Source organism: Daucus carota, chromosome 2 (genome assembly GCF_001625215.2).
Source record: "Daucus carota subsp. sativus chromosome 2, DH1 v3.0, whole genome shotgun sequence".
Classification (NCBI taxonomy): Eukaryota; Viridiplantae; Streptophyta; class Magnoliopsida; order Apiales; family Apiaceae; genus Daucus; species Daucus carota.
The window spans coordinates 46,961,395-47,021,685 of record NC_030382.2 but is presented as its reverse complement, the minus strand read 5'-3'; the positions used below and the strand labels follow the sequence as shown (position 1 = coordinate 47,021,685).

At 33.3% G+C, this 60,291-nt stretch overlaps 8 protein-coding genes across 13 annotated transcripts in view; 4 read left to right on the top strand and 4 right to left on the bottom strand.

The window, feature by feature from the left end:
* Positions 1-5,546: 5,546 nt before the first annotated feature.
* Positions 5,547-9,213, bottom strand: LOC108209353 (nucleolar GTP-binding protein 1). Its single transcript, XM_017380206.2, has 3 exons — positions 9,081-9,213; positions 6,380-8,421; positions 5,547-5,868 (listed from the first exon to the last, which is right to left on the bottom strand). The coding sequence occupies exon 2, from the start codon at positions 8,397-8,399 to the stop codon at positions 6,390-6,392; it is 2,010 nt and encodes a 669-aa protein (XP_017235695.1). The 5' UTR covers positions 8,400-8,421; positions 9,081-9,213; the 3' UTR covers positions 5,547-5,868; positions 6,380-6,389.
* Positions 9,214-16,499: 7,286 nt separating this feature from the next.
* LOC108209880 (cyclin-D1-1) lies at positions 16,500-20,415 on the top strand. 2 transcript variants are annotated; one of them, XM_017381071.2, is made up of 7 exons: positions 16,500-16,885; positions 17,378-17,467; positions 18,321-18,416; positions 18,542-18,743; positions 18,886-19,016; positions 19,096-19,201; positions 19,586-20,415. In XM_017381071.2, exons 1-7 carry the CDS (start codon positions 16,649-16,651, stop codon positions 19,645-19,647), a joined length of 924 nt encoding a protein of 307 aa, XP_017236560.1. In that variant the 5' UTR covers positions 16,500-16,648; the 3' UTR covers positions 19,648-20,415. The 2 variants fall into 2 exon arrangements, with proteins under 2 accessions (XP_017236560.1, XP_017236559.1); XM_017381070.2 differs by having other exon boundaries at positions 16,501-16,885; positions 19,096-20,415.
* A 3,847-nt stretch (positions 20,416-24,262) lies between these two features.
* On the bottom strand, positions 24,263-29,997 carry LOC108209815 (GCN5-related N-acetyltransferase 5, chloroplastic-like). Of its 3 annotated transcripts, XM_017380944.2 has the most exons (4): positions 29,625-29,764; positions 29,253-29,538; positions 28,111-28,381; positions 24,427-24,987 (listed from the first exon to the last, which is right to left on the bottom strand). In XM_017380944.2, exons 1-3 carry the CDS (start codon positions 29,659-29,661, stop codon positions 28,141-28,143), a joined length of 564 nt encoding a protein of 187 aa, XP_017236433.1. In that variant the 5' UTR covers positions 29,662-29,764; the 3' UTR covers positions 24,427-24,987; positions 28,111-28,140. The 3 variants fall into 3 exon arrangements, with proteins under 3 accessions (XP_017236431.1, XP_017236433.1, XP_017236430.1); XM_017380942.2 differs by having other exon boundaries at positions 24,263-24,987; positions 28,117-28,381; positions 29,253-29,996; XM_017380941.2 differs by having other exon boundaries at positions 29,253-29,997.
* Positions 24,714-27,882, top strand: LOC108209813 (probable serine/threonine-protein kinase PBL28). Of its 3 annotated transcripts, none has more exons than XR_010289030.1 (7): positions 24,714-24,854; positions 24,940-25,124; positions 25,271-25,469; positions 25,545-25,708; positions 25,799-25,903; positions 27,161-27,279; positions 27,401-27,882. XR_010289030.1 is itself a non-coding variant. In XM_017380940.2 (7 exons), the coding sequence occupies exons 1-7, from the start codon at positions 24,785-24,787 to the stop codon at positions 27,635-27,637; spliced, it is 1,083 nt and encodes a 360-aa protein (XP_017236429.1). In that variant the 5' UTR covers positions 24,714-24,784; the 3' UTR covers positions 27,638-27,882. The 3 variants fall into 3 exon arrangements, 2 of the variants coding, with proteins under 2 accessions (XP_017236429.1, XP_063943918.1); XM_017380940.2 differs by having other exon boundaries at positions 27,157-27,279; XM_064087848.1 differs by having other exon boundaries at positions 25,271-25,708; positions 27,157-27,279.
* Positions 29,998-30,665: 668 nt separating the features above from the next.
* On the top strand, positions 30,666-33,573 carry LOC108206724 (uncharacterized). The gene is made up of 4 exons (XM_064087847.1): positions 30,666-31,087; positions 31,336-31,416; positions 32,989-33,112; positions 33,210-33,573. The coding sequence occupies exons 1-4, from the start codon at positions 30,762-30,764 to the stop codon at positions 33,255-33,257; spliced, it is 579 nt and encodes a 192-aa protein (XP_063943917.1). The 5' UTR covers positions 30,666-30,761; the 3' UTR covers positions 33,258-33,573.
* Positions 33,574-35,072: 1,499 nt separating this feature from the next.
* LOC108209436 (threonine--tRNA ligase, mitochondrial 1) lies at positions 35,073-46,544 on the bottom strand. Its single transcript, XM_017380339.2, has 20 exons — positions 46,250-46,544; positions 45,311-45,548; positions 45,171-45,230; positions 44,889-44,978; positions 44,077-44,151; positions 43,862-43,990; positions 43,699-43,788; positions 42,263-42,351; positions 42,082-42,178; positions 41,908-41,994; positions 41,609-41,693; positions 41,028-41,122; positions 40,138-40,170; positions 39,965-40,051; positions 39,146-39,238; positions 38,269-38,361; positions 37,962-38,183; positions 37,069-37,140; positions 36,546-36,617; positions 35,073-35,331 (listed from the first exon to the last, which is right to left on the bottom strand). The coding sequence occupies exons 1-20, from the start codon at positions 46,513-46,515 to the stop codon at positions 35,236-35,238; spliced, it is 2,169 nt and encodes a 722-aa protein (XP_017235828.1). The 5' UTR covers positions 46,516-46,544; the 3' UTR covers positions 35,073-35,235.
* A 6,033-nt stretch (positions 46,545-52,577) lies between these two features.
* On the top strand, positions 52,578-54,697 carry LOC108206810 (RING-H2 finger protein ATL46). The gene is made up of 2 exons (XM_017377227.2): positions 52,578-54,091; positions 54,227-54,697. Exons 1-2 carry the CDS (start codon positions 53,084-53,086, stop codon positions 54,290-54,292), a joined length of 1,074 nt encoding a protein of 357 aa, XP_017232716.2. The 5' UTR covers positions 52,578-53,083; the 3' UTR covers positions 54,293-54,697.
* A 1,982-nt stretch (positions 54,698-56,679) lies between these two features.
* Positions 56,680-60,291, bottom strand: part of LOC108206343 (potassium transporter 6) — a 5,731-nt gene continuing 2,119 nt past the window's right edge. Inside the window, exons 4-8 of the mRNA XM_017376607.2 lie at positions 59,434-59,694; positions 59,283-59,335; positions 58,382-58,505; positions 58,038-58,292; positions 56,680-57,872 (exon numbers count right to left, since the gene is read on the bottom strand). Of these exons, the coding sequence (XP_017232096.1) occupies positions 56,818-57,872; positions 58,038-58,292; positions 58,382-58,505; positions 59,283-59,335; positions 59,434-59,694 (1,748 nt within the window). The 3' untranslated portion in view covers positions 56,680-56,817. The remainder of the gene's footprint in view (positions 57,873-58,037; positions 58,293-58,381; positions 58,506-59,282; positions 59,336-59,433; positions 59,695-60,291) is intronic.

Genomic DNA, 60,291 nt, shown 5'->3' with positions numbered 1-60,291 from the left:
TTCTTTCTTTAAATTTTGTATTTAATAATTTTTTTTCTTTATTTAATAATATGTAACTTATCTTGTTCTGCAATTTTTTAAGTATCTTGTAAATTTTCAATTTGGCAAAATTTATTATAAATATTTATGTTCTGTAAGAATTTCGTAATTTATAATTCTATCGTAGATTTTAAATGATGTTATGTTATGATTTTTTATTATTTAAATACTGAACATAATTTGTTTAAATATGGAAAGTTTTTAAATTTTTTATCGACTTTTGTTTGTGTTCTTTTGTTTTTTATAAAGAGCTCATATAGCATTCTGTGTTCTGTAATTTTTTAATGATTTTTTATGTGGGATAACAAGTCAATATAAATACGTTTGAGAGACATTAAACTAACTAGACATATAAACTGGAGTTTAAGTAAAAACACCTATATATCCTAAACCTACTATGTTCTGTAGTCCTGTATAATATCCTAAAACCTATTATGTTCTGTAGTCATGTATAATATCCTAACCTATTATGTTCTGTAGTCCTCTATAATAAATTTATGTTCTGTAGTCCTGTATAATAAAGAAGTTTGAATAAAAACACTTATATATTCTAAAACTTACTCTGTTATGTAGTAATGTATAATAAATATAAAATATTTATAAATATTTATTAAAAATAAAAATTAGTGTACTATAAAAATTTAAAATTAGGTATTGTTAATATTCATAACACGTTCATATTCTATAAATAAATATAAAATTACTACATGACACATTTATATTTGGTAAATGGTTTTAAAATTAGGTATTGCTAAAATACATAACACATTCAATTTCTTTTATTCTTTGCATTTATTATGTTTTGTAATTTATATTGTCAAATATTTAATTTTATTGTGTGTTTCTTTAAATTCTAACATGTTTCGTATTTTTTCTTATTTGGTAATATTTTCTAATTTTTTAATCTTTCTTGCTTGTAATATTTTAAATATAATATATACTTTTCATATTTCTTTCTTAGAAAAATTATTTTTTATACTAGTTTTGTAATATAATCATTTAATTATTTGATGTGTTATATAGTCGGAAATTTCATTTATGTTATGTAATACTAATATTTTTTATCATTGTTCTGTGTTCTATTTTTTATGTTCTATAATATTAATGTTCTGTAATTTTTTAAAGGAAAATAAATAAGCACACTAAACAACATCTGATAATGCGGCAGTTAACATTAGATAACAGCAGCTCGTCAAAGTTGACCATCCTGTGTCTATACTACACCCTATCTATGCTATACCCTATCATTCAACCGTTAATTTTTTTTTAATTCAACCATCATGATTTAGTTACCAAGTTACTAGGGTAATTTAGTTCCTCGTTGAACCATCCTCTCTCTCTCTATATATATATATATATAACAGCGCAACAGGTTCAATTGAGTATGTTAACGCAGAAGGGTACGTACACCTATAACATGTCATGTGACATGAAAATATCAATCTAATTAAAAACAAAATTATCAGAGAGATTACAAACACCAAAACTATTTTTTTTTTTTGCTAAATAAAAATATTATAGAAAAACAAAGATTACAGAGATAGGAGGCATACCCCGCCGAAGGAGACTTAGATACAAGCATCATAGTCTCAGGACAATCTTACAGGAAAGCAATACTAAACCCAGGCTAGACCTAAAACAGCAGGAACTAAATAACTAGACAAAGTTAATAAAGCAGACAGATAAGGGTGGGATCGTCCCGCACCCATTTTCTAAAAGTCCTACAGGTGAATAATTTTTCACGAGCAATAGTCTTCAGGTTGACAATAATAGAATGAGTAGCATGTGTGGAACCAGGGTGGTGTGCTCTAAAATTGCGCTCTTTCCAAGTGAGATAAACAGCCACTGTTAGGTATAAACTTGTAATGAGATGAAGTTTACGATTAATACTTGCAGCAAATATCTGACCATCTTGGCACGTAGCCCAGTCAGAACAAAATTTAATAGGGCAAGACCTCCGAATTAAATCAAAGAAGGGACAATCCGAGAAGAGATGATGAGTACTCTCCAAGTTGGAGCAAAATAGACAATGTGGATCAGTGTGCATCTGCCAAAGGATCATTTTATCTCTAGTAATTAAGAAGGCAATCTTTCAATGCCAGCCAAGAGATGAATGAACATTTAGGGATGGTAAACATGTTCCAAGTACAGTCAAACCATGGAATAGCAGGCTTCCTACATCGAATAGTATTGTATAGAGCAGAGTAAGATACAAAATTGCTCTGTATACCATCCCATGTCACATGATCGCAGCTATGAATCTGAGTACTACGAGCAAGGCCCTGAATTTCCCTTACCTCCAACAAATTAGATGAAGGGAGGACCCAGGTACGATCATGAAGAAACACATTAATAGGGGCCATTGCGTCAGATTTCATACTGCCGATAACATGAGCATTGTAATCCCAGATTAGAGGTCTATTCCTTACCCACGGATCAAGCCAAAATTTAAAATCAGAACTGGGGCCAATATTATACTTTATATACTGAAGCGCAGTATGGCGATAGTTCATAATTTGCCGAGTATCCAAGAGAGTTTGTAAGGAAGTTTAGCCGTCCAGAACCCCTTGTTTTTAAGCAACACAGACTTGAACCACTGAACCCACGAAGAAGTAGAATTAGGTTGCACAATACGCTATAATTGATAAAGAATAGCCGAATTATTCCATTCGAAAATGTTCCGGATGCCTAGACCCCCTTCAATTTTGGGCAAGCAACAATCATGCCACGCAACTTTGTAGTGACACTTACCATTAGCTTTGTAGAACCCTCCCCAAAGAAATTTGAACATGAGGGAATTTAGCTTTTTGAGAACACTTTTCGGCAAAAAAAGGTGCATGCTCCAGTAACCAAAGATTCCACTGAGAATGGCTTTAATAAGTGTCAATCTGCCACTAAAGTTCAAAAATTTGGCCGTCCAAATGACAATACGAGCACAGAATCTGTCAATAAAGGCTGGCAATCAACAGCACGCAATCTAGAGGAAACTAGCGGCAAGCGCAAGCCCAAGTATTTAATGGGGAAAGATCCCAACTGAAAATCAGTACGGGAGAGAATCTGCGATTACACATCAGCATGAACATTGGCAAAGAAACAACAACTCTTACTAGGGTTAGGCTGTAATCCAGAAATAGAAGAAAATAAATTGAGTCCACTAGTCAATAAATCAACAGAATCAAGATCTCCTTTGCAGAATAAAAATATATCATCCGCAAACACAATGTGATTGAGACTGATATCTTTAGTTCGCCAATGATATTTAAACTTTTCATTTGCAGTGTACTTCTTCAAACAAGAATTTAAAACCTTCATTGCAATGATGAATAAGTAAGGAGAGATGGGGTCTCCCTGGCGCAAACCAGTGAGACCTTGAAAATACCCCTCCAAACTTCCGTTAACTTTGATGGAAAACATGGCAGAGGAAAGATATACCCTGATCCAGCTAATGAATTTGAGGGGAAAATTCATAGAAATAAGCGCAGCAAAAATGAAATCCCAGCTTAGAGTGTCGAAAGCCTTTTGAAGATCAACTATTATAGTTATTATGTATAATATTTTACATTGATATGTTTCAATACAAATCAAAACTATATAAAAATAAATTGATATTAATTGAGTTGAGTCTGTCTAAGATCATTCCCATATTTGATTATCCTATCTAAATGAGCATTAAAAGAATTTGAGTTCTGTAAACATGAAACTTGATCATCCTGTCTAAAGGAAGACTCGAATTTTATGGACATTGAACTGGAATATGATATATCAGTTTATGAAAAATGTTGCACATCTCAAATTGGTTCTTTGTAAATTGTTTCTAATCAATGAACTCATAAAGCTTATGATGAACGTCACCAATAGGATCTTATACAAGAGGAATGTCCCACTACTAAGAATCTACCATCAATGTTCCAGCAATGAACCAATGATGCCCAGAAAGGTTATGTAAACTAAGCGCTCAAATATTCAGGTATTACTGCATACAATGATGCGATGACATGGAACATATTTGACAACATGTAATTCATCGACTCACATTAGAATCGGGAATGTCGGCTGTCAACCACATGATTACTTCTCTGAGAACAAATCCCAATGCTTTCAGCACAAATACAATAATGTAAAAATATATTTAATAATGATAATAATTTTATTTAAATTTTTGATGAATATAAATTATTAACTTAATTTATTTAGAAAAATTTAAATATATTGATTCCAGCACTCAACCAAATATAGGATGATACCCTACACCCATACCACCTTACCCCAATTCCACGTTCCAACCCCGTTCCACTTCGAGAACCAAAATGACCCTTAAGTGGTTAAATCATCCCCTTCTTCCATGCCATTCTCATACCCATACCCTCCATTCCGATTCTCATTGCCGATCTTAATCCAAACACGCCCATAGTGTCTAATTATTCTTTCTATTTCTTTTACTCGCTGAATGTATATAGGGATGGCAGAAAAGACCGATCCGAATGGATACCCGACCGTTTCGACCCGAATGGATTTTACCGAACCCGATATTTTGGATTTGGATTTGGATTTGATTTTTAGACCCGAACGAGTTTGGATTTGGATTTGGATATTAGGTATTCCGTATCGAAACCCGACCCGAAATCCAAAACCGATCTGAACCCGATCCAAATCCGAAACCCGAAATAAAATCCGAATAATATATATAATTATATATATATATATATATATATATATATATATATATATATATATATATATATTACATACTATATATATTATTTATAATTTTTTGGGCCATGATATATATATATATATATATATATTCAATTTTCAAAATAAATCAATTTCTAATTATTATTTAATATATTATATATTATAGTAATTATAGTAATATAGTAATATACTATTGTAAGTTTTTTTTTTTTTTTTTTGCTAAGTATATACTATTGTAAGTTACTAAGCACTAAGCAGTAGATAGTAGTCAATTAAGTATTCATTTGAATCATCTCAAAGGGTCAGTACAAGTCTCAGTACAAGTCTCAGAACCCTAATATCCTCATTTCTCAAGGCGCCTTCAAATCGCCGCCTGCAACCCCGCTCCCGCTGTCCGCCTCCGCTATCACTTGTCCGCCACTGTCTCGAGCTTTCCTTTTAATCAAACTTTAGGTGCAATCTCATTTCCTTACCAAATCCACTTCCACGGATGTAAAATTGGGTGCAATAGGTGTTCATACTCGATCCCTTTCTGTTAAATATTTTTGTTTTTATGAAATGTATGGGGAAGAAGTACTGCTGGATGTGAGCTGTGAAGTGTGTTTCTTTTATATGCTTGATAATTCGGGTTTGGATAAAACCCGATCCGATCCGAAATCCGTTGGATCGGGTTCAATTTTAGTTTTTCAAATCCGTTCGGGTTTGGATCGGGTTCGGATTTGGTGAATATTTTCGGGTTCGGGTTCGGATATCACAGATATCCGAACCGATCCGACCCGTTGCCATCCCTAAATGTATATAGAAACAAAAGATAACTTTCGTAACCACTTCATAATGTCTTGACAAATATAAAACTATCATAGCATTCAGAAAAAACTCATAAAGTAGATAACCATGTTTTGCAGCTTAAAAATATAACAAGCATCTAAATCTCAAAACTTTAAGCATAAAAACATAAAAAAAGTCTCATTGTCTCATTGTATCTTTCTCTTGCTTCTTTAGATGCTCAGCGAGCACCAAGTTCTGTAACAGAAACACCAAGCTGGATATTGTGAAGATGACAGCACTTCAGCTAGCGGAAAGAGATACTCTCACCATCAACATCCAGAACCTGGTCTTAGTGAAACCCTTTCCCTACAAGATATATCAATGAACTACAATATTATATACAGCAAACTGTTTGTCCATATTCAATATTGGAATATCCATACCTACAGCATAGCAATAGTACTCTCGGATTATATATATATATTAGAGCAAGATAAAGGATAAATGACATATTTGGAAAATTCTAATAAGACTAAAACATGTAAACAGTGGGGGATTTTGATAACAAAATACAATTGCCACTTTGCAAGGTTATCTTGAAATCAGAAGATCAGATAAAAGTTGAAAACTTCAAAAATGAAAGGGCATTGCTTGACAAGTGTGTTGGTTTCAGCCCCCGGGGTATCTAAAAAACAAGGATTATTTCAAATTCAATATTTCATAACAGAAAAGATTCTCGTTTCATTGTCAGAATGAATATATTATGTATCAAAATTCAAAACTAAAGAAAACATACTCCAAAGCAAGATAGGGCAAGTAGAAATTAAACTGAAGAATAGAAAATAATGAAGTAATTGCTGTATAAGTTGTGTTTTACCTCGACTCCATTAGCGTCTGTCAGTTTTACCGATCCCGCGTTTGCCAGAAAACAAGTGTTTTGGTTTGAGATTGGGAATGACCCTGTCTCCTTCTCCCTTCCGAGCACTTTTGTTCCTCTTATTAGAAGAATTTCTAGCTAATTTTATAGCCTTCATCTTCTGAACAGAATCCTTATATCCTTCACCTGGGACAACCTCATGCGGAGGACGCGACATAGATCTTGACCTAGAAGTAGATCTCAAACGCAGCTTTTTATTAGAATGCTCACCATCCACATCCATTGCACCATCATCTCCATCACGCGACCTCTCGCGCTTACGTCCCCTAGACTTGCTTCGAGCACGATTTATTGCTAAAGTTGGATCGAGTCCTATAGATGACAACTGCCTTCCCATTCTGTCGGAGGTAAAATTCCTGTCTTTGTTAAATTTCCTGGGCACGATAGGTCGACTCTCTGCAGTGCTCTTCTTAATACGATGTTCTTTGATAAGCAAGCTTTTCTTCTTCCTAATAGCAGCCAGGGCTTCTTTTTGTTCCGGTGTCAATTCTTCATCCATCTCGAGATCCTCATCTTCACCCTGCTCCTGTCTAAGACCTTCTTCCCGCTCCAACTCTTCAAGTCTCTGTAAGATATCAGGGTCAACAAAATCATATACGTTGTGTCCATCAAGAATTTCTGCCATTATATCTTCTTTCCATTCATCATCTGCTAGGATATAATGTTTCTTCAAGCTTGCAGAATATACACCTGCACCTCCATTCTCATTCTCATTATCCCTCTCAAGCTTCCTCTTCTCCTTCTCCGCAGCCTCCTTGGCTTTAGCTTCCAAGACAGCTTGTGGTATGCATGGTGGCCTTTCCTTCTGATCACGTGGCTTTGGTGTAGCAACATGAAAACGGTTCAGGCAGTCATTTATCTTTTTGGACTTCATTTTCTGTTCAACCCTCTGGTCCAATAACCTTTCGCATGCTGCATTCTTTACAGCAATTACACCGTCCTCATTCAAAGTGCTCATAGCCAAGAGTACCTCCTCATCATTTGTAGACTCACCACCTTCGCCAATCACAGTCTTTGTAGCTTCTGCTTTCATTTCCATGACCAGCTTCATGTCTTCCTCGGAAACTTTATCCAATGGCAAGAGATCAGTTTTGTTGCACACTACAATCAGAGGCTTGTTCATAAAAAGTGACTTAATGCTGTGAAAAAGCGCTGCCTGCTGGGCAATGCTGTATCCACAAGACCCAGAAATGTCCAAAAAGAACAAAATGGCAGCCCTCAAATGAGCCAGAGCAGTGATGCTGCACATCTCTATGATATTACGATCTTCAAACGGTCTATCAAGAATTCCAGGAGTATCAATTACCTGATATCTTAAGTATTTGTAATCTGTATGGCCAACAAACAAAGACTTGGTGGTAAAGGCATAAGGCTGCACATCCACATCAGCCCTCGTGATTTTGTTAATAAATGAGCTCTTGCCGACATTTGGATACCCACAAATCAAGATTGTACGGGTGTTAGGATCAATTGATGGTAGCCTTGCCATGTGTTGTCTGATCTGTTCAAGATAAGCCAAACTTGGGCCTATTCTCTTCGTCACAGTGCACATGCGACCAAGAGCAGCAACTTTCAAAGTCTTGCATCGATAAAGTGAGTCGGCATACTTTAACAATTTGACATAATCCTTAGCAATCTTACCAATAAGATTCCTAGCAGTATTGATTTGACCAAGGGCAAGCTTGTAATGATCTTTATTATATAAAACATGGAGAAGATCACCATAGAAAGGATGTATATCATCAAGACGAGGAAACTCATCGATGATGGTGGAAAGCTTCTCATGAAAGTTTGTCTGCGTATATTTGACTTTACGCATGTAAAACTGACGTATACGCGATATAGCATAACCCTTGTGCACTACTGTAGGTGTCTGACGCTGGGTGCGGGAAAGGATGATATCAACAAAATCCTTCCCATTTGGCACCACAGTAATCTTCTTGAAGTTATACTGAACCATAGCTTAAGATTCGTGCTAAAATCTGCAAAAACAAGTACTAAACAACATCAATACATAAAAAACCAAAAACAAAATGCAGAGAAACATAAATACCATATTCCAATTTTTCCCATTCAACTAGTAAAATATTTGCTAGGAAGCTAAACCAAACTCCACAAATTAGTTCACTTTTCCCAAACAAAAAATAACGCATAATGCTGTCAACAATCGAGAGTGTGTTTATTCTAATTGCTAATGAGAATCGGATTCATAGAACATACAGTCATATCTCTAAAAGTATAGTGTAAAATACTAAAATGTTCATCTACCACTATAATTAAGAAACAGACATACAGTGATACACCAAACCCGTATCTATATATGTATGTAAACAAATCTCGAACCCGTAAAGCTTGGTCTATAAACTATAGTGCCAAATGTTCATCTACCAATATAATTAAGATACAGTGATACACCAAACATATATCGACATGTATGCGAAATAATCTAGGGTTGTATAAGCAGTTAATTCAACAAGTTGAATAATGAATCAATAACAAGAGCTTATAACAAGGAGCTACAGAAGCACAAATCCAAAAGGGGTTCAAATCTAACCAGTTTTTTGTTTGCATAATCGATTGCTTAGGCGCATATACATATAACAATTGTATATGATAAACATATATACATACATACACATACCTCAAGTTAGGTGAAAGAGAGAGCGAGAAGCGTTGAGAGAGGTTGAGAGAGGCGGAGCAAAAGAGCTGCTGGGGGATATAAAACCCCTAAACCCTTTCTAACCCTAATAGCAATCCCCCTCCTCTGTTTTTATATTCCCCTTTTTTCTTTTATTTTAATATCAGGTTTATTATTATTTTTCGAATTTTTACGAGTGTTCTAAAAATGGGTCTAGACGGTGCCAAGGCTCTAGGCGGTCCCGAAACACCCCGATTCGGTCTTAGGCGGTGAAGTAAGCGTTTTTTACAAAAATCGATCATAGGCGGTCAACATCCCGCCTAGGCGGTCCAGGCCGTCAATAACAAAAAAAATAATATTTTTAATAAATAAAATCTGAAATTATGATTATATTATAAGAAATTAAGTATTCACTTGTACTTAACTTAATATCTTATAAAAAAAAAGTAAATTGGCTAATATTTTTATTTAATATTTCTTACATTATTTATAAGAGACTGATTGGTAAATATTTATTTAATCAACGATTTTGTATTACATGTATCAGGTATTTATTTTATATATGATATTATATTGTTTACCAGTTTTACTCTACTAGTAGTGGAAAGTAGATAAAATTATTAAATTACATTTAATTATAATAATTTAAAAATAATATATGTCCGATTAATGTTCCGATTAATCCCTAATTTACCGATTAATCGTTAGAAGGTACCCGACCACCCTGGGACGCCTAGCAATTTTTGGAACACTGATTTTTACGTATATTATTCCTGCGACTATTGTGAAATGTGAATGAGCTTCTGATATTTATGATTATATATATTTATTGCATGTTTATATATTTTTTAAATAAATTTATTCACTAATAGTTTTATTAAATTATTATTCATATATTATAATAAAATATTGTTTTATAAAATTAAAATAATTAATCTTAACTAAATTTTGGGTTGGGTAGTTTCGGGTATCAAGTCGAGTTCGGATTAATATTTTCAATTCTAAGTTCTAACGCGTTTTATTTTGGACAGATTTGGATGTCGTTTTTATTGATCTTATTTTTTCAAAAACAAATATTTCTCATAAATAAGGGGACACAAAATTCTATTTTTTTCTGAGATAAATTCTTATTTTTCTCGAATAATGAATATAAAATAATTATATATTTTTCAAAAACTAAATCTTATTTTAATTTTGACTTTGTTTAAGACACCACCTTGATTTATCTTTAAAACAAATGATTGGTTAAAACAACCCGATTCGAGCATACTCCTTACCCTACTTTAGGTATTGCCCAACACTGAGACAGAGGACTTTTCGGGTTGAGTTTAAAATGAATGCTTCTCGTTTAAAAAGGAAAAATTAGGAGTTAGAAACGAGTTAAGACTTAGAGTATTTGAAAGAGAAGTAAAAGTTGCAAAGAAATGGATAGTGGTGGTGTTTGGGAATCGGTAAGAAGCACTTTTTTTCTATTTTACTTAACCTGTTTGTGTAAAAAACCATAAGTGCATTTTTGTTTCACGACTTTTATTTTTTTGCTAAACATTTAAGGGGTCATTTGGTTCGCCGAGTAAAATGGGATTGGAACGTGGAATCGGGTTGTGGTATGGGTTTAAGGTATGATATCTGATATTAGTTGTTTTATTGGATCCTGGAATCAATATATTTCAAAATTTTAAAAAAAATTATATTATTATTATATATTTTTGCATCATTGATTATTGTTGTATTAAAAATTAATATCCAATTACTGAAATAGCGACAAAAAATGAAAAATGAAATTGATTCATATGCTCTCCATCTCATACCCACCTCCTCTCTTGGGTACCAAAAACCCATACCTTGGGGGTTTGAGGTATGGGTTTGAAGTTTTAATTTGTACAGCCAAACAGCAGGTATGGATTTAGAATGAACAAAACTCATACCTGATTCCATATATCCTTCAACCAAACTATCCCTAACAACTTATAAATCTTAACTTAACTCCCCACTTCTAATCCTCTTTTTTTACTTTAAACAATAAACATTTTTTTTAAAATAACTCAAATGGTCTTAATATTTTCAACTTCTTAGGAGTAAATTTTAATTTTTTACAAGAATAGTACAAATAAGTCCTAGAGACCGGGCACTCCGTGTTCCGCTAATGAAAAAAAACGTCCGCTCAGGCGATCACCGCCGCACTGTATGTCACAGTTTTATAGAGAGTCACTTCCACGTGTGAAGCCCAGCCCAATCACTATTTTATTTCTCACCTCTTAGTTTTTACTTTCAAGTACATGTTTACATTTCTATCACAGTATGTTTTTAAAAAGAAAAAAAAAAAAACTCTAATATATATACACATGCAACAGTCAGGTTAAAATTTATCGATTAAATTTTTCTGCCCCTGGTTGTATATAAACCTGGTCGCTATTATTTATCATAGTAAATCACTTTGAAAATATTAATCATGAACTAAAATATAATACTCTGCCGATTTAAAAAAGTTTTATATTGCACCCTGTTAGTAAGGTGGTTTGGACTTATTTATTAAATTTTATTCACATATCTCAAAATTTATTGACAAGATAATTCTATAAATTTTTTATTTACTTCAACTAAAATATAAAATATTAGATTAATATTTTAAATTGTTCGATCAATTATATCTCAAAAGATATGATGGACTACTGTTTTTAGGTGAAGAGAGTATAATATATTATCATATGCCAGTAAATGCATAAACAAATGACCCAAAATCGAAATTAAAAAAAGTAAAAAATACTCCATAGATTGAGGTACATGTTTCCGTAAACTATTCCACAATAATACAAGAGAGTGATACAACAAGAGTACTCCCATTGGTTTTTTAATATATGACGTTTGATTTTTTGGCACACACTTTTAAGTGCTTTGACCGACTAGTTAAAAGTATTATTTTTGAAAATTTCTTTTTCTGAATAAAAATATATAATCAAAATTTTAATTCACAAAAAAACCAATTAAAAATAATAATTTTTACTATCCGGTCAATCCACCTAAAAATACGTACTCAAGTCAAAAGTATCATATAAAAAAACAAAAAGAGTACCACTTTACTAACTTATTTCAAAATAAGGTCCAAGTAGAAGTTGCATGCCATGGCAATTGGCAGGGACCAACTATTGTTCATAAAATACAAGCAACATTTATCAAATGAAAAAGATGTTAAAGATTGATGAATCATGTTCATACACGCACTCATGATATAATTGTCCAACCTTTTGGGTCACTTGCCTCCTCCTGTGCCATTTCACCTAATAATATGTGTAAGTTGTTCTGTTGCGAGAAAGGACACTTAAGCGCATCTCCAACCGTGATCCAAAAATTCAAATTTGGGACAGTTTTGTCGTAAATCACTCCAACTGTGGACTAAAAAGTGATCCAAATTTGAATCAGTGAATAGTACTGGTCCAAATTTGGATCACTACTATTCACACTGATCCAAATCTTTTAACATTAAAATATTATTACTTTTATTATTTAATGTTTTTGTTAATATTATTAAAGATAGATTAATTAAAATTAGAATATAATTAAAATGACGATTATTTATAAATTAAAATTTCAAAGTACATAAAATTCCAAAATATGTTTTTTAATACTTTTAATTATTTTTATGTACCGTTTTATCTTTTTCGGATTATTTTGTAATATTTTATTTTTGTCTAGTAGTTGATTGTATTATTATAAATAATAGTGAAATTAGATAATCATTTTTTAAAATATTTAAAATTAAATTATATATATATATATTATAAAGATGAATGAATTTGGATTTATATTTGGATCACATAGTTGGAATAGAATTTGGATCCCGTCCTAAATTTGGATCATTTGGTGATCCAAAGTTTGGATATATGGTTGGAGTTGCCCTAAGAACCTCAATTTCTCATTAATGGAACGGATATGAATCAGCTGTATGCAGAAAGAATTCAACTCAAATCTATGCTCACTCCGTCCTTACAATTTGTCCTATGGAGGAACGAGTGTTCACCACGAATTTTAAGATTTATAATTATATAATTTTATAAATTATTTTAAAAAATTTATCCAAAAAAGTATAATATATAATTTTAAAAAAAATTATTATAATTTATTAAGTTATATTTTATTTACATCTTATCTTAAAATACATGTTAAATAATATATAGAACAAAAAATATGAAAATAACCGTAAAGATACTAGAGGTAAAAGAATTAGAATAGTATCTAACGCCATCTCTTAACCACATAATTTGTCTGCTGTACAGTCCGGTGCTTATTGTCTAATCAGGGTAGTTCGATTTATTTTTTCCCAAAAACTTATAATTTAAACCCGTTCATATAATATGAGACACGAACCATTATCTGCAAAATTAATCTAAAATCCATGCTTGAACCCACGTCCATACTCCACGAGGATGAATTGGACGTTTGAACTTTGGTTTTCAAAAAGTTTGAAATAGGCCTAATACACACAAACCATGCAAGGTGGACCGAAATGATCTTGCTAATATATACCACTTCCTCGTGGAGTTGTCACCTATGAAGTGGATATTGCCGAAAAATCGTAAGTGTTTTTTGACTTTCAAATAGTGCTTATGATGTGGAGGTCCATGTTTTTGAACGCACAACTGCAACTTTTCGATTATTGAGTTATGGTGTTATTGCAGTCTTTGCAGAATTCATGCAGTAATCAGTAGATAAATTGAAAACATTAGTGTGTATATACGACAGAGTGTGACGCCATTAAAAAAATTGGAGATAAATTTATCTACTGCTTTTTTTACAAGTTACTTGCATTGCATTTATGATTAAAATATTAACTGATATTAATGATATAGTTATTTTATCGATTTTTAAAATTTCATAAATATTCATTTTTATATTAAAAACTTACTCAACTATCCGTAGCCAAGTAGCCAGCATAAACCCCAAACCCATTTATGTGTAACAGAATTATACAACTACTCCTATTAAGGATTAACTGCTCTATAAACCGAGCATTAGCAATCTGAAATGTAAATGATTATGCATGGACTTCACTTCCGCGAAGCTGTACCGACAATTTGGGCTTCAAATCAGAAAGTGTTGATTTATGCTATTGTCGGCCCAGAAACTTAAGTCGGCTACTTTGGAAAAGGGATAAATATCAAGTTGGTGACTCGTTTCGTCTAAATGTATCAATTGAGTGACTGATTTCTAAATTGACTCAAATTAGACACTCATTAGAAAAATTTGTATCAAAAATATTACTCTATCGTTAGTAGAAATTTTGAAAATATTATATATTGAGTTTCACACATTTTTTATGAATGGTATAACATCCAAATGAAAGATTCCGAGTCCTACTATTTTTGCTAATATTTTTAGATTTTTAAAATTTTATCAACTATTTATTTTTAATTTTTTGATTGTTTTATTTGATTTAAATAAAAATAAATAGGAGATAAATTTTTAAAAATCTAAAAATATTATCTAAAATACTAGAACTCGGAATCTTTCATTTAGATGTAATACCATTCATAAAAAATGTGCGAAACTCAATATATAGTACTTTCAAAATTTCGATTAATGATAGAGTGATATTTTTGATACAAATTTTTCTAATGAGTTGCTCATTTGAGTCAATTTAGGAATCAGTCACTCAATTGATACATTTGGACGAAACGAGTCACCAACTTGATATTTATCCCCTTTGGAAATACAGTTATTATACCGGGTACTGGTTATGTTAGAATTTGTTATTATACACTCTCTCGGTCGTCGTTTTAAGTTTTTTCACATAATTTGAGGTGCTAGGAGCATCTAATTTGAGGTGTTGAGAGCATATCCAGCAGATTAGTTATACCATGTCCTAAGCTAAAATTTTGTGGAATATATACAAAAATTCACTCTAGCAGAGCCCCTACTCATTCCTCAAACTTTAGGATCCGGTTTTCATTCTTCAAGGTAATCCCTAACTCATGCATCATTTGTTTTTTAATCATTAAATATTCAACTCTCACTTTTTGGACGCTCTTTCTCATGTTTTTTTATTATCTTTTTATTGAAAAATTTTGAATTTAATACTATGATAATAACAGGGAACGCAAATAGGGGTTATTGTTGGAGAGTCAATCATAGAGGATCCCTATTTTTTGGAATTTGAATTGTTTATTATATATTTAGGGAACTTAGTTGGGATTATGCTGGAGATGCTCTGACATATATGATTTTAGTTGGAAAAACAAAATTTGAAAATTAATGTGTGGAAATATGTTCTTTTTACATCTTAAATTATGTGTGAAAAGTCAACACGACACTTATTTTGAGACGGAGGGAGTATCATATTTCTTTAGGTTGTGTTCACTTCATGGAATGGAACGAGGGAAGAATGAAATGAAATTTGTATTATGAATTGGGAGTGATTAGTGAAATTGTTTATAATTTTCATTTCTTCAATCATTCCATTCTAACTATTTTAATTAAAAATTTATCTCCTATGTTTTGAAAAGAATGTTGATTCCATTTGTTCATCATCTTTTCCTATCATCTTATTCATGAAAAATTTTAACTCACTCATATTTAATCATTATTACCTCATGCTTTATCCAATCTCCATAAAACTTGTTCATATAGTTTTACTCCATTCTCCACTCATTTCATTCCGTGAAGTGTTGTGTTATATTACCGGTATATACGTGGGTATTTTGATTGGGTTTTAGATATAATATCTATCTATAATATAACAGTTGACAAGTAAATAATTATCCAAATTTTAATAATGTTGTTATATATATTCTTTATTTTATATTTTGTTTATAACCAGTGGATTGTATGAGTGATTCATGATAATTTATTACTATTGTATATAGTTTCTAATATTTTATTTATTTTAAAAATATATTTATATTAGAATAATACATATTTTGTTAAACTAAAATGGGGTTTTTTAGATAATTATTAAAAACTTGCAAGTAAGTTCTTAATTTTCCCATCAATAGATGTGTAAATATATACATCCGACAAATATGTTTTATTTTATAAAATTAAATTATGAAAAATGTCATATTTTTTTTATTTGAGACCTCCATATAAAAAATGGAGGTCTCCAGTTCGACTCATGTCACTTATTATTCTTACATTTTAATATGAACATGAAAATATCGATTTTTCAGAAATGGAATGGACGCCAGTATCCCCTCTTCAACAAGAAAAATTGGACTTCGAGTGAAGAGAGTGTTGAAATATAATATAATACTTATTCATTTTGAAGTCGAACAGATTATCTTAAAATTTGATACCAAAAGAGCCAAAACATATTGAGCGAAAGAAGTGATAATAAAACTTAAATATGAAAAAAATAATATTTACTTAGAATAAAAACACTGTAGAGAAAAACATATATTATAATAATATTTACATATATTTATATCCGCGTAGAAGAGAGACACCAAGGCAGAAACCATCCAACTATCCAGAAGTCCCTTCACATTCCCATCCCACTACGTCACATCCCGGCGACTTCTCCGACTATTTCCCGGCAAATCACAGCAAATATGATAAATGAATGAAAATAATCAGCGATCATGTCAGCTTTATCATGCACCGACGACTTTTTCCCCGATTTACTTTGTTGCGAGGACTCGGAAATATTGTCAGAAGACTTGCCGGAATGTTCATCGGACTTAGAATCTCCGGCGGATATAGAGGAATCTATTGCAGTGTTCATTGAAGATGAGAGAAAGTATATTCCTGGAAAGAGGACTCATTCGCAGTTTGTTGATTCATCTGCTCGAAAAGCATATGTTGCATGGATTCTCAAGGTATAGATTATATTTCATTATCTACACACACGTATTTTTATTTTTTGAACAGCTGAGCTTAAATTGAACGAACCTAGTCGAGTCGAGTTTATCGTTAAAAAACTCTATACATCTGGCGATAAATAGAATGATTATTTTTATATCCGTTTGATAGTGCATATTAGCATCTAATTGGGGCTATTTATATTGAACCGAGTCAAAATCGAGTTTATGAGTAAGAAGCTCTATGACATCTGTTGATAAATGGAGTAATTATTTTTATATCCATTTGATAGTGCATATTAGCATCTAATTGGCGCCATTTTTCACGTGGAGATGGAGTTCATAATGATGTTAAATGTCAGATTCATCGGGATCATTTTAGTTATTTAATTAATAATTGTAGTCTCCATGTTCTTCTTATGAAGTGCATATAGCCTTTTTAATTGTACTGAATAAAGACTAGTAAAGTGTTGTATAATCACATTTATATGTACGTATTTAAATTTGCAGGTGCAACGTTACTATGGTTTTCAGCCATTAACGGCATATCTCTCTGTCAATTACCTGGATCGTTTCCTCTATTGTCATCGCTTACCTGAGGTAAAAAAGAATATACAGTAGAAAAAAATTACTATCCGAAATTAAATAGTATATATCTAGTAACAGTGTGTTTATCTTTGATTTTAATATTAAATGTACTTGCTTTACAGATTGCCTAAGTATTGAGATTGAGAATTTGAGATTTAAGATTATATTTTTTTTGACTTTAATTAAGAAGAATGAAAGGGACTTCAGCAATAGTCTTGCCTAATTATACAAAGTTAACAGTGAAAATTGTAATGCCGTGTCGTTTTTTGCGCGGAAGTATGTTCTTTTAGAACTTACTTTAATCTAAGTAATTGGTGCATGTACTTTTATTGAACTGAGATCTATCTGTTTGTTTACGAGAAGTACATGCTTTATTCTCAAGCTTTTGCAAATGGAAAAGTTATCTGATTTTATTCTCTCAATATTGTCATTGCCTCGTTGTACTGTTAGTGGTTAATTATATTTGTAAGCATCTTCATTGTTTCCTTAAAAATAGTTTATTTTGGATTAACATTTTGCAATGATGGTGTGCTAAATGATCAGTCATTATCATTCCCCCATATAAACCAAATTGAACATCTCACGTTGTCCCATGTAAACAGAACTTACCCTTCTAACTAAATTAAGATGATGTTTAAGTATATTACCATGTATATATCTGTTCTGCAATTAATATGTATTTGAGGTATATAATTCTTGAATAGTGATGTTGTGTTGCACAACTAATTAATGACAAAACGAGCCAAGTGTTAGTAGGGAAGAAATGTCGTATATTCGTGGAATGACCTGAACATCATATTCGGCTATTTTGGAGCTAACTTATTACTTGGATTTACTCTTAACCTGTATATTATAACTTTTGCAGAGTAACGGGTGGCCGTTGCAACTCTTATCCGTGGCTTGCTTGTCATTAGCTGCTAAGATGGAAGAACCTCTGGTTCCTTCACTATTGGATCTTCAGGTAGTTTTTTTTTTTGCTAAAAATCTTCAGGTAGTTCACTCGCAGTAAATTTAATTTTTAATGCTCGCAAAGTCGCAATTCTAGAAGATTAACCTAATTACTGACAATTTTGTTTGAATGTAAAGATCGAAGGTGCAAAATTTGTATTTGAGCCAAGAACAATTACAAGGATGGAGTTTCTTGTACTCAGTGTTCTTGATTGGAAGCTAAGATCCATTACTCCATTCACCTTTCTCAGCTTCTTTGCTCACAAGCTTGATTCTCATGGAACTTTTACTGGCTTCCTTACCGATAGGGCTACTGATATAATTCTATCTAAGATACAAGGTATTAGCATCGATTGTTGTTGTCAAACAAACACGCACATATCTGTGTCTCTACTACAATCAATTATTCTATTTCCACAACTCAGGAGTCAGTAATCATGATGACACACATTCAACTGCTTAATGATCAATGAAATGTGCAGAGTCTAGTTTTTTGGAGTATTGGCCATCATGCATAGCTGCTGCCACTATTCTATGTGCAGCCAATGATATTCCAAACTTCTCTTGTATCACTGCTGGCCATGCTGAATCATGGTGTGAAGGGCTTCAAAAAGTAAGAAATTCTTTTCATAATTTAAATATAATTTTTGTAACGTGTGTGTGTGTGTGTTCTTTAATTTCTCAATTTGCAGGACAATATTGTAAGTTGTTACCGACTGGTGCAAGAATGCTGGGTTAATACTAGGGTAAGGAAGCGATCAAAAGCGTTGCCACAGATCCGAGTCATGACACGGGCAGGTAAAGTGTCATTTGGTGACTCAGAATCCTCATCTTCATCAACATCATCTATCAAAAGGAGGAGATTGAATAACAGTTTGTGGGTAGATGATGACAAGGAAACATCTAATTAAGGTGCATGATAGGAAAAAAACAGAAGGCGGAATAATATCAATAGACAATAAGAAATGAAGAAGGTGACAAATATAATGGTGGTCCAAGAGGTCTACCATTAGTCCTCGATATTTAATTGAGGTTTTTTGAGTTTTGAAAAGTAGACATGGAGTGATGTAGATTATTACTTTAATATAGGCATGAATGGTGAGAGGGCTCTAGATTCATTAATTTTTTTTGGTTATTGTTGGGCAGTGCCAGTCATTCATTAACATGACTTTGGCTTTGCAGATTCCCAAGGGACTGGGGATCATTTTGTCAATTTGGTACATAGTGTTTTGGTGAGAAAGTGAAGAAAGAGTGAGATTTCATTTATTTGTACCAGTGAGTGGGAGTCACTTATGGACTCTGAAGTGGGGAGGTGTAGAAATCAAGGGAGACACTGTCCTGTCTTTGAATGGAACGGAAAACTGGTTGCGGGACCAATGACAAGGTTTTTATTTGAAAAGAAGGCAGATGAAATTAATGGCAAGAAATGATATGATAGGGAGTTTCATTTTCATATATCTTATGGATGACGTGCTTGAAGCAATGGCCAATTGCTTTAATTGCTAATCCGTATTTGTTAGATCTCAGGCATAAGTTTTTTGTTGCAAGGCTCTAGCGGAAAATCAAAGTCCACCTCTATTGTATATGAATTATTGGGTGCTCGAAAGTCAAGCAGTTCCTAATCTTGACAATCGGTATTGCAACTTGATCAAAAAGCCTTTCTTTTGATTGAAAATGTGGAAGACTATAGTGAAAATGAAGGAGAACAAGATGGCTCCGGCTCCATGGTTTCTTGTGAGTGCTATCTATGCCTTGTGCATGCTACGGTGTGCTTGTTTCACACTTATGTGCGTGTGTGTGTGTTTTTTTTGGCGGGAAGGCCTCCCGCTCTAGCAGTCCCGTCTGGAAGCTGGACCTGTTTGAGTTTGGAGCGGGTGCATTGATGGTTACATGCGTATATTGTCATTGTTCTGTTTCTCCACTATTTTGTTTTAGTTTTTTGGGAGAAAAGTCTCCCTTTGATGGCTTAATTTTGGCCTAATAATACAAAAGGTCTTTGGGGCCTTTTTCAATTTTCATGTGTGTTTGTTTTCGCCTTCCAAATTCCAGTATCTCTCTGTACTATACACATTTGTGGACCAGTGAGGCATGCATGTGACGAAAAATGAAAGACTTTGTAGCTTTCTGATTTGTTTTATTTAATCGACTTTAGAAAACAAGGTGGGAATTGTGATATTATTAGTGAAAGAAGGTCCCTCGGAGCATTAAAAGAAAGGCTATATGTATATCAGTGCATGTAGCTCTATGATTTGAAAACGACTCCTTCATCAGTAGTGCCTTCTCGTGATTTCTGACCATCTTTGTTTTTTACCCTTTCATTTTAGACAGCCCTTGCTATCCATGTCCATTTTCATCGCAGTTAATCTGTAAGACATTTCACATGTTAACGGATCTCTGCGATTTGTGCGACCCGTCTCGGTTCGTTATGGATTAGACCTGTTTCTTAACGATTCGGCCGTATCGAACCGTCTATGTGGCTGGCTCTACTTGTGGCCGGACACCTAGTTCCATAATAGGACGGCCATGCAACTAGCAAAAATGGGCCTTGCCGGATGATAATACAAATAGAAAATCAAAGACAAATGCAGATTTTTTCAGCTTTTAACAGGTTGCCATCATACTTCACCTCCCACTATGATGGCTACAGAACCAATTTACATACATACTCCGTCTCAAAATGTATGACGCTTTGACTTTTTGCACGTAGTTTAAAATCCTTTGATCATGTTCTTATATTTATTATTTTTAAAATTTTGATTTTTTAAATAAAAGTATATACTCAAAATTTTAAAATATAGTTTTTTTATTAAAAAATGATAACTTTGGATGCTTGACACTTTGAAATGTGTGTAAAAAATGAAAGCGACGCATAAAAAGAAACGGAGGGAGGACTTAGATACTCCTGTATCCCTGGCAGATAACTGTATAAACAGCTATACAAGTTAAAAACAGCTCCAGCAATTTCCGCAATTATTTGAACATATCAAATTTATAATTGTTTATAAAATAGACAAGACTTGCTGTATGTATATGAACAAGTTCCGATGTTCTTGCTATTATTATATTACATACTACTATTGATTATTAATGAAGATGGACGTACCCATCCAGAGTAAAGTATTTATAATGCAAATGAAATTGAGGTCCCAAAAGCAACTTTTTAAGAACTCCGTTGTGTCATGATATATGATAGGAAGGGCCAATAGATCATTTTCGCCTTCTCCTTTTCTTTTTCTTTGATTCGGATATCTATTTTTTTATGAAAGTAGGGAATCCTAAGTGCGTATAGTAAAGCCCAAGAATATAAACTACTTTAATTGTGCCAATGAAAGGTTGCGTTTTGGAATTGTAGGGACTTTTCCTTGACCACATTTTAGTAGTTTTTGTTTTTAATCACCCATGAGGATTAATACAAATTACAATGATAATAGGCCTATGTTGACGATTCACTCAATTTCTTGCAAGAGAGCACGCACGAATACGGGGTCACGGATGATTATGTACAAATTTTTGGAAGAATCTGTTTATATCAACAGTCATTTTATTACCGAGGAGGGAAATCAAACTCTTACATGTTACGACAGATAGATTATAAAGACGAAGAGATCATCACGATTACATTTACGTGTTACGACAAAAAATAGGAAATAAACAGGGTTATATTTTATTAGTAGTAGCTGTCAGAATGGCCGGAGATGCCTTGTTTTCTTTTAACGGCGCAATTAAAATAAATAAATATTTTTAATTAAAACAATGGAGAAGTTCTGTCAAAAAAAAAACAATGGAGAAGTTGAGAAACAGATAGTGACACTTTAAATTGGGTAGTGCAGAATGTAAGACATTACCACACTCCAGTAGTCTGGCACTTGAATTGTCCCCATCCCATGTTAGATATTGAGGAAGAAAAGCAAAAATTAATAAAAAGAGAAAAAGCTGGAAACGATCAAAAAGAAACTCTTATATGTTCCATATATGATCACAGGTCTATAAATCAATCAGTTGATGATGAATACTCCTCCTATGCTGTAGCATGATGAATTGACAAACACACAGAGTGGCATTCAGAGCAACATAAAAGGAAGGCTAAAAAGAGAAAAGATTTGTTTGTGGAGAGGGGGGAGCCCATTTACATGGCTTTACAACTAACCGATAATCTCTACCAGCCCTGTGCACACAGACTCAGAGACTGATGATGGCTGGTTAGAAAGCGAGAAATGAAAGAGGGAGCGTGTGTTGATCATTTATTCATCACCTTTCTCATAGTGCCTGCCATGGACCGGCTCTTTCATAGAGTGGACTTTAAGGGGTCGTCTCTGTAATCGATTGTGCATCAACAACATCCATCTATAAATCATTAGTATTTTTATAGTACTAATATAAAAATATGTTTATGTGTCTGTATTTTCTATATGTTTTCACTCTGCATGTCTAGTTTCCATGAAATCATGCAATAAAGTAGAAAGCCTTTTCACCGTGTGATCATAATAAGTTATCTAAATGAGAAACAAACATGAGTTTTGCTTGCTGTTTAGTTATGATTAGGAAAAGACATTGTGGATTGTGATCCCCAGGTGCGTATGTGTAAGATGAGATTTGCGTGCATTCTCGGATATTAGCTGAAAATTTTTATGGCACACCGACTGGAAGGTTTTGCTTTTTTCTGAAATTAATCTGACAAAGGATTTGGCCATATTTAGGAGATTATATTCGCTTATCGCTACGCAAATGCTAATATAAAATCAATTCTTCTTATCTTGAATATTACATAATATTTTGTATTATTCGTACAGATATTAAGTTTAAATTATAAAAATTTTGGTTAAATAACTTTCACAAATATTTGATTTGAAAAATTATATTATTCATATGACTACGTAAATTCCTACCATCATCAATTGTTAACAATAGAAAGGGACGAGGGAGCCGCTAATCTTGTTAAAGTAGGAATGAAAAGGTCTTGTACTCTAAATCAGTCAAGACCAGCCTAAAACTAGGCTATTGGTCTGCACAATTGGACTCTTGGAGCAGGCCATACGAAGCCAAAGTCCAGGCCATAATCTAAATGCTCTTAGCCTTTTCCTTTCCATTTCCTGAATTTGTTCCTATTTTTGTCCTAAATTTGTTCCTGTTTTTGGGCATCATGATCTTTAAACTTGCAAATAAACAAAAAATAGAATAATACTTATAGGCTATAGCATTGCTTGGTCTCATTTTCAACAACATACTAATGCTAATTCTAAATGATCTGTAGCAAACTTGAGGTTCCATTTCTCAGGAAGAAAATTCATCACATTTTACGGTGTCGTCGGCCGGTACTTTAAGGTAACTGTTACTACTATATTTCTAATTGATCACACTCTTGATATGTGTTTGCTAGAATTTGTACTCCATTCTGCATTTGCTTTGACATCCTTACCCTAAAATGGTCAAATATGAAGTTGGCGAGTTGAAGTCCAACCAGTATGGAAGAATATGCAGGAACGGGCATGTGTGTGTGAGGTTAATTACCAAGAGCTGACCATTTTTATGATAAATGGAAGATCGCTATTTTCTAAATAAATAAACTAGAATTTTGGTGCTTGTAATTGTAATGCATATCCTATGAGCAACGCGTACTATATCGAAAAAGTTATATTGTATCAAAAATTCCGAAATATAGCAAGGCCATCACCCGTTAGTTAGTTACCTACTTAGACACCAACAGGTAACAGCAATGCAATAATGATATGAAATTAGCAACTATAACCCTAACAAAAATGATGATAATGATGGGAAGTGCTTCAATACTATTGAAAGACACTACAATCCGGTTCGCAGGAGAAAATTATTACTGCCGCCAAACCATGTAACGGTCACCACTTACCAGCAATCAAAATAATGTTTCAACAAACAATAATACATTTTATTATTCCATATGCATGTGGTATTTTCTTCATCTACAATGAAATTGCTAGGGAAGGGAAATATTATAAGTGGAATGAAAATCGACACCTCAACTACAATTTTTTATTTTTTTTTAAAAAAATTAAAAGAGAAGAAAAAATGAAAATAAAATAAAGAATGTACCTATCATGGAACAAGTGCTTGTAGCTTTCCTTTCCTTTTCAGAACCATCCAGTAGCAAATATTCTGTTTTTCTTACCCTTCAAGTGAGAGATCATCAGGTTGTTGAAGATGGTGTTTTCGAGTCTTCTTCAAAACTAATCTCCCTTACTTTATATGTACTCTTGCAGGATTCTTGTACTAAAACTTTCTCATATTCTCTCTTGTGCTTCATCTTAACATTTCTCTGTTTTCCTCTGGCAAAGGGGATACATACTAGAGGTCATGTTGTAATTTCTTATACAAACTAGTTGCTTTAACTGTTCAGATACGAAAAGCATGCCTTTCAGGTTAGTGTCAGCATGGAACAAGCGCCGCAGAAGCAAATCTGAGGATCATATCAACCCCTGTACGTCTCCACGATTTTAAATTAATTAACATTGCAGCATCATATAACTCTCTAAGTTAATGTAACTGTAACACCCTACTTCCAGGGATATATAAGCCTGTGGAGTATTGGCAACTTGAAGATCAAAAACCACCTGCAAAACGGCACCAAGGTTCATTAGTTTTCACCCTTAAAGAAATGGAAAAGGCAACATGTTCTTTTAGTGATGAGAATTTCCTTGGTAAAGGAGGATTTGGCCGAGTTTACAAAGGGATTCTACAGTCTGGAGAGGTAAAATTCACACTATTAGCACTTCAGCACCATGTTCCAAAAAACAAAAACTCAACAAATCTCCATAAGAAACAATCTACACTGCTGAACCATCATTAATGATGAACTTTCAGCATAAATAATCTAGAAATATTCTAATTTTGAAGGTTGTAGCAATCAAGAAAATGGAGCTACCGCAGTCCAAAGCAGCAGAGGGGGAGCGAGAATTTCGAGTAGAAGTTGATATCCTGAGTAGACTGGATCATCCAAATTTAGTTTCCCTCGTAGGTTATTGTGCAGATGGGAAGCATCGATTCCTAGTTTACGAATACATGCGTAAAGGAAATCTGCAAGATCATTTGAATGGTTGTTTAAGCATGCAAACATATCTTATCAAAATCCTATTACACCCTTCTGATCATAATTTACTTTGGCTTGTAGGAACTGGGGAAGTGAAGATGGATTGGTCTTTACGGCTTAAAGTGGCTATAGGAGCAGCAAGAGGACTCGAATATCTTCATTCAAGTTCTAGTGTCAGAACTCCAATTGTTCATAGAGACTTCAAATCCACCAACATTCTTTTAGATTCCAACTATGAAGCTAAGGTATATCAGCTATGCTCCCTACTTATCAGTGTATACGATCCAAAATGTTTTCTTGAAGCCTCACTTTCTGATTTGCGGGTATTCTCATAGATATCGGATTTTGGGCTTGCAAAGTTAATGCCAGATGGCCATGAAACCTATGTGACTGCTAGAGTGCTTGGTACATTTGGTTACTTTGATCCTGAGTACACATCGGTATGATTTTCTAGTGCAATATGATAAGATATTGTTTGGCAGTCAACTATTTGTATCAATCATAGGCAAATTTTGATAATAACTTTACAAAAGACAAATTGGACTCGTTCAAATAATACATGCCTGTTTATGCTAAGTTGAAAAACTGCTTAATCCTAAATGCACACCTTTTTCTTGTCATGTTAAAATCAGAACAATAATTAACTACTCCCTCTGTCCCTCTCATTTCTTTACAGTTTTTTCACACTACTCGACACGCATTTTAAGGCGCATATAAAACATAGTTCTATAACTTATTTTTAAAATTTTTCTTTTTTGTATAAAAATTTAGATATCAAATTTTTATTCAAAAGAAAAAAAAACAAAATAATTTATCGAACTACATTTTACAAGAGCATTAGAATGCGTGCCGAGTCCCCGTCCCCCAATGTAAAACATATGAGGGGGACGGAGGGAGTACTTAAAAAAGTCCTTCATAGTGTTTCCATCCCATCACCACCTCATACACTATGGCACACATAGGACTGTCAAATTGCTTGTATTGGGTCAGGTTGACAGACTCAGGTCAAAGATTTACCAAACCCAAACCCGATGGGAAATTTTAATGGGTCACCGTCAGAATACTCAACCCGACCCCGACCCGCATAACCCGCAAGGAACCCAAACCCGACATGGCCCATATAATTTAGTAATTAATATAAATATTTTTTAAATAATATATTAATGTCATTTTAATCTTATTAATTAATTTATATTAGATTAAATTAAATAAATATCACGTTAAAATAACAGATATTACAAAAATCATATAAAATAAATGTATATTTATATAAATATATAATTTATATTATATACATAATTTTGGGTCAGTTTCGGGTAACCCGAAAATGGCTTGCTTTCTGCGGGTGGGTTAATTTTGGGCCAACCAGAAGTCAACTCAAACCCGAATGCATAAAAATTCTTACTTCACGGGTCGAGTTTGTGTCGTGTAGTCCAGTCAGGTCTTATTTTACCACCCATACACACCTGAGTCTCAATGTTGTGAATTTGCTTCTCACTATTTCCCCTCTATCCCTGCCTGTACATACCTGATTCTCACTGTTATGAATTTACTTCTTCAGGTAGATGTCAAACATAAGTCCCTGTGTTTCATTTGAGGTCTTAAAGTAATTGCATTATAGGCCTCTAGGTACTTTAACTTCTAATTCTGACTAACGGAAGATTCTGTGGGTGTTTTTTCACTTTGCTAATAGACAGGAAAGCTCACTTTACAAAGTGACATTTATGCATTTGGAGTTGTTTTACTTGAGCTTTTGACTGGACGGAGAGCTGTGGACCTGAGCCAAGGACCCAGCGACCAAAATATTTTACTACAGGTAGAATGAACAACTAATGATTATACTTTTCAAACAGCTTCAAGTTATCTGCTACAGCAAGCATCAAGGAGCTACTATATCTTAAGGCCATAAATTGATGGTCGCATTTGGTGTGTTGCAGGTTAGGCATATTTTGAATGACAAGAAAAGATTGCGGAAGGTGATAGATCCAGAAATGAGTCGCAGTTCATACACAATGGAGTCTATAGCAATGTTTGCAAAACTAGCATCACGTTGTGTACGGATCAACAGTAGTGAAAGACCACTGATAGAAGATTGTGTTAAAGAACTCCAGCTGATTTTTCATGTAAATTCGAAAGGCTTGAGTATGGCCATGCATACATTCAGGATGCTCTAAGAAGTACTCGGGGTAAATATTTACCTACCTCGTAAAAAAACCTCTGGTACTTGGAAAAAGTTGCGAACATCTGCAGCTTCACGTAAACTTTTACGGATTTCACAAGATATGACTCAAGTGACACTCTTTACATGTATCATAGGCCCTTAGTGGTAGCATGTCTTGTACTGGCTTAGATTAGGAAATAATATGCAAAGGTGCGAGAATAATAATCATTTTCATTATATAACATTATTGTTATTATTTCCCGTACTTTTTTATAACATATTGAGCACCCATCATATTACGAAGCATTATGTATACACTAATCTAGTTATTAGGCAACCCCATATAGACACAGATGATACATAGATAGGTAGAACGAAGTTACATCAGACCACTGCCTACCTATTAATTAAAGTTGAGCTAACCACAAATCATGACAAATACATCAACAAAATTATATGATCAAGAATAAAAATAGCAGTAATCACCTGTACCTTCTTCATAGTTGGTCATGAAGGTCATATTCTATCTGAAGAATTGTCAGTGATTGGACGTTGCTTGCGCATTAAATGCTTACGTTTCTGCAATGTTAACCAAACCAATATATTGTCAGTCTTGACAATGCTATATCCTGCTTTTGTATACATGGTCAGTGGAGCAGCATCAATCATCCTGCAATGCAAGTAAATTTCACTCGACGGACTCATCTGAGAAATTAGTTCTTCACTTGCCTTCAGCAGATGCCACCCAATGCCCCTCCTGCAAATCATTAAGTATACATCAAAGCCAAAAGAACACAAAATGACGCCAGATAGATGGCAATGCATAGAACTACTTCACGCCAGATATCCAGTACTATTTTTAGAGCACATTTAAGATAAACATAGAAATTCTCAGAAATCGAAGTTAAAAAAAAATTGATCACTGTCAGGCGTCCGCGCAAGGGGTTAGTTGTCTTATGTTTGGGCCACTTCCTTGTGTATAAATGATCAGACCATTCTTAGCCATCCTAAGACACGCATAGGGCAAAAATCATAAAAGTTTGGCCCGGAAATTTGATCAGCTGGCAGCAGTCTCCAGTTTCTCCCTCTATTCTGTAAGTAGCATTTTTAGCTTCGCACTTCGCAGTGAGATGAAGACAACATATCTATAGGATTTGGATGAAAGAGTGTTCGCTTAGTGATAATGCCATACCTATGGTGCGTGTAAATTAACAGTTGTATACTACAGCCATCTAGTAAACATTTAAGTTACCATTTACCAAACTCCCACATACTCAGATTTTTAAATTTTAAGATATTCTATGAATACAATGGCTCAAATGAGTTAAAATTTCTCTGTACGAACCTACACAATTACAAACCCCCATACGAGTTGTTAACTCGATATGATCTGAAATGACCAGTTCACTACTGTTATTCCTTTAAGTTTGCATATTCATCTTATTCAAATTTCTGTAAACTTTAGAACAACACGAATCGATAAATCAACAAATACAAACACCGACACACATCCGAAATAGCCATCTCTAAAATCTAATTAGCATGCCTCGGAAACACAAACATACCATCAAGAAACGATAAAGATCTATATATCAAGACAGTGACTTTCAAAAGATATAACACCATACCTTCTAAGAGACTTAAGCACTGCCATATTACAGATATAAGGTGAATCCCTAGGAGGAGAAGGTGTAGGAGGTTTATCATTAGCTCCCATCTTATTAAAACTAATTTCAACAGTCCCTGCTAACTCAACTTCACTATCTTCATCATCCCCTTTATAATACCCAATAAGAGTTGCTGTATGAGGCATCAAGAATCTCCTGTCAGTTAAATACTGTTTCACTAAAATCCCCAAAAGATTCACATACATAGACCCTTTAGGCCTCATCATCATTGAATCTGCAAAAGACTCTGTTAAAAGCCCCACAGTCATGTCAATTTCATCATCTCTCATCACCCGAACCAACACAGACCCAGATTTAAGTTCTTGAAAATACCTGAAATTCTCAAGAAACTGGAGCTTCTCGAGCTCATTGTTGGTGAGAGTGCGACCTGGCTTAAGTGGGTCTAAAAGGGTTGACGAAGAAGAAGATTGGGAAGTTGAAAATGTAAGAGTGGTGTTGAAATTGCTGGATTTGTGGGAGATTTGAAGTGGAGTGGTTGGTTTAGAGTGCAAAAATGGTGTTTTGTAAGGATTGAATTGTTGCGTGTGTGAAAAGTGGAAGTTAGATTGGCAGCTTGAGGATATATACACACAAAGAGATGCCATGGGAGCTTCTGAGCACTTGAGCTGGAGCAGTTACGTGCACACGCGCATATCAAGTACAGGCTGACGAGGAAGGCTGGGACTTGGATAAGAAATAAACAAAATAAACTGTTCACACAAAATTTGATGGGGAATTTTAAAGTATATTTAGTGATTATATATATAAATTTCATGCATAACAAAAGTAATGTTTCAAAAATTTAATTTAACATAGAGTTTATCAAGTGTGTGTTCATACACATGCGCGAAAAGTTTTGTATTTGCATTTAGATCATTTTGATTGGTGTGGTTGGTATATTTACAGGAGTAAGAAGTAGGAGGCAATCAAAATGATCCAAATACAAAAATTTCTGCGTAACATGTGCCATGGGTGCACCATATAAAAACCGTTTAATATATCCGGCAACTGTACGTTCTTTTTTCCAATCGAGTCAAATCATGAGCATATTTATTTTATCATGATCATGTTTGGAAATTATAAATTTTAACAAATGTCGTCTAGAAATTGTTTAGACTATAAAAAATAGTATTTAAATTGTCTTTTGAATATAATTATATTAAAAATTACTATGTATCATTTGATAATATATAAAATATCAAAAACTAATCAAACAACCCTAGGTGAAAATAGCGGCATCAACTGTTTTTTTTAACCTGCCGCTAAGTGTTGGCAGTTTACGTACGGGCTTTATTCGAATGCTGCATATTGGGCCCTGAGACAAGGTCGTCACACAATGGGCCGGGCGACAACGGTAATGTGTAAAATCACACAGAACAATTAGTTTGGGGAATAATAAAATAATAATAGCACAACTCAATTCCTTGCATCTGAGAAAAACCCTAGGAACAGAATCAGTGACCGGAGAAGATGGAAGCAATGAACATGACCACCGGAGTGGGAGAAGAAGAAATAGCAGTGGGTTGCATATTAGCTATTAAGACCACATTGGGTGATGAATTTGAGGGTCAAGTTCTGACATTTGATCGTGTTTCCAACATTCTGGTGCTCCAAGATTCTGTTCCTGCTGCTGGGGTTTTGAAATCATCAAATGGGAGGAGAAATATAAGGATGTTGAAGGCTAATTTTATCAAGGAAGTCACTTTCTTGGGTCAAGCTGATGAAGATCCTCTTGATGTTAATAAATGTTTTCTTGATCTTAATACTCTTCACTCTAAAGAACTCTCTGCTATTAGGTACTCTCTCTCTCTCTCTCCCTCCCCCCCCCCCCCCCCTCTCTCCCCCTCCCTCTTTCCCCTATGCTTATTTTCATTTACATACTTGTTAGAAATTGGTGAATTTTAATCTTATTTTTATGTAGTGAATCTGAGAGTTAGTAGAGTTTGTAGTTCAGAATGGTTTGTAGTAGAACATGACAGTGTAGTGTCTGCTACTATTGTTCATTATGCATTTGATTTAATGGTGAAATGACTTGCACTTGCAGGCAAGCAGAAATAGATTCTGAGAGGATTGGAGTTGGTGTTACTCCGGAGGCTCAAAGCATTTTTGATGCTTTATCAAAAACGTAATGATCTTCTTTTTCCCTCTTTTTCTTGTCTTCTTGAATTTTAACCTCTTTTAAATTCAGAATGCTTTTAATGAATTATGGTTTTAGGTCTGTGTCTTTGTTTTTTGGACATAAATTATATTCTGCGTATAATAGATTGCATAAATTGTGGTAATGATGATTGCAAATACTAAGAGGGGTGTATTGGATTGGGATTTTAAAGCATTTTTTTGCATTCATGAAATCCGAGGGTATTCGATTGGGATTGTTTGAAATCCATTAAAATCTTGAGGTATTCAATTGGGATTTTAAATTATGCCACAAAATCTGGTGGTATTCAATTGGGATTTTAAATTATGCTTTAAAATCCGATGATATTCAATTGGGATTGTTTAAAATCCATTAAAATCTGATGATATTCAAATGCTGATGGATTTTTTTTCATTTCATAAAATGATGGATTTTGTTGCATTCTTCAGTGTATTTTAAGTTTTTTGAAATCCCACCAAATTCAATGGGATTTTGAAGCATTGTACCTAAATCCTATCAACTCTGCGACATTTCATCAAGAATCCGCACAAAATCAAAATCCCATACAATCCATTAAAATCCATAGACTAAAAACAATGCATTAAAATCCCAATCGAATACACCCCCGTAAATCACCATTCTATATAAATAACTTTAGTGTGTGCACACAAGAATCAAGATTTTATTCTTAATCAAAACAAAGTTGCTAATTACATACAGAAGGCAGACTCTTTACAGGAATTTTAAAACCATAGCACGTTGATTTCAAGTGATTCTTGTTACTTGATGCTGATTTTTTGAGTGAAATCTACCATTGGCTGCAATATCTGATAATCTAATGGATATGCATTGTGTGTAATAGTCGCATACCTTGTCTTTTTTCCTCTCGTCTTTAGTTTTATTGTTGTGGAATATTAGCTAACAGATCTTTCACTTTAGAATCACAATATATTACTTGAGCTTAGATATGTGGTTTCTTAAAGCAATGGAGAAGCTGAACCTTTTAATTACACCTCACAGCTGTATCAGAGTTTCATTTGATGCATGTCTAAAGTCTAACTTAGGCATTTGAACATTCTCTAGTAATACTGATTTTACTAAACATTTATCACATTCATGTCGCATCACTGTTGCTGAAGAGGTAGGGTGAAATATTTTCATTCTTCCTTTTCTCAAGTGTTTCCTCCTTGAATTTTTACTATTGATCCGTGCTTGTTTCAAGATATTATCTTTTAAAATTAAAAGATTATATTTTCTTGAAACTGGATTTTAAACGTTTTTTGATCCATTTCCATAGGATTGTTATACCTTCTCTCACTAGGTAGTTGAATCACATAGAAATTAACTATAACGATGATTATGTTTTAGATATCTATTAAATTTGGAACAACTGAGGTAATGGTTGGGGGATTATAAACTTATAATCCTCCAAAACAAACATACTGTCTTTTGCATGTAAATTGTGTGTGCTTCCTCTTTATACCCTTGAATAATTTCCTTTAGTTACTGTATTCCATAATATATGGAGCAGTGTATTGACGTTATTGACTATACTATCAGGCTTCCTGTTCGGTGGGACAAGACTGTCATAGTTGTAATGAATGAGGTTCGTGTCAGCAGTCCTTATACCTCTGAACGTGTTACAGGTGGAACTCCTGCTGCCAATGAGCGAGTGAGGAAAGTGGTAAGATAAATTTTTATTATTGAGTAATAAGAAAATTCTCATTTTCCCTCTATTTTCCTGTTCACGCGAGTGCTAACTGTTACCTTTTTATTTGCAGCTTGAACTTGAAAGGAAGAGATTGCAAAACCGTAGTCCTGCTCAGTAATGATGGTCGCGCCTTTGGGTTTTAAAACTGGCCAAGGAGAGCTCCTTGGATTATGTGATTGTTATGTGAGTGGTGCCTAACAATACACTGGGAGAACCATGTTATGTATGTTGTTCGCAACTGTACACTGAGAGGACCATGTTGCTTGTTGGTGATAAAGAATCTTAAGCTCAAAATAAGAAATTACAGTTTTTCCTAAATTGTTAGCTTTACCAATTCTGTGATTGTCAAATGTAATCTTTCTCCAATTGTTTCTTTTTGCCAAGTTTGTAGAAATGGTTACTTATTGTGATGATAGTTATTAATTTTGCTCGTCTGCTGCTGATTTCTTCTCGTGTGCTTTTGCTTCTTGCGTGTGCTACTCATATGCTTACAAATCTGCCCATTGTGAGTCTAAAGTTGGTGAAATGTAATTTCTACAGAAGTTAGTGATACCATTCACTTGTGTAAATAGTGCTACTAAGGATTTCCTAAGAATTAATGAGTTGCAATTATATTTCTGAAGACATTTTCAGTGCATGCTATGTGAAAACATATATCTATGAAAGAGAAAAGTTGGTAAATACTACTAGTGTGAAATGAACATGGAGGTCATTTAAGCGTATTTAAATATCTTACAAACATTTAAAGAGCACAAGAGTGTTCTAAAAGAATTTTGAATTTATAACACCGAATATGATATATTGATATCAAGTTATTCGTTTGGCATTATTTCTTAGATGTTTTGTTTATAAAATTGAGTTAAAGTAGCTTTTTATATCAAAATTTAGTATTTTAATATATTGCAAACATTTTAGAGAGTGTAACAGTATTCTAAAAGAATCTTGAATTCATGACACCATATATGATTATTCGTTTGGTATTATTTCTTTCATGATTTTTATACTATCATGAAACTAAGTTAAATTAGGTTTTTTATATCAAAATTTAGTTACAGCGTATATCATAGCGTATATCATAGTAGGGTTGATATAAAACTGCAAAGAATTCCATAGATAAAAGCCTAATTTTAAAAATTACTGACTTAGATTAATCATCTGATTATTCATTAGTCATTTTTTCGATTCGAGTTTTGAAATTAATTATATCATATTTTTATAAACTATATAAACTAATGTAATATATTTAATAAATTAAAATTATATTATTATAATACATCTTATTAATATCCTGATTAATCAATCTTTAACTATCTGATTAATTGCTAAATGGTGACTTCATCAATTAATTTCTAACTAATCATTCCAAGACCATTGACCAATAAGATATCTTTAATTTTTTAAAGGCTAGCGAGATAAACAATAAAAATAAACTGTATAAGAATAAAGAAAATACTGTATAACGTATAGTAAATTCAGATGGTTAATTATTTTTTTGTATGCAACCAAAAAGTTATTAACAAATAATAATTTATTTTCCATTTGTACTAAAACAAACATAAACGAAAATATTCTAGCAAAAAACATAAACAAAAGTATATACTAGAATTCTTATAACCAGCTTAATTATATTTTCACAAACTTAGTTTTATATACCCGTTTTTAATCTATGTAAATTTTATATTATAATCAAATATAATTTCTTAAGAAAAAAGTTTATATGAGCGGGTACATGTAAGAATGTAGCGTAGGCATTTATATACATATCAACGTGCATAGGAATGTAGTGTCGGCATTTATATACATATCAACTGCAATGCTAAGACTATCATTGCAATAACATTATCTATCATAAATTTTGGTGTTTTAAGTAACAAGATTTTTTCCCATGAGAACACCTTCACGCAACTGTTACTTGAAAATTTTGACAAAGAGAAACACAAAATTCATGAGCCGTGTAATAGACAAATAGTGACACTATGAAAGCAACGCACTATTTCTTTGAGTCAATTGGATCCAAATGAGGTAAATGTATTAATCATTAAATAACAATTTCATATTTGTATCCTGTATGGCTGTATCAGTGAAGAAGCACAACACTAGTGAAATAAATCAACCTCTTTCTTGAAGTGTGCAAGGAGGTCCTCTAAGCCATACTCTTTAAACTTGTCATCATCTCTCACTCTTACGCTTACCTGAAATATTCAGAGAAAAATATAAGCAAAGCATTAGATATGAACAAGAACCAGTGTACCATTTGTTTTGATTCATTTTCCATACTATTGTATCCCAGGCTCCTTACTATTAATTTATTGAAAGAAGGGAAAAAAAAAAAAGAGGGTTGGCAGCAGGGTAATAAACAATTCGACTAGACACCACTGAAAGATTATTCATGTCAAATCCTAAATCTTAAAAAATTATCCATACAACCAGTTGAATCTCAGCATGCTGATTTTATGACAACCACTAAAAGAAAGGTAAGGTATAAATCACTGTCATTTCTTGATTGTTTGTGCACAGGCCAACTCTCTCATAAATCCAGTCAAAGATCAGAATCATCTCTGTTCAATAATTAGTATGTTGTGGTAATTTCCAACTCAAAATTATCTTATTAGTTACGTTTATTTACATAATGGAATATCTAACTAAGCTGGTGTAAAACGTTTCCTTTACGCTGATAACTATAATATTAAGGTACAAAACCTGTACTCCCTCCGTCTCAGAAAACTATTTCTCTTTCTCCTAATGACCAGCTTCAAATTCAAAATAAACATTGTTCTTGTACGTTATCACTATTAAATACATAGATCTTGTAATAATTTCAAATTTTGACATCTTTCAAATGATTTCTTTCCTCATACACATATAACAATCTCTTCTTATTTCCCTGGTTTGCAGTTCAATTGGTCCACAAAACAAAACTATATCGTGGCCTTTTCTGCAGCCTCTTTAACTCAGTAGTTCTAGTATTGCTTATATGTTACATGAAACTGATCAATTTAAGCTAGAAAGTCAATTTGGCCAAAAAAAGGGGCCAATCATACAAGTTCTTGCAAGACTAAGGAACACTAGGAAAATGGAATATTGCTCTTATTTATTACATGTAAAATTCAACCAACTAAATAACATTAGTATTAATCACCCGAACTGTCAAAAAAATGTTTTGCTATTATTTGTAGGCATATTATTAGTATTAAATATATCTTCTATTGTTATGCATCTCTAGCCTGTCATTTAAAGATAACGAAGGTCAACTGGCTAATATCAGGGGAATTAATACTAATAATAATAAAGCAACTTCATGACCTTTGTTATAGTAGACCAAGAACGAAGTACAAATCTATACAAAATGTTTTACATGCATGTAGCGAGACAGAAAACATAAAATGAATGTTAAGAAAACAATAACCTTTCCGTTCTTGCTCTCCCCCTCGCCAACCACCAGTATGTAGTTGTACTGTGCTAATTGAGCTTCACGTACCTACAACCAAGTATACAAATGAAAACTAAAAACTAGACCTCTACAGAAGTCGAGATATGGTAATTAAAAGTTACTATAGGAACAAAGTATAACACTACAGGATAACGTTTGTTAGAAAGAAACCATCACCATAGCTCATATGCTGAAAGAACAAGTAATACTTCCTCTCACAAGGTCATTTTTTCCACATTTGTTTACAGATAATTACTATTCGTTTCATGTTTACCCCAGGTACAAGAGAATCTATGCAATGATAATACCAAATTTAATCTTGTTTCATGACACCTGAAGCCATAGATGCAAAGCAGCTGCTTCAATATATTAAAAAAACAACAACTGGTTTGAAGTGAAACTCTTGTGGAAGAACAGAAGGGGTACTTTTAATGCGAGTAGTAAACAAAACTAGAATTTGCAAATTGGAATTAGGTAGCAGAGGGAGATGAGGAAGCACCTTTTTGTTCATTGTCCTATCACTCACATCAACATCTATATAATAACCAGCGTCATGAATCTTGTCCTTCACCTGTCAAAATTTACAGCAGAGAAATCAATGATAGTACTATATACTCGATCGAGGAGTTGACACTAAATAAACACAGGTTGTAGGTGTAAAATAATTTCTATCAAATTTTAAGGAAAGAGAATTCTGGAAGACTGATGAACAGTTCAAGTTCTAAAATTTATTTTAGTGACTGGTACTCCGTAATAAGCAAGATAATTATCTCTCCTCTTCAGTTGTAAGAGTAGCAACTCATAACAGAAAGACCTTAAGCTACTGTACCAACAAGTGTAACAAGGAAGAAGATATTCCTCTTCTGTTGGGTAAGGGTAGTATGATATGAAAGTCAATTTGATAAGTGACAATCTTAACAATTTTTTGAAGCATTATTTATATCTATGCATAAGCTTCTGTTTATGATAAATTGATAATCTATTAAGGACAACCGTTAAAGCTCACAAGTATACTTGTCACCTAAATTAAAACCGCAAGAAACCTGAAGTAACTTTAACTCAAATGTCTGTACCACACATGGCACAAAATGATACTCCATCCCTCTCATTTCTTTACAGTTTTCTTTCACTGCTTGGCACGCATTTTAAGGTGTATATAAGATATAGTTTCATGTCTTATTTTTAAAATTTTCTTTTTGGCATTAAAATTTAAACTTTAAACTTTTATTCAGAAAAAAAATTAAAATAATTTATGAAACTATACTTTATAGGAGCATTAATATGTGTGCCGAGCCCTCTGTCCCCAACGTAAAGAACTGAGGGGGGACAGGGATAGTTTGTCAAGCAATATTTTTTTTTTTAAAAAAAAAGAGGCAGAATTAAGTGAACAACCTCTAAAGCATACGACTGTGATTTCTCTGAAACTGAAACAACAATTGCTTGACGTGGACTTAGCCACAAAGGCCATTTTCCCTTGTAATGCTCAAGCAGTATGGCAAACATACGTTCAACAGACCCAAGAATAGCCCTGTGTATCATAACAGGCCTCTCCCTCTTGCTTTCATCTTCAGCCGAGTAAGACAAGTTGAAGCGAGAGGGGAGTTGAAAGTCTAGCTGTAATAGAGGTACAAATTAAATATTAATTTGATTAGACTTTGACCAAGACAGACTAACTTTTGTATAAATGAGGTAAGAATACCTGTAAGGTAGCACACTGAAACTTTCTTTTCATGGCATCAGAGACACTGATATCAATCTTTGGCCCATAAAATGCCCCATCCCCTTCATCAATCTGAAAAGGAGTGCTGTGAAATGTAAGCTGGTATACAACTGAAAAGGAAATAAAATTCATACGCGACAAAAAAGCGTCACAAACATAAATAAACTGATATCTGGCCCTGACTTTTTCTTCAACTTCTGGCATACATCTGAAAGTTAAGTCTACCACCTTGTGAATTACATGGAAAAATAGTCCACAACTCATGAAACAGGTTAAGATGCATACACCACACTTTGACAAGTGATTGGTTTTCAAATGGTTACTACTAAAGTTTTTAATATTTTGCCCAAAAGCACACTTCACATAATATTCTGAACTTGTTAACAGCTTTACTACATGTATAGAATAAAGAACAAAAATACTCACACACATCTACTAAGACTGATATTTTTAATTGGCAGGCAAAAATATTAATAAAAGCAAATTAGAAAAACAATCTAATTCATTGTTGTCCGTATGCTACACAGAATTAAGAATCAACTCTGGCTTTCATAAACAAAAATGGTATTCAAAACAAAATGAAGGCACTTTCAGACATTTCTTATAAATACAGCATCACCTCATATACTTTCACAGAAATATATTGGACTTCAGATAACTTTAGAAGTCAAGGCTATGCAAAATTCTGAACCGAATAATTTCATGATATATAGCTACTATAAAAATTCAAATACAACAGATCAACATGAAATTCATGAATTGTAGAAATTATAGCTACAGATGAATGACGTCAACTATGATAAATTCATGTAAAGAAGTAAGTTTTTGAAACATGAAATGACAAGGAAGTTCTAACCTGCCAATCTTTACCAAACTCGTTCAACGCTTCAGTAAGCGAAGCTTCAGCTTTTTCCCAAGTTTCCAAATCGCCAAGATACTTTTCTGGCCTCTGCATTAGAAAAGTTGTGAATACGATAAGCAAAGTTAAAGACTTCCCCGAAAAACTCGGTAAAAGCAAAAAGATTTGGTTTCTCAGGGAAAACCACATATGCTTTAAAGGATACTGTTTTAAGCACATTTTCAAAGAAAATTTAGAAAACAATTGCCACTCCCATTGTTTAGCTTAGTCCCCAGTCACTCACATGCAACTCTTGTGCATAGTATAAATACAATATGAAAGGACAAGGTAAATTAATTAGGCCTACACTAAAGTAGCCATTCTAGCGACTTGCCACTAAATGCAATAGAATGATCAACTGAGCACTAAGCAACAGGAATATATAGCGTAAAACTAATTGAACATATGAAGATTTGGATTCACTAGTTGGGCCAACTACTATAATAACAAACATTCTTGTGATCATAAGTTATAAAACATGAAAGGGTCTAGCTTACCAGGTAGTCCAAAATATTAAACTAAGCAAGCCTAATTTGTAGTCTGGAACAAGTAGGACCACAAATAGATAATTCACTCTTTAGTCACCATTCGTGCAGAAACCGAGATCAAGTGAAGTACTTGCTAAAACGCATGTAAACCATTCTCTTCTACCGAAGGCTGAATTCTTGAAGGAAAATGGGAATATCACGTTCGCATGCATATATTCTTTGCTAACTAACACTCAGCATATTTACTCGCACAGCAACTAAAAGTGCGATAAAAGAAATAGCTCCTCACCGTCGAAAGCTTCAGCTCAAAACTAAAGCCAAATACATCATAGGTGTATTTAATGAATTCAAGAACGCCCCTGACTTCATCTTTTATCTGGAAAAGAAACCATTTAACAGCCAAATTAGGATTTATAGAAGAGCTAATAAAGAGTCAGGTATAGATCACTGAATAATATTCACCTGGGATTCCCTGCAAAAAATATGAGCATCATCCTGTAACAATAACAAATTAACAATATTGTAAGAAGAATGGTGAGAAACTGAAGAATGGTTTTATGTATACTAAAGAACCAGAAATTACAAATAAATGTAATATGGATTCTTAGTACTGGACAAATCTTTACACATGAATATATAGTCCCAACTTTGTATTAAAGTTCCATTCGTTTAGTGCAAAAAAAGGTTGGAACTGACAGAACAATTAGAAATCATCACAATAAATATGAAACAAAACCGAGATGAATCGAAATAGGATCATTACGTACTAATTTCATAATGAAAAAACCTAAAAGCTGCCAGAGTAATGTGGACCAGTGGCTTACCCAAAACTAAGTGTGTGTGGTCAGTTTAGGCGGTCAAAAAGAAAAACCAAACCATACAACAAATGATCCTTTATATTGCAAACCACACAGTACAGTGGCTCATACTGCACACATAGTGCGATTTTCTTTGGTTTGGCTTAACAGCTCAAATAAGGATTTTAATTAAAATCATAATTATTATAACTCTAATTGCCAATCTAAGTACATAAAACTTCATATTTCCATATCAAAGCAAAAGAGCAAAAATTAAATAAAGTACTTGTGATATATATAGTTAAACAAGAGAGATTAAAAACAAATTTATAAGCATCAGCAATATGCTTTTGTACAAGGAAGCTTATAGAGAATACATATAAATTATAAAGAGTACAGCATAATATATGACAGTACAAGAGAACCATTTTTATACACCACTGACAGAAACAGTGAGCCACATTTCGGTTTTGGTCTGATTAGTTATATATGTGGTGCAATTTGCTATTTTTTCATGGTATGTGCCACCAACTTACACTGCCAGCATAAAATTACCTGCTGAAACCTCCTCACACGAGTCAATCCAGTAAGGGCGCCACTGGCCTCGTTTCTATGCAAAACTCCAAAATCAGCCAAACGAAGAGGAAGTTCTGCAGTGTGATACAAACAGTGAGGCAGTCTTTAACAAAATTACTATTAGTGGGCTCCAAGGTAATGGTATTATTGGTTAAAACTAGAGCATATAGGAAAAATATGATGCTTGATAGGGATATCTGTACTGATATTCAAAAATAGAAGTATATCATCATGATATGTAGATGTTTCAATGAGAAAAACAAGTAAAGAAACACAAGTACACGATTAGTAAAAAAAATGGAAGTAAATAGGTAAAAGAGGGTTAGGACCATAGACAACAACAGCAAAGTCAAATAAAAGATGGAAGCAATAATGATTGATCTTGAATTTGATAAATAACAATGATATGCATTGAGCAAAACAGTCTCCTCACATTCAAAAAAAATCAAAAGAGAGAGTACGTGGCCGGCACTTTAAAGGAGCAATGCAATGCCATAGGTTGAGGAGTGTAAATTTACTGATATATTAAAAGACAACATATACACTTAAAAAAACCTCACCCCTGTATGAACGAACTCTATGATCAAATATGAGACAGTGTCCTGGGCAATTCATTGGCTTAAGTCCATACGGCTGTTTCTCAATCTGCAGCATCCAAGATTACTTTTTAGTGGGGAACAAAATAACATTTGGGGAGCGCAAACCAATACTTTTCGAATTTTGTGACTCTGTTTAAAATACATTTTACAAATTATTACCAACGTGATTTAGATTGGCATAGATGATATTAGAATTAAGCAGTTACTCCGAATGCATGATTTTACAAACTATAAAATTTGTGTCCAACCAGATATCTTACATCAAACACAAACATATTATCCTTGTAGTTTGCAGCATGACCAGATGTCTCCCACAGTTGCATATTGTACATATTAGGACTCCAAACCTGCCAAGGACCAGAAACATAGATATTGAAACTGCAAACTAAAAGAACAATGGGTCCGCATTGTAAGGTAACATATGAGATACTAACTTCTTCATAGCCTCTTTTCCAATACTGAGACCGCATGAACTCCAACAATTTATTGCAGATTCGGGCACCGTGTGGCAGAAAGAAACAGCTTCCAGGACTAAAAATCAAGCAAGAACAAAACTATCATCATTAATTTTGCTCAATCAGATACAGGAAATCTTAATCTTATAAGCGACACTACCTTAGTGGGTGAAAGAAAAACAGCTCCTGCTTTTTAGTCAATTCTCTATGATCATATTTCTTAGCTTCTTCCAGTAGGGAAATGTATTCCTGCAAAAGATGTCCAAGTTATCATAACAGAGAAGCAAAGAACTGAAACGAACAGCTTAACAACAAATAAAAGTGGACTCCAACTACGTTTTAGAAATATAATAATAGACGAGGGGTAAGTGGGTAACCAGCCCACAGTCCCACACTACTACCCATCTGAGTTCATAATAGTTTTTGTAAATTGGAGGTACCTCCCCTCTTTCGGATTGATAAAACATATAGAGTTACTGGATAAGACAATTACTTATTGGCATTGCTGTTTAGTAGGTCGACTAGTCGACCAAGCAGTATTAACACATCGAATTATTACAAACTCCATGAATGTCAGAATTTTGGGTGGCTAGCCGCCTAGTCGATCCGATTCGTTGACTGGTCGACCTGACTGGGTCATAACCCAGTCAATATTGAATATTTTTAGTAAAAGCCATAGAATCCATCTTTTCTTCTTTTCTTTAATCTGCTCTGTTTCTGCAGTTAAACTGCAATAATTGTTGCAATTCTGCTATGCTTCTGCAGTTAAACTGCACTATTTTTCTGCAATTCTGCTATGTTTATCAGTTAAACGGCACTATTTTTCTCCAAATCTGCTCTGTTTTCTGCAGTTAACTACACTGTTTCTGCAGTATGCTATTATTTCATTAAAACTGCATTATTTCATGTTCAGAAATTTGCAAGTTGCATTGTTGATTATGTTCTATAAACTTCATGTTTCATTAGAAATTAGAAAGCTACAATTTCACTATATCAAATGATATATATTATATTTAATTATAAATTATTATTATTATTATTATTATTATTATTATTATTATTATTATTATTATTATTATTATTATTATTATTATTATTGGGTTAATAAATGACTATTATTAAGCCCCAAAAAGGTAAAATACATTATTTAAATAAATAAAGAAGTCTTAGATCTTTCATGAACTTTTTATTAAAAGCATTTTTCCTTCAAAACTTAATTTATTTTAAGATTATTAAGCATCAAATTTAATATTCGTTTTCTTGGATCTAGTTGTCTCATTTAAGTTAATTTCAATAAACTAATCCTACCACAATTGATGGATTTTACTATTAGCAACAAAATAATTTTTTATCAAAAACCATTTCGCTTTTCCTGCAAAAAAAAAAAAACCATTTCGCTTCAAAACATATATTATTTTTATGATCATTAAACTTCAAGTTTCTAAATTGATTTTCTTGGATCTAGTTGTCTCATTTAATTTAATATCAATAAGATAATCCCACTATACTGGCACAGTATACAGTACATAAGACAACAAAAAGCTGATCTTTACATGTCAAACTCAGGTAAATAGAAAACAAAAGAGTTGGCAAAACCTTTAAACGTTTTTGGTCTGGATAAGATATCCCATAAACTCTTTGTAAGCTTTCCCGATCTTTGTTACCCCGCCAATAGGCTGATGAGGCCTGGAATTTACAATGCATAAATACCAAAACAAACTATCATGTAGCTAGCATCAAATCTCAAACAGCGTCTCACCTTCAAACAAGCAAAAGCCTTGACATAAGCTGTATTTGGTATATGTGGTCCACGACATAAATCAACTAAAGGGCCACATCTGTATACTGTAATAGTTTTATCCTCAGGTAGATCATTGATGATTTCAACCTGGTACAACAATTTGTCCATTATAAATGATTCCAAAGCATCCATAGAACAGAAACTTAAGATATTTCAGATGATGTCACACTGACCTTAAATTTATTCTCAGAAAACATATCAAGCGCCTGCTTCCTTGAAACTTCAATTCGCTCAAAAGGCTGCTTCTCCTGTTCATAATACCAAGTCAATAGGTAACACATAATTAAAAAGGGTCCTTCTTCCTTGCTTTGAAAGGAATACAATGAAAGAGCTAATAACTAGAAGAGTAAAAAGAAATCGTAAATTCAAGAAGGTACATACAAATATTACATAAATATAACAACTAGAATAAATAGCTGAAACTTTATTATGTTTCTGGAAGTTGAGAGGGTGGAGTTCTTGTTCTGCACAACAATATATGTACAACCAAAATCTTAAGCAAACAATTTATTGTGTTTGTATGTTTCCAATGTATATAAAAATCTCTAACCCACTATCTGAACTATGAGAACGTACATAGTCTGTCGGAATATGTTGTATACATATTCGAGCCAGTAAAGAAGATGCAAGTTTTTAAATTTCAATTTTCCACAATCGTATAGAATTATGTACCACTAAATGTTTTGGACAAGAGGTTACAAAATAAAAGCCTGTCCAAGCTTTCACCATACAAGCCTACAACGCATGTTCTAGCCAAACTAATTTTGCTGATCACCACAAAAAAACACTTGAATGCACGGATGTTTAAAAATTTGAATCCTTGTTGCTATAAGTAATCTAAAGCCAAACTTACTCACTGCAAGCTAAAATTGGCCCTGAGCTTAAACAACTAGTCCTCCATGAAACTAAAATTAGATTGCGCAGTAGTGCAAAAGATCTGACATGGTATAAGACCCAAACTTTAGGGACAACATATAAACTATACCGCAGCAGCTTTCTTTGCCCCTGAGGCAATCTGCTCAAAATGCTCTTCATTCAAGCTCATCTCACCATAATGTGCATCATAATAGAAACCCTGCAAAAGCATTTGATTAATAATAAGCATACATTAAACCATATACAATATAATAATCAATACTCCTCTCAAGTTATCAAGTTAACAAAAAGGGGAAGGTACTCGTTGAAAATATTATCACTCTGAAAGATGTAATTTATAAGATAACATATTGTTAATCAATTCAACCATTTCGTTACACAATGCACTCACCTCTCCTCTTGTGGTACATGGCCCAATACACAGTTTGCATCCATAAGTCATCTCAAGAGACTGCAACATACAAAAACTTCAATTATCCAAATTGATAAAATACACAGTTTCACCTGCAACTAAATCAAATCTGATGATACCTGCCCTAAGATGTGCGCACTTGAGTGCCAAAATGTATCTCTACCTTCATCAGTATCAAAAGAAAATAGTTTCAGCTCACAGTCACCTTCAAGTGGCCTAGACATATCCCATAACACTCCATTCACTTGTGAAATCAACGAATTTGATGCCAAACTCTTTGATATCTCCTTTGCAATATCAAAGGGAGTCGACATCCATTTCTTCCCCTCCTTCACTGTCCCATCCGGCAAAGTCACCCTAACACAAAAAAATCAAAATATTACACGTGTACACACATATACATACTTATATATAAACATGACTATTACAATGTCACTCATAGTGTCACCAGCTTAAAAGATTAAACACTTATAGTGCACATATCCACACAAACATACGATATGTGTGTGTGGTTAATGTATAAATTAGGTATTTAGACATATGCAACAAACAATATATGGTGTATAATAAGCAAAGATATATTTTACCATGATGGTCTCACCACCGATCAAACAATCAAACGCATAAAGTGCATGCATATACACCAAATACACTATATGTGAGTGATTAATGTGTATATATCTATCAGCTACACATGAACAATTAGGTCTTGCTTGATATGCTGTATACATGTTACTATCCAGACAACTATACTAAATGTGTGTGATCAGTATACAAAGTTTGCATATGTATCTCTCCCTCTCTCTCTCCCCCTCTCCCTCTCCCTCTCTCCTCCTCCCTCCTACCTACAATTTTTCAGAATTCAACGATATTTTACATAAACACTGTTAATCAATACTTACAATTAAGGATACTGAGTCTCGAACATTAGTAATTATGTTGTGTATGGCGTCCACTAAGCAATCAAGCACATATACAATTATACAAACAGATATTTTGACACAGTGATGTACTGAATAATTGTATACACACATGAAAATAATAGAAATAGGTTATACTTGATGGCTTCGCCGGCGATAGATTCGCGGTGCTTGATTTGTTCAGCTTTAATTGATTCGAAAAGTGCGATTCGTCGAGGAATCACCGAGGTGAGATACGCGTCATCTTTGGAGAAGGAAGGAGAGGCCTTGGCGTCTGATTTGGCCCCGGGTTTGCCCATCTCCGGAAATGAACTGAACTGGAGGCGAGATTGAGGCTTGTACGGCGGGGATGAAATGCGGCGGAGATATAACAGTCGTCTGCAGCAGTGAAGGGAAGATAGCATTCGCGTTTGACTTGTGTGTATCAGGGTTTTAGGTTATATAGTTACGTCACAGAAAATTACTATAAAACCCCTGTTTTCTGTATTCTTGGGGCTTTGCTGTTTGGAAATAAATAAATGTTTGGGCGCTTTTTAAACATAATCTGTGTATGGTTTGTTTTTTTCAAACATGCGTTAATCTAATAATAATAATGATAATAAAAATAAAAATTATATTAATGACCGAATCGAATAAGTGGTAACTTATAATTATTTTTTCAGTAAAATCATAATTAAATAACATTTTGAAAAAGAATATATATACAAATTATATTTTAATCGAAATTAAAATTTACGTTAAAGATAATGTAATCATCTATTTAAATCTGTGTGCTAAAGTTATAAATTAACCTCAATCAAAACTAAAATTTGAGAATCTTAATTTTAGTTGAGTTCTGAAATTTTATTTTATTTTTAAAAACATATATTATTATTTAAAATATCTAGTTGTATTTTTTTTATCAAATCTAGCTGTATTATTAATTTTATAATTGATAAGTTATAAATTACTTGTAAATTCATTCACTTGCCAAACTAAAAAATATTATTTACAAAATAAATATTTAAGAAATAAATGTGCGATTTATCATTTTTAGCAAAACTGACGAGTTATTTGACAAATCTAAATTAAAATATCTTAATGATCAATATATCTGAAACATCTTAAAGAATCAGTAGAAAGATGATTGAATAATATCATATGATGTATATAAATTTTGAATATCTAAACAAATTTATATTCACAACATAAATTCTGCTTTCGTCCTTTTATTTATGTCGGATACACTGAAAAAATACAATATAAATATAAGAACATAAGAAGTTTATATACACAAAAAATATATCATAATCTAATAAAACAACAGAAGAGAAAAACCAACAAACTAAAATAAAATTAAAATAAATATATAAAAATACTATGAAGATTCTTAAAGAATAAAGAAGTTAACTCCACTACAAGTATTTAGCAAAAAAGCTAAGATAAGTCAAAACATTTTAAAAATCAATACGAAAGAGAATCTCTTTGATTTGAAAATAATTGCTTATTAATAGGATAATACATAATACATATAAGAAAATATAATTTGAACTTGAAAAACATAGCTAAAACTAAAGTCAAAATCTTTTGAAAAAACAATGTGTCATAATTTGAGTCAATTCCCTTTTATGAGCACAATAAAAAATTGGTATACACCAAGTAACTATAAATGATACAATAATACTTCATAAAAGCACAATAATTCCATCTTAAATGGGCCTCATGAATTAAAAAAATCAGGCACAATTCTCACAAAAAGATAATGACAACGTACAAATTTAAATTTAAATTAAAGCAGTTAGCGAAAGATAAAATTAAAAAGATAAATAATTATCCATACAACCAACAAATAATTCAAAAAACCTGAAACTGAAATCTATAATTATAACTATTCAAATCAAACAATAAACTTAAAAGTTGTCACTATCCAAAATTACAAAAACTAAAACTTAAATCATGCAATAAAATTAGACAATCAAAAAATTTAAAATTTTATATAACTCACTAATTGAGCCACCTCTGTACCACCACCGCGCTCATCATGTTCACTCAACAATAAAACTAACATAAAAAAATATCAATATACAGAACAACATATGCAACTAATTTATATAACAAAAGTTTGATTTTACCTATCTTCTCCTTTCATGCTCTGATAATCAAAACGAACAAATATGATACAAAACAGCCCAAACAAAAATAGATTAAAGCACATAATATAAACTAATTAAAATTAAAACATGAACCACAACACACTTTATGCCACAATATTATACACGGTAAAATCAACAATTAGTCACATAAGCATGTAGTTTTGTATTTTGGTAAGAGTACACTTTTTTTTTCCGGAATATTCAATTGGATATTTTTTAGGCCTGCAAGTTGATTATATTGTAACCCTAAAAGCAATTATCCAAAAAAATTTAACATAATCAAAATCTTTAGAGATATTTTTTAGGCTTGGAAGTAATCATATTGTGACCCTAAAAGTAACTTACCAAATTTAACATCATCAAAATCGGCTGAGATTCCACCCTGATAAGACATGCAACATACCTTAGCAATAACGGTAACCACGTACAAATCTCGTTTTTGAAAAACAAAATAAATTTCTGTATCTTCACAAACAAATTTTATTGAAAAATATCTTTCTCCTCGATTCGGATCAGGAGGTTCTACGGTAACCACGTACAAATCTCGCTCTTGAAAAACAAAATAAATTTTTGTATCTTAACAAACAAACTTTATCGAAAAGAATCTATCTCTTCGATTCAGATCAGGAGGTTCTACTTCTCTAAACCGATTATCATCTGCAAAAATCTTGTACCATTTAACTATTTTTTCAATTTTCTCGCAATAATCTTTTTCAGGATCTTTTGAGAAATCAAAAGTTTCAATGTTGTATATGTATTTCGACATTTGGTTTGGCCGAAATACATGTTATGAGTTTTAATAGAAAGATCTCGGGTAATTTTCTAAACTTTTCTAATAGTGTTTTTGGGAAAATTATAGTAGATATTGTCATGCAACAGTAAATAAATATTCTTCCACAGTAAATAAATGTTCTGAAACGGTAAAGAAATGTTTTGAAACGATAAATAAATACATAGTCTGAATATTTTAAAAAAAACCATGTGTTATTGTTTTGGTATTGAACATTCTATCATGATAAACATAACTTGTTTATGTTATGAAACGGTAAAGAATTACATAATATAAGTATTAATTTTTGTTTTCTGTGTTTAAATTTTGGTTTTGAACATTTTAATCAAAGTGGACATAACTTGTTTGTTAGTGAAAAATTTAGATGTTCGAAAACAATAAACTGGACATAACATTTAATTGAATTAGCTAAACCATCGTATACAAAAATCGGATAAATAAAAATCGAATTTTGAAAAATTGACTAATTTAAATGAAAAAACTGAAGCTCACAATTTAAATGAAAAATCCGATTTTAGTTTGGGGTTTGGTTTTAATTTTAGATTAAAATTGTTGATTTTGAATTCAAAGATAAAAACGGGATCTGAATATGTTTGGTAATTTTGAAAATAGTTGGAAACAGAATCTAAGAAAAAAATTGTGAACGAAAATTGTAGCAAATCAAATTACCTTTCCGATTTGTCTTTTAGTCAGTCAAATCCAATTTGAATGAGACATTTTTTTTATTAAAAAAGAGATTGTTTTATTGATATAAAATCAACAATACATCTCAACGGATACTAAAAACTAATCATCATCTAATTGAAAGTTATGCTTAGCATTTAGTTTAATTCATAAAATAATAATATTTGAAATAAAAAGAGTATCCTGCTGCATAAATTTTTAACATGTTACACAGTATTGTGTAATAATAATTTTTTATATTCTAAATATTTAAAATTTGAATATATTTCGTGTGAAAAATTATTATGTCGAGAGGTATTCATAAATAAAACAGTTATCCCACACTTTTGAGAAAAAAATAATTTTTTCTACTCTAAAAAAAATAACTGATTTATACATATTTCACCATGAAACACTGTCGAAACATAATTTATTTTGTTACAGCTTAAAATATTTTTTTTAATATTATTAAAATTGTTCTGATTTCTATAATTTAAACTTATCAAACAATCTCATGCATTTAAATGAGTTCATTCAGCTTCAGTAATAAATTAAACAAATGACCCCTAACACGACATTGTCCCATCATTTTAATTTTTACAATTATTTGTAAATGAAAAAATATACATACATATATATATATATATATGTGTGTGTGTGTGTGTGTGTATGTATGTTATTAATAATGTGAATTAGTGTGAATAGATCTTTTTTCAACTTAAATTTTCACATATATTTATAATTTTGATATATAATATAACTAAATATAATATTTTTAAAAATGTCTGTATCTATTTAGTAGTGCATCTCTAATTTCTTAATAATTTAAATCAACAATCTTCATTTGTTACTATTTCACGAATTTAATCAAATACCATGAATTAACAGATTTTCATTAATTATAATATTAGAAATGCTGACTTTTTCTTTTTCTTCAATAGCCTCTCTCTTAACCCCAATTCTCTCTAGTGTTTGCCCGGGGCTTCCATCGGTTTTCATCGGTGGAAAGCCCCGAATCACTTAATTGTTTAGTTTTTCTTCTTAGTTTTTGAATAATACATCTTCTCGGGGAACTTAGATCTAAAACCATTAGAGATTTCGCTGTCTCTCTTCCAATCGGGTGAGTTTCAGTCCGATTTCCCTTATTTTTGTGGTTCCGTTCCGGATCTATTCTTGTAAGAATTCTTAGATCCAAAACAATCAGAGACTTCGTTGTCTTCCTTCTCTGTTTCAAGCGAGTGGATTTTCAGTCCGATTTGTCTTGATTTTGTGGTTCTGTTTCAGATCTTAGGTTGTTTTCTCTCCCTGGTAAGAGTTTTGTTTTTCGCTTCTTAATTGTGAGCGGGGTCTTGATTTGGTGATGAAAGTTTGTATAAAATCACCGTTGTAGTCGATAACTCAAACGATAGCTCTATCAGGGCATGGTAGATAGCTCAAACGAGATGAAAGTTTGTATAAAATCACCGTTGTAGTCGATAACTCAAACGATAGCTCTATCAGGGCATGGTAGATAGCTCAAACGATAGCTCTATCAGGGCATGGTAGTAATTCAACGAGGATGCATGAAGCGTGTACTTGTATTTGCATATACATTTTCTTCAAAATATCGTTTAACTGTCTATTTATGAGAACAGACGATTGCAATTTACTGTTTGTTCGACTCAATCATGGTAGATACCGTATGGTTTTTTGTTATTAGATTAACACCTCTGTTTCGAGGAAAAAAAAGAGTTATAATATTTATTTTACATAATATCAGATATATGATTTTGTAAGTAGCCACCTATTAGAATCGATCGGAATTATTCTAAATTCTGTTAGCACATAGACATCCTCTAAAGTCTAAGCTGCTCTGGACACTAATCAAAAGATGGCATAAAAGAATTTCAGTGACTTCCCAAAGTAAAAGTAAAAAATTCTATTACTTTTATTCCCACTTATTAAGAATCTTTGATTTCCAAATTGAAGTTCAAGCTTTTAAATTGACTATTTGAGTTTTTGTTGAATCCTTAATGGGCCAGAAAATTATCGGTTCGCTAAGCTTTGACGTAAGTGTTGTGTAAATAGAAAAGGTCCATGGACCATATTCATCACAATTCACACAAATCACAACTGCCCCACGGCTACTTGATATTGGTTTATCTAATGAATGGGCTTTATTTATAAGTAACACGATTGTATGACCCAATACAACTGACAGGACATAAACCAATTTTCAGCCCACACCAAAAAACCCGTTCATTGAAAGGATGCTGGTTTTTGGAAGGCTCTGTTCATACGCCTTCCCCTCGTCAGTCACCCCAGCTCCCGAGTCCTTTTCACATGCATACATACACACATGAACACATTAACTTTTCTTTCATTTTACAACTCATGCATACACCATACATTACTGGGAAATGTTATATTCATATCAATTTTTTAATTTTCAGAATAATTTATAAATATTTATATCGAAATTGTATGATTTATGTGGATGAAGGGGAGTAAGAATTGAATTTGTTCTAGATATAAAAATATTACTCGAAAACAATATTTTTTTTATTTATAAAACGGTTTTTCTATGATGTGTTCATGATCACATGCTAAACATGAATTTCATGTATTTAACTCATTTTTATGAGCTACTTATTAATGCTTATTAATATGCATATATAAAAGAGAGGACTTGTATCCTCTTGGTCACACGTTCGACTCCCCAAGGGAGCAGAATTTGTGATTATGCCTCCTGGACCGGAACATGTTACTTAATTGCGGTTTACACGTAATTTGCAAGCGAGCTCGTGGGTTTACCCAATGCGCACCCGAAGAGTAGGGGCTGCGGATTTCTATGTAAAAAAAAAAAAACTCGACTGATTAAAACAAACTAAATATATCAAATTTAGCGCATAGCAGGTGACAGTCATACATAACCCAAATGCTTTATAAAAAAAATCAAATCATATTCTCCCCCTTCACAGGTGGTAATAAACCAAACATAATAAACAAACAAAATTAGTGTCTCCTCTCTTTGCCCAAATCTTATGCAATTCGAGATTTCAAATGCTCCAAATTCATCTGGGTAAGCTTCACTTCGCACATCTCTCCTTCAACTATTCACTCTCAAGTCTTACTTGAAATTGCTTGAACCAATTTAAGCAAGAGCTCCCATTGAAGTTTAAAGTTCAAGCTATTACAGTGCATCTTTAATCCTCGAGAAAAGTCAAGATTTGATTTTGCTACGCGTTTAGTGTGTTTCACTGAATTGGGTTTCTTGTGCATACACCCAAGAATATGATTCATATACTTGGGAAATAGTTGGGTTCATATCTCAAATTCTTGATGGTTAAGGCTGTATGTGTGTGTATAAATGATACTTCTTAGTTTTGATTTGTTGTATTAGATAAAATGCGTTTGATTCAACTTAGAATTAAGCAAAGAAGTCTTCTTGTGACCCACTCTTCTGATGTTCAACCTCCTTTCAACCAGGAAACTAACTCATCTTCTAGTAGTAAAATTAGCCCCACAGTTCTTGTTGTTATAGTAGTACTAGCTGTTTTATTTTTCATTTGTGGGGTACTTCACTTGCTTGTGAGATTTCTCATGAGAAAAAGAACTTCTTCCCCAAACTCGCAGTCGAGTAGATATGAGATGTCTGGTTCTGAATCTGTCCAGAGGCAATTACAGCAGCTCTTTAATTTACATGATTCTGGCTTGGATCAAGCTTTTATCGATGCTCTCCCCGTGTTTCTTTACAAGGAAATAAAGGGTTTGAAGGAGCCGTTTGATTGTGCTGTTTGTCTTTGTGAGTTTTCGGAGCTTGATAAGCTGAGATTGCTTCCTTTGTGTAGTCATGCTTTCCATATTGACTGTATTGATACATGGTTATTGTCGAATTCGACTTGTCCACTTTGTAGAGGAACCCTTTTTACGTCCGGATTTTCTATGGAAAACCCAGTTTTTGATTTTGATGATTCGAGGATAGATGAAGATGGGTTTTCAGGCAGTTTTCGTGTTGGTGTTTCTTGTGGTCAAAAGTCAGGTGATCCTGATGAGGTTGCTAGTGAAAAGAGGATGTTTCCTGTTAGACTCGGAAAGTTTAGAAGCACGAATGTTGAAGCAAAAATTGATGAGGTGGCGGAACCAAGTAACAGTAATTTGGATGCAAGAAGGTGTTACTCGATGGGATCTTTTCAGTATGTTGTTGACGATTCCGAGTTGCAAGTTGCCTTCTGCCCCAGCAGCAAAGACAGGCCTGTGAAGGGGGTCACTGTTCACAATTGGAATTCTTCAACTGAAGGGGATTCTGATGGTAAGAAAATTAACAATAGAAGCAAAGGTGAGAGCTTTTCGGTTTCCAAGATCTGGCTATGGCCTAGGAAAGATAAGTTCCCTAATTCCGCCGATACACACATGGTTAGTTCTTATACTAATACAAGTTCGCCATGGACTGTTAGGACCTCAGTTACATAAAGCATAGATGAATTTTTGTCATGTTTGTTCTTTTTTCAGTGATCTAATTAAAGTTTTTCGACACTTTCACTTTCGCAGTACTCTTTGAATTCTCTTATCATGGAAACTACTGTGAATGATGCTTTTTCTCCTTGCATCCTTTAGCTAGACGGAAACATCAAGCATGCACTTTTTCTGTATTCATATCGAAGAATCTTGATGACAGTTCTGATTTTTTGAAATGTCTTGCTTAATTTCTTTTATCTGAAATTTAACTTTCATGATTACAACTTCTATACTAGAAAATTATGGTTTACATAAGTGCATTAGCTGCTTGCAGAAAGCTCTGGTCAGACAAAAAAGTGAATTCACATGTTCTAGTCACATTCTGTATCCACTATACATGCTGAGTTGCTATTATTGGAAGATCGACATTATATATTTACCATACCGCCTTTATTTTTTAGAGATATTGGATATGGCGTCACGCTAAGTGTAACTTTTACACTAAAATAGCGTCAAAATCCCATCATTTGTAAATTATGTTATTAACACTGTAACTTACGCTAAAACAAATCTTTCTATAACATAAATGGAATAAATTTGTATTTACACTATAATTTACACTAAAAGGAATATTTATGCGACATTGTGGTAAGTTTTGCACTATTTTAGTGTTACATTCGAGTTGGTTTATGGTATAAGTTACACTGTTGTTATAGTATTGGGCTGAAGTTGCTCTTAGGTGCAACATATCATACTGCACTATTCAAGCACGACGGAACGGGAACACATAATGCTCAATATTCACATATAATTATATAAACAAGCCCGTTCCAAAATACTGTGCACATTAAACGCCATTATGTATGTTTATGTTGCAACATAAGTTTGCAAGAGACCCCATAGGATATAGATGGGTATATGTGATATGTATATATGTGCACAATGCTTTTGTTATGAATGACATGGGTCTTTAATGTATGGAGTGTATTATATTGCTTTTGCCCGAGGGAATTGGGTTTGTTAAGCTACATACATATATGTGATATTTTTACATGAGAGGACTGAGGAGAGCTTATGGTAGGTATGGGATCCATAAAAATAGTGGTAGGGACTCGGAAGTCTTGTGATGATGAGTAAGTTGAAGTTTCTATACTCCTTTAGCTTATTATTAGCGATGATTTTAAAACATTTGGTTGATAAGAGGAGAAAGAGTCTTTGTTGGTGGATTGTGGGGTTATAGAGTCTTCCTTTTAATTTCAATGCTCTTTGTGTTTCTCTAAGCTAAATTGCACTCTCTTTCTACTAGTGATAATTGACAGGAGAATCATGCAGTCCAGATCTTTCTGGTAAAGAGTCCGAATGATCTCAACTGTCGCGTCGTCTTAAATTTGAAGGGCCTGCTTGAGGCTAAATAAGAAATTTCGTGCTTAAAATGTTTATTGAAAGCCAAAAGAGATGAGAATCGAATTCTCTGTCTTGCACGCTGAGTAGAACCTCTGTCTAAAATTTGCACTGCCCGAACACTGTTTAAGTAATTTATGCATCCATATAATAAAAAAATTGTTTATATATGATATCCATTTCCATGAGAAAAAGAAATGTTATTAAATTGTGCACACATGAATACCAACGGCCACACGAGGCCATATCTCAACCACCAGATATTGTGAACCATATGTACCTACGACAAAAACTTTTTGATAGCGAAATGCTAAGATAGTTTTAGATCTACAAGGAAGCCAGTGGAGCTGTCCTTTCAACTCTATAGAGCCTCCTTTAATAAACAAAAATTGACCTTTTATACCACCTTCGGATTCACCTCCAAAAAATTGACCTTTTACACCACCTTCTTATTCACCTCCCCTGATTTTTCAAAAATTCGGGGTTTATTACCGCCCAACCAAACCATCCCCATATCTAAAAATCTTCCTGTGTAATTTTTCTAGTACATGCCGAATAATGTGATTTCGGATGCTGAAAGTCTAATAGGATAGATTTAGAGTGATATAAAATATCAATTATATTAAATTTAATCATAAAAATTCCACTAAACAAATATATTGATTATTATATAAAATCTGCAAAATTTGTATGACATTATGTTCCGTTAAAATTTTAATGATGAGACCAGAACGTAGACAACATACAACTTGTTCGCTAAATCAATATTAATAGGAATAAAAGTCTGAGAATACAAGAGCACCGAGATTACATCAGAAACTGAGAAAACATAAGCAGAAACAGGATAAATCCTGGACATGAACTAGAGAACCTAAAAACAGAGACGCTGATTCTGAACCTAAAAACAGAAACAGGAGTTGCTATAGTCTTCCCTGTATTAATTTTCATCCCTGTTCATCAACTGTGTGAAATGTGCCTGTCTGGGCTGGAGTTTCCGTTGGGTGCCTGGTAATTTTCTCCTTTTTATCAGAGGAAGAAACCAGAGTACAACTCAACGGCAAATATAATCATAATTATAGATTGTTATCCTACTTTAAACGTAGATAACATATAATACAGTGAGATGACGATTCTTGCTTTCTTGCTGCTCTTCAACATATGATTTATATTTTTTTTCATTTTACCGAATATATATCATATACAAAAATATTTACAACACTATATATTCTATAATCTATACCAAAAGAAAGAAAGAAAGGCTGGCGATTCACCTATTATCAACATTATACATAGTAGCCCATACCAACCTCTAATGTGGATGCATGAGGTACATTTAATGCATTTGTAGATGCTCTAGAATTCCTCCTCAAAAACTCGTACCCATAATTTATTGCCAGCTTTTTCATAAACCCAGAAGCAGGTTTTGCCTTCATATAGGAATGTCCAAGTATATAAGCCACCCCTGATTCTCTGGCTTCCATCAGTTCTTGCAACTCATCCTGTGCTACTCTGTCGATTTTGGGGCTTTCTGGAACGACAAATCTCACCCTTTTCTTTGGTTTCTTCACTTCAGGTGACTGTATATCCTGTTCTGATGTGCCAGCCATCTCCGAATCTTCTGATTTGTCTTCCCACATATTTATACTCTGTGCACTGGTTGAAGGCGTTCCAACAACCATCATTTTCTCGTTGTTGTTTCCCGAATGTATATCTCTGTTGGTGTCTGATTTTCCTGTCCTTATAAACTCAGCTATACTGCAAATCAGGTCATTCTCAAACTCCATATCATCCTTGTGAACATCACGGTAACCATATCGTACAATGCACCTGTAGATCCTGTACTCTCTCGGACCTACGTGACCCAAAAGAAAACGTTCTTCCTGTTCGACATGAGGAACAGGTACTGATTTTACACAAAGAAACACAAGGACCTGGTGAAAGGCTGGAAGGTTGGTAACAAAGTGGGAGAATATTGCAGGGATTCCGGACACTAGCTCGGTATGAATGAGACCAATCCCACGCACTCGTACTATGCCAAGGCTAGGACCAAGGCTCAGCAACCAATCAACAGAGACCTTATTCTGGAGATCAAACTCAAACTTCTGGATTGTTCCAAAGTGCCAGACATACATCACTATCATGAATATGAGTGCAAGAGCAATTGGGACCCAAGCACCTTCAAGAAATTTGACAAGTGAAGCAGTGAAGTAAAGAGCTTCGATTGTCCCAAAAAAGAACAGGAAGCATATTGCATAAAAGATGCTTTGATGCCAGCACAATACCATAACCACAGACATTAAGCAGGTTGTGACCAGCATCACAGTAATGACTGCCAAACCTGAATGCAAAGACAGAGTCATTTAAATTCACGCAAGCTAATGAAATTTGTACAGTTCGTACTCCTTTGGAAGTACATACACAAACCGGACCACTTTACAAATGTAAAATGTTATCATTCCTATACTGCGAGCAAAAAATAATTAGCAGTCGAGTATTTCTATACCTGAAGCATTACCCAAGCGTCTCGTGTCTCTAAATCCAACTGTAACAGCCAAGCATAAAATCATCAAGATCCAGTTAATCTCGGGGATGTAGATTTGGCCATGAATGCTAGTTGACGTGTGGACCACTTTAACTCTAGGAAAGCAGCCAAGTGAAGAACATTGATTGATAATTGAAAAAGTTCCTGTAATGATTGCCTGGCTTCCCACTACCGCAGCTAAAATGGCAATCACCAGAACTGGCAATCTTATTTTCTCTGGAATCAATTGTAAGCTATCTTAAGTTAGCTAAAAGCCCTCCACTACCTTGTATGCTCAATTTAAAGGAAATGGTTGAAAAACCTACCAGGGACAGAAACATAAAATCCTACATCATTATCATGAGCAGTCATATGGTGCTGAGATAAGTATGCAGCTTGGCCCATATAAGCAAGAATCAAAGATGGATAAACAAAAGTTGTGAAAGCAATCTGCAGAAACAAATAATTATTAATAATTTAAACTATGTTACAAAGCTGCTGCCTCAAAACAATACTATTTTTTCTTGGTCAGGCAAAACCATACAACTTCAAATATAAATGCAGAAGGAAGTGCAAGCTGGTAAGACAAGTTGCATTAGCCTTATTGTAAATGTTGCAGCCACCAAAGTGGTTGTACTATGACTTTGAGGTTGACTCGAAGGACCCAAGTCTCAATTTCTATATACTACTAAATTGCAGACATTAAGAGGAAATAAATATCCATATATTTACAATCAATTAGCACTAGCCTGATTGTGAATGTTAATTCCCAATGCTGATTCGACTATTCAATGATTTAGCTATACCTATTTAATTAATTTTGTTCTGTCAAACTAACATATTGAGACTTTTCCTTGAACACTATAACGCATCGGGTAAGGGGTATAGAGAGTTTGTCGTCTTACACTAATCTAAAACAACATTTGCTTCATGCTGTTGTCTGTTTCAAAAATGTCATGTGGTTAATATAATATAGGTTTATGCATAATAGCACATAATTTGCACAACCTACAAAATAGTGTGTCAAATGAATATGTAAGTTTATTGAAGGTCTAGATAACTGTTATTCTAGCTACCTATTAATGACATTTCAGTGACTCTGATTTATGCAAGGTCCTTAAAAATATATCAGTTCCTTACATATAACGCACGTATCCTAAAAAAGAGTACAAAAAATGATTCTAAGCAGCAAGTAGCTGTCATGTAGAAGGTAATTGCAAGTAATACCTTTATTGACAACTGGGAGAAGTGTCCCAAGTCGGCAAACATAGCTTCTGAACCTGCATAAATGTCCTGAAGTTTAGATATTCAGGTATAAGAAATTGTTAATTGACATTGAATCTAAAGCATTTAGTATCACCTTAGGTGATAAACTTGCCTGTTATGCATAGCAAGATCCCGCCCAAGGACAACCACCCTCTTTTTTGGGTTTTCTTCAGAAAATTGTACATGTAGTATGGGGAGAGTGCTCGGTACACATGAGGATTCCAGTGAAGGACATTATATAAACCAATGGCACTGATGGTCAAAAGCCAGATTATAACAACAGGTGCAAATAGAAATCCAACCCTGTGGGTGCCATAATGTTGAAGTGCAAACAAGCCGATCAGTATGATGCATGCTACTGGGACTTCTACATCTGCAGAATTTGAACATTTTTAGGAGGTAGCATTAAACGTTATACAGAATTTAAAAACAAACTGAGATATTGCCGCATTGCAAGTTCATCTTATTATGAAGTGAAGCACATTTTTGTTCTATTTTTTTTAGTGCAACAGAGTTTCTAAAATTGATCTGGTTGGTTACTCTAATTCAAAATAGTACAGTGAATTATATACCAGCCTAATGTGCAGCCAAATAATTTTTTTTATGTCCGGCTAATTTATAGGTTAGAGTTCCAATATCCAATTAAAGAGTAAGTCCTGATCTTGCCATTAATAGCTGCATCAGCAGCAACACGTGGAGTCATAATTCATGAGCAGCTACAAGCCTACAACGTATAACATTTTTGACACGACTGCGGCTAAGCGTACTTATGTTGTTTCGCTAAGGCACGTCTTTTGGCTAACAATCAACCACTATTGCGTTATCAGCAGCAATATACTAATTACGAATTATAAGGAGTCATAATTCATGAGTAGTTACAATGTATAGCGTCTATGCTACTCCTGCATTTCATCACGACTGCGGCTATGCTTATCTGTATCATTTGACTATGGCACGTCTCCGGCTAAAA

What these genes read in the sequence shown, in the direction of transcription:
- LOC108209353 (XM_017380206.2), bottom strand. Translation starts at nt 8,399, where the DNA reads ATGGTTCAGTATAACTTCAAGAAGATTACTGTGGTGCCAAATGGGAAG.
- LOC108209880 (XM_017381070.2), top strand. Translation starts at nt 16,649, where the DNA reads ATGTCAGCTTTATCATGCACCGACGACTTTTTCCCCGATTTACTTTGT. An exon ending in ATTGTCATCGCTTACCTGAG is followed by an intron (nt 17,468 to 18,320) that starts GTAAAAAAGAAT and finishes TAACTTTTGCAG; the next exon opens with AGTAACGGGTGGCCGTTGCA. An exon ending in AATTCTATCTAAGATACAAG is followed by an intron (nt 18,744 to 18,885) that starts GTATTAGCATCG and finishes TGAAATGTGCAG; the next exon opens with AGTCTAGTTTTTTGGAGTAT.
- LOC108209813 (XM_064087848.1), top strand. Translation starts at nt 24,785, where the DNA reads ATGCCTTTCAGGTTAGTGTCAGCATGGAACAAGCGCCGCAGAAGCAAA. An exon ending in ATTCCAACTATGAAGCTAAG is followed by an intron (nt 25,709 to 25,798) that starts GTATATCAGCTA and finishes GTATTCTCATAG; the next exon opens with ATATCGGATTTTGGGCTTGC. An exon ending in TTGATCCTGAGTACACATCG is followed by an intron (nt 25,904 to 27,156) that starts GTATGATTTTCT and finishes CTTTGCTAATAG; the next exon opens with ACAGGAAAGCTCACTTTACA.
- LOC108209815 (XM_017380941.2), bottom strand. Translation starts at nt 29,896, where the DNA reads ATGGCATCTCTTTGTGTGTATATATCCTCAAGCTGCCAATCTAACTTC. An exon ending in GTGCTTAAGTCTCTTAGAAG is followed by an intron (nt 28,382 to 29,252) that starts GTATGGTGTTAT and finishes AATGATTTGCAG; the next exon opens with GAGGGGCATTGGGTGGCATC.
- LOC108206724 (XM_064087847.1), top strand. Translation starts at nt 30,762, where the DNA reads ATGGAAGCAATGAACATGACCACCGGAGTGGGAGAAGAAGAAATAGCA. An exon ending in AAAGAACTCTCTGCTATTAG is followed by an intron (nt 31,088 to 31,335) that starts GTACTCTCTCTC and finishes TTGCACTTGCAG; the next exon opens with GCAAGCAGAAATAGATTCTG. An exon ending in TTTGATGCTTTATCAAAAAC is followed by an intron (nt 31,417 to 32,988) that starts GTAATGATCTTC and finishes CTATACTATCAG; the next exon opens with GCTTCCTGTTCGGTGGGACA.
- LOC108209436 (XM_017380339.2), bottom strand. Translation starts at nt 46,515, where the DNA reads ATGCTATCTTCCCTTCACTGCTGCAGACGACTGTTATATCTCCGCCGC. An exon ending in AGGCTTTTGCTTGTTTGAAG is followed by an intron (nt 43,789 to 43,861) that starts GTGAGACGCTGT and finishes TGTAAATTCCAG; the next exon opens with GCCTCATCAGCCTATTGGCG. An exon ending in GGAAAAGAGGCTATGAAGAA is followed by an intron (nt 41,995 to 42,081) that starts GTTAGTATCTCA and finishes GGTCCTTGGCAG; the next exon opens with GTTTGGAGTCCTAATATGTA.
- LOC108206810 (XM_017377227.2), top strand. Translation starts at nt 53,084, where the DNA reads ATGCGTTTGATTCAACTTAGAATTAAGCAAAGAAGTCTTCTTGTGACC. An exon ending in ATTCCGCCGATACACACATG is followed by an intron (nt 54,092 to 54,226) that starts GTTAGTTCTTAT and finishes TCACTTTCGCAG; the next exon opens with TACTCTTTGAATTCTCTTAT.